At 39.6% G+C, this 72,089-nt stretch overlaps 1 protein-coding gene across 1 annotated transcript; it reads right to left on the minus strand.

Annotated features, from left to right (window-relative positions):
* Positions 1 to 17,751: 17,751 nt before the first annotated feature.
* Positions 17,752 to 57,058, minus strand: LOC112954764 (mucin-5B). The gene is made up of 47 exons (XM_026048019.1): positions 56,977 to 57,058; positions 55,322 to 55,577; positions 53,664 to 53,778; positions 52,098 to 52,185; positions 51,289 to 51,422; positions 50,681 to 50,906; positions 49,739 to 49,864; positions 49,032 to 49,149; positions 47,707 to 47,845; positions 47,008 to 47,109; positions 45,967 to 46,036; positions 45,604 to 45,741; positions 45,091 to 45,255; positions 43,699 to 43,793; positions 42,741 to 42,867; positions 40,540 to 40,792; positions 39,473 to 39,525; positions 39,005 to 39,105; positions 38,566 to 38,717; positions 37,237 to 37,375; positions 36,321 to 36,431; positions 35,425 to 35,604; positions 34,851 to 35,087; positions 33,777 to 33,933; positions 33,467 to 33,595; positions 32,997 to 33,081; positions 32,734 to 32,771; positions 31,467 to 31,622; positions 30,240 to 30,332; positions 29,269 to 29,510; positions 28,744 to 28,921; positions 28,184 to 28,434; positions 27,556 to 27,739; positions 26,824 to 27,016; positions 26,352 to 26,530; positions 25,850 to 25,919; positions 25,578 to 25,699; positions 25,405 to 25,436; positions 24,787 to 24,964; positions 23,681 to 23,785; positions 23,049 to 23,089; positions 22,355 to 22,477; positions 21,380 to 21,475; positions 19,992 to 20,120; positions 19,453 to 19,492; positions 18,628 to 18,751; positions 17,752 to 18,082 (listed from the first exon to the last, which is right to left on the minus strand). The coding sequence occupies exons 1-47, from the start codon at positions 57,056 to 57,058 to the stop codon at positions 17,908 to 17,910; spliced, it is 6,327 nt and encodes a 2,108-aa protein (XP_025903804.1). The 3' UTR covers positions 17,752 to 17,907.
* Positions 57,059 to 72,089: the final 15,031 nt, after the last annotated feature.

The raw sequence follows: 72,089 nt of genomic DNA on the forward strand, positions 1-72,089 counted from the left end.
CTCAAGGTCTGCCTCTAAGGCACTTGACTCATGTAAACACAGAAGCAGATGTAGCAGAGGGTCTACAAGTTATATTGTGCAGAATACAATGCAGATGCTCCAGGAGATTTGTGAACAGTGTTGGATTTATGCCAGGCTCGATTATGCAGGGTAGGTCAAGCAATAGGTTGTATTTTCTCATTAAATGAGTGTAAGCCAATGTTCCCATGAAATAGGACTGCTCAGTATGTTCAGGAGGAATTCAAGTGTCTAGTGATCATCTTAGCAATGATGGGGAAGAAGCAATCATCTCAGGAATGGCAAGGCACTGTGTGGGAAACAAAAGAGAGTAAAAATGACAGCTACTGGTCAATAAGTAGAGTGAACAAACTGTTATGTTCTGCTTGATACTGCAGGATCTGTGCATCACTTTTTGGAGATATTTNTTTTTTTAACCTGATTCTGTATAACAACTGGTTCTGTATTGACCTGCCCTTCCTTAACAGAGGGATTGAATTGGGTGCTAATGCAGTTGACAAACATTTTTAGTGTTTTGCTGTTAGGATTGATCTTTCTAGATATAACTGAAGGTGCTTGTGACACCCTTCTAAACTCTCTACCACCAGTCACCTCCTACTCCCCCTCTTTGTACTGCAGCAGGAAGACTCAGGCATAATTAAATCCACTTGGTCACTTCCCTTCATCTCACTACAGCTCTGATCACAAGTGTTAAACCTTCACCTTCTGCAAGGTGTATCATGCAGAAGCCTAAACAACTTGGAAAGTTTCAGTTTACTGGGACCAGTTTGGAGTAAATGGCTGAGATATTTTTTTCTAAAGGTATGACCCGATTCTGTACCAATCCCAACTGCCTATAACAGGAAAAGTTTTGACTTTCTTCTCAGTGTACGAACCATTAATTCAGAAAACAATGCCTTAGTTCTTAACATCTCTCCCACTTCTCAAGTTGCATGGTGGCATTTACTGAATCAACTGTTCCTGCTCTCCAAGTGCAGTAATCATGGGGCTATAAAATTTCTACTGTAGGCATGTAAGGCCACATGCTGTTTCTGCAGTTGCATCCAGCTCCCAGTAAGGGAAGGAGTCAGTGGAAGAATTAAAGTAAGTTGCAGGAGAAGCAATTTGAGAGGACTGCAGCTTCTGCAGTGTGTAAAGAAGAATCATGTCCTTCCATCATCTCTTTTGGGTAGCTGTGTAATAGAGAGAGGTCCCGTATGGACATTCAGAATCCAGACTGTGAGCACATAAAAGTTTGGTTGGTTTGGGGACCAGGATGTGGTCTGCAAATAACCGGAGGCTTTCTAATTTTATCTAAAGGGGACAATGGTTCCTTAAGCATTAGAAATAGTGTACATGTATGTGAGACCTCTGTTTATTTAGTAACTGAAGATGGTGTTTAGTCGAAGCAGAGATGATTTTAATGACTCTCACTTAATTGTAAACCTTTTTGCAAATTGTAGATCTTTTCATTCATTTTCCTAGAGAGAAATCCTAGCTGATGGAGAGGAAGATTGTCTTTCTCATCCCAGCCTCCTTATTCTGCTACAAGGATGGAAGCCAACCAAATGGCAACTAGGACTGGGCTCTAGAGAGCGATGATTGTATGAGGAGGGATCTGGCCTGGCATGGTATAAGGCAAGCCAAGTAAGAGATGATTTGGGGAGGGAGCTGTGCTCTAAGGAGCCTTTCACTTACAGACTGGCTGTTCATTTGTGCCAAAGATGAGATGGTCTCTACCAGGGCAGGATCCTTATTCAAGAAGCCATTTTAATATGTGATTCATTTTACGCCAGAGTTCCATTAAGTTCACATAAAGTTATGTCCGTCTCAGTTATCAGAGCAGCTCAAGATATTTGCATTGGACTGAGACGAGGAAGTGATGTTTTAAACTTTTGCTTTTCTCAATTTACACTGTATTTTAGTGACTTGACCTCTTTTTATTCAGATCCTCTGGAAAAAAAACAGACCAAAAACAACTCTGGTTACTGCCCATGCTGATGGAGTTCTTGGCAATGAATGCGGGGAGACTGGAGAATGATTTTACTGTAGGAATTTCCTCAATACCTTTGGCATTAGACACAACGCAGTGAACATGACTTTGACGTAATAAATCCACTGGGATATTTGTTTAAGGCCAACCCTCCATGACTCCTGAATGTACCTCAATCAAGAGGGGATGGGCTGGCAGCACCGTAATTTATCTTTTTAAAGAAAAAGTGTCTTTTTTCAGAAATACCCACTGTAAACACAACAAGTATCAGCAAAAATGAAATGAACTTCCTGATGTCCTGATGCTGCGGTAGGGAGTGGTACCTACGACTCTGGTTTTGAAAGGGCTTGGTCATCAAGAGCTATCAATTAATGATTGTTCCAAAACCAGACTAAACAATGACTAAAGTATAAACGTAGCCAGTTTTCACTTACTTAGTGGAAAATGGCTAAAGTGGAGAGCAGTGGAATTTTCCCAAAGCAGAAAAAAAGTTATGAAACATGTGCTAAATATTTAATAAAACCGAGTGCCTTGGAGACTAGAGAAAGGGGAATAATACGTGGCCATGCAGAAGCCTGTTTCTAATCATTAAACCATTTTCCTTTGATCTTGCTTATAGTAGATAGATTCCATGATTAAGAGGAGAAACCATCGGCTTCAGATACAATATGCTGCAGCACAGACACAGACTTTGGTGACCTATCAAGAGGGATGGCCAGATCACAGCAGGGCCACAGAGGATGCACAACCTGCCACCATACATTTATCTCCTCAGACTGGCGTGCCAACTTCCCTGCCTTTCTGCTCTCCCAGCACATCCCTCTCCTTGTCACTTGCCCCATGTCTCTGCAGGAAAGAGGCTGTGGCAATGTGTGGAGCTTTGTGAAACATGGTAGGAAAGTTACAGGGCATCATCTTAGGAAGAATTTGTGAGTGGCCTGGAGTGACATAAGATACAGGGTACAGGTTGTGGGTAGATGGCTGTAACTTCAATTGTTCCACAGTGCTTTCTTATCTGCAGGCACCTCGACTTGGTACATATAAAGTACCAAAAAGCAGTGAGAAGCTTTTGGGGAGCAGGGGAGAAGGGAGAGCCTCCAGGAAGGAGGATGTTGTGTAGCAACTAGCTTGATGAGGGGAAAAATGGCTAGGCCAGGCCAGGCCTACAGGATGACTGGAAGGTCAGGACTCCAGACGGTGACTGACATTGCTTATGTTGGGGACTGCTCTAAACTAGCCACAGCCTTGAAGTCTTTTGCTAATCTGGATCATCTTTGCAGCCTCCAATCCCCCCACCACATGTGCACAAGGGATTTTGGGATGCAAGAGTTACTTTCAGAAAACTGTCTCAGCTGGTGAGGGAAATTAACCCAGGCAAGGCACGTAGCTTGCCCATGAGTTCTCCATCTCTCTACCCACACCGTACTACTATTATGCTTTTTAAAGAGGAGCTGTGTTTACATAGCCTTAGCAAAGTCCAGCGGGCATTGCTGTAAATCCAGAGCGCCCATTGGGCTGGAGATCCCAGAGAGCAGATTGTGAAGTTGGGGATGGTGCAGAGAAAGCAGCCCTGGCACTGTTTCCCTGCATCTCACTGCTGAGAGGCTTTGCCAAAGACATGCAATTGAGAGACAAAAGAAAAAAACAGGACTACAGAAACGTCTGCCCAGGGAAGCTGTGGAGCACAATGGGCTCAGCGTGGGGTCCAAGTCCATCGGCCTGGTGCTTGTCCAGATCTACGACAGATGCATCAATCAAAACACCAAGTTGTTGTTCGCCTGCAGCAAGGTAAGAAAGTGAAGCACATGCAGCAGAGTGAAAAAATGTCATCACTTCCTTGGAAAGTCTATAGGTCCCGCGATAGAGGGGGGTTTTCCCTCCGCTCCTGCGTGCCAGAATCATTATGCAATGGCATTTTATAATAGGCACGTTGATCTCCTAGCCTTTAAAAATGAAATGTTAATTGCCAAAATGGGAGTGCTGAGAAAGTGTTATACAGGAACGGGTCTTGCCAAAGTAAGCAAAATCCCAACATCCCACACTTCCCAAATTATCTCTCTTTCCTGCTTAATGCATTGTAAATGAAATTCAGTTGGACTTTGACATTATTATGGACTGGATTCAATCCCATTAATATTTCAGGGCGATAGGAATTGATGATAAACTGATATTGTTTGAACAATTAGTTCACTTCCCTTGCAATAAGCCTTTTAATTGTTAACATATTAATAATGATATTCATGTATTGCATTTATAATGGTGCCTTTCTTCACCAAGGATTTGAAAGCACTTGTGAAACAACCTGATTGTACCATACATGTCCTGTATTAACAGAAAATACTCTCAGTACTATAGATGTGCATATAAATTATGCTTTAAAACATAAAGTTACCTCTCTTACCAGTCCATTGCATTTTCATTGCAATGAATCATTTCTTTTTTTCCTGTTAAATATGCACCTGCATGTACCTCTACAGAGCTTACAGAGTGCTTTAACAGAAATAAAGGTGCAGGAAAGCTGCAGCATTAGGCACCCTTTCTAAGGGGATGTACCACTTGCTGCTTTCATTTCTTCACTCTGCAGCCTTTTCTTATTAGCTTTGATTTCCTTGGTTTTTTTTTTTTTTTTTTTTTTTTTTTTTTTTTTTTTTTTTTTTTTTGTGTGTGTGTGTGTGTGTGAAAATAAAACAAAAATAAGCTTATGTTGGAAAGGTATCCTTACTGAACAATATTAATATTTCCATGGTGCCAGCCATTCCTTAGCATTGACACTTAGGGAGTTTAGTAGACATGAGGTAAAGTCTCATTGCCATGTGAAGTAGGAATATATCAGGTTTATTTTGAGAACACTATCTGAGGCCAACTCAGGAAAAGGGACCCTTAGCAGATCCTGTTGCTTAATTCTAGTAGACTGTTACGTCCTAGAAATCTTATCTCAATAAAACAAGCAAGCCCTACATCTTCATGTAGATGAGATCCCTCCGTCTTCTTTACAAGAAGAGAAATCCTTGTAAAGGTAATTCAAGGGGCCAAAAAGGACTGTGGGTTGGTCTAACTAGTTTACTAATTTATAAAAAAAACTTTGCCTTCTTGCTTCAGTAAAAATGTTTTTGGACAGTCTTGCAAAACTCATATAGTCATGTTTAGTTGAACAAGGCTAGTCAATCTGAAAGAAATATTCGTAGAAATATTTGAGTGTTGGATACTAACTGATTATTTGTTTAAATCCAGGCTGAAGTTTGGATGACAATCTAAATAGGAACAATTCCTCTTTCTCTTATACCATAAGCTTTAAACAAGGATGGTTTGGAGGAGCTTTCAGGGAGCTGATCAGTGAAATTCCTTCCACTGTGTTTAGCTACTGTAAATCAAGTGTCCCGTTGCCAACGTGGTCTTCAGTGCTGCAGTGTCGCTGCGCGAGAGGCAAGATGCAGTAGTCTCTGTTTGTGGCTAGGGACTGAACTGAGAGTAACTAGTTTGCTTAAGTCAAGGCAGCTGTACTGGAACAGTAAACCACACCACAATTCCCACATCTAATTTCAGCACAAAGCCAACAGCTGTGTGCTGCAGCAATATTAATGTGAGCAACAGGAATGAGCCTCAGTAATGTGCCCCATCAAATATTGCTGAGAACATTAGCTGTGCCACCCTCTGGGAACACAAAGTGATTTGTTTCTTTTCTCTTTGGATTTGTATATTATTATTATTATTATTGTTAGCCAATGTAGCTAGTAAATGTCAATGCTGGCACTGCTTATAGGCCCAGCGTCAAGATTTAATCGGTCTCTATTCTTTTAGTGTAGATTTTTAGTTGTTATCATAGAGTGACTACGCTAATTATATCTACTGGCCTTAATCATATCTAAGATCAGAAAAATAGGGAAAGGGAAAAGAATGGCAGTCAGGATGAAAAAAAATGGTAGAGGAAGAAACATGAAATCACATTTTGAAAATAAAGCGGAGAAACTATATTTCTAGGATAAACAAAACAAACTCCAGATCTTCTCTTGAGCACACATGAAAAATGTCTGTTCCTTAGGTAAAGGTCTGAATAGTTAAAAGAATGAGAGAGAAAAAAAAGTTAATACATGGTTGATATAACTTTCTTTAGCTGGCAGTTGTAATAACAGGATAATCCGCAGGGATGCCCTGCCCTCTGAGCCCAGTGAGTGCCAGCACGTTACTTGCAGTGTAGAACAAGAAGCAGCAAACACAGTGGTCAGAGCAGCTGCAAGTACAGCACTAACTTGGAGGAGCAACATGGAGTTACACATGCTGTCAAGTCATTAACAGGTCTGTCTCTATGAAAAATACTGTAGGAATTGCAGTGTCCACAAGTGAGGATGACTTATAAATACTGAGATGCCAAATCAGGCTGCATACGGAGACTTAACAGCGGCAAGTAGGTGTCTTTTGTCTCAACTGATACCGGATTGTGTGACTCTCGTAAAGCCTATTTGGAAGCTTTCAGCCTCCTGTCTGTGGAGATGATTACAGCTTTGTTTTGATACTGTATCACAATGAAAATTTGCAGTATAAATCAGGCAGAGGAGAGCTGGTCCTTGACTGGCCACAATAGTCAACAGAAACAGCCTTCATCCACCATCTCCACCTGCCTCTTTTGGGCCCCACATGCTATAAAATACACTTACATGAATGAAAATATATTTATGTATCATTGAAAACTCCTTGTGACACACTTATCCCAAATAGCATAGTATAGCCAATATGCTTCAATGAATATGGTTTGGAAAAAAAGAATTCTGAAACTGGAAAGAGCATCTGAGTCTGAATTAGCTTCCTTCACAGGCCACTCTTTATTCTCAGATAAAAGCAATCTCCTTGGAAGCCAGTGAATGGCAAGCGACACAGTTTAAATTCATACACACCCTTAGTCCAAACTCACTTCCGTAAGGAGATAAGCGCTAAGTTCACTAAACAACCACTATAAGTGGAGGAATCAAAACGGGAGGTGTGGGTTCCCTGCTCAGTTTATTTTCCAGGATTTATATTTAATTTAAGTCAGAGGTAAAATGAAACAAATACTCCCATTCTAGTTTACAACAGGTGTGTGTCTTTTCTAGCAAGCCAGTATCTGCTGATAAACTCAGTGGAAAAAATAACTGGGAACCCAAGGCATGAAACAGTTGCAAAACTATAAACTGCCATTGAAAGAGACAGGCTGGATGTAAGGGACAGCAAGAAAAAAACAAAAAAAGGGCTCTAGTACATGTAACAGCTCTCCAAAGCCAGTGGTGTACTTCAGCCATTCTGGATACCTGTTGATTTGCAAACTATATGACAAGCTTAGAGGCAAACCTCCCATGGCTGTCCTCATGCTTAGCTGAACAGAGACCCATCCTGGTGGATTTTCAAAAGATACAGAGTAAGGATTACGCAGGAAGCTCATAGGGACAAAACTGGGAAGCTGCTCCTTCTAGTCCATCTCTTTGCAAGGTTGCTATACTGGACCATTTCCAGATTGTGCATCTGAGGTTCAGCCCAAAGATGAGAGCTTTGTGTCTGTAGTAAAATTGGTTCCTTCACTCTAGGTCATTCTCACAGGAGATCAGAGGTCCAGAGGTCTATGTCTAGTAGACCTGGTTTTGTCTCGTCACTGCTTTATTAGCAACCTTTGATGGACTAATGAGAAGCAGTTTGTCTCAGTACCTTTTTGCATTGTTGGCCCATGCCCTCTCCCACTGAACATGTTTTGTTTGCTTGAGCAACAGGCAGCAGGACTTCTCCAGCCACCACATAGATCATCTGCTGCTCCGTAGGTGGCTCCTATCACTTACACTGTCAGTCAGAATTTACTAAATTACTGTACTTGTTCACCTTTGACATTGGCACATGGTAAAAAAAAATGTACTCAGGACAGCAAATGGATAGGGAAACTGTAGTGCCTAATATCTTAAAGCAGTTCGGAAGAGCTTGTTCAGTTAGAGAATGTAGCAATTTGGCCTGGCAGTGCTTTCATCCTGATTTTTTTTTGAAATGTATTGGTATCAACTTGTAGATGCCTTCTTGTAACTAACCAAGCACAGAACCTGAGCCCGTGGAGCCATTCACAGTAGACACGATGCTTACTAGCAGACTGGCCAGAACAGTGTGGGCACAGGCTCTTTCCTGTGCCAAAAACCTAAGAAAAACACAATATACTGTATTTCACAGTGATTCAGTTGTACTGACCTTTAGGGAGCAATAGATGTTGTGTTAGTAGAAACAAATTCACTACTGGAGTTTTTACTTGGGGCCTTTTCCAGCTCTGCCATGTGCAGTGTTTAAGCAGGTGAGCTGTGTTGCAGCGGACATGTGGAGAGCAATTTAATGATTTATTCACTCTATTGTATGTGGGTTTGGAAAAGCAAACATTGTCCAATGCAAGAACACCCTTAGTGACACATAGCTGTTTGCTTCACTAATGCTTTCCTGCTTTTAGGAACCTTGCAAAGTATGTCAGAATAATGCTGGAGCACCACTTGTTTTCTCAGGACGTGCTATCCTAAAAAATAATAAAGTTGAGCAAGGTTAAAGAGATACGGTCCTTTTTTTTTTGTTTGTTTGCTTATTTGTTTGTTTTTGCAGTATGAATATGCAGAGAGGCTTAGAATTCACCCCAATGAATTTCAAAGAACATGTGAATCATGGAAAAGAGACAGGCGTCGAGGGCTCCACATCTCCTTCTCAGCACTGTAAAGGAGGTCAGGTAAGACAATCAACCTCACGTCTTGAAATCTGTGTGTTTGTGGTGAAAAAAGAGTCACAAGTGAGATTGCTGCAATTATAATGGGAATCTTAACCCGGCTACTAAAAAAACATGCGGTAACGGTGTAAGGAATGGCAGCTCAGGATGTATGCTATGTTAAATGCTCAGTTTGGCAAAGGTCCTGAGCTGTCATGTCCTTGCAGCTTCCATTTATCTCAAATCATGTCTTGAAGGCAAGAGGATGAAGTTTAACTTGGCTCTTCTATACAAAAATATGCCAATGCCTGGGACATATTGTTCAAACAAGCAAGATGGACTTTCATGTGTACTATAAACATCAACATGGTATTCCTGACTTGTGCCACTAAATCCCAGACCTATAGGCTAAATTTATTAGGAATAAGGAAGTGAATGCATAGGTTGTCAGATGCCCTTCCTGCATCCAGAGAGAATCATATCAGGTAATCTCTTATAAAGTTTCCCTCTTAAGCCCGAAGGATTTCTTGCCTTTACCATGCATTCACGAAAGTGTTTCAGAGCCTTTCACTCCTGATGATTTATGAGCTATTGTCCAACTTACAGATTAAGGGAAAAAAATTCAAGTACTTTGGTAAAACTTGTTTATTTTTCCACCCTCCTTGTGTTGACTTTCTGGGTGTTGATGGTATATGCACTAACATATGCAAATTGGCTCTGTATCGTTCACCTAAATACATTTCAATCAGCACTGAATATTTTTAGTTCTCAACAAACATTTGCCTTTATAGTCAGAAGGATTTACAGTTATAAGTGGGAATTAAGAGATCTACAATTTTAAAATGGGATATGTGAAACAAATTAACAGGATTGCTATGGAGTCAAATGGATGTATTACTTAAAAAAAATCTAATGTTTTCCTGTAAACAGAAGAAAAAACTTCACACCAATTTTTTTCCTCAGTAAAATTCTGTTGACATCAATGATTTTTTTTTTTGTCCTGCCTTAGGGTGACCTAAGGAAAGGCAGAAGTCTACCTAACAACTCCGTCACTGGAGTCATAGCACTCTATCAGTTTGCCATTGCTTTTCCCCGTGTCATTATTTGCATTGTTTCAAGTGGACTTAAAAGGTAAACCAGTCACTATTACTTAATATTTCCGTCCCATGTGCATACACTATGCTAAAGCAGGTAGAAAGGAATTAATAATCAGCTATTCCTAAACTAATTATATGAATGCACTGAGAGAGCTCCACTGGAAATATGCTTGCACTAGACCTTGATGCAAACAGAGGAAAAAAAAAGGGGTTAAAACATTCATCAGGAAATATGAACTTCTATCTAAAACAAAAACCAAACAAGCAATTAGAGATAGTTCAATATAGCTATAATGATTTTAAATAAAATTATCCCCATTTTCTAGTGGTTTGACATTTAATGAAACTGAAGTCTTATATAGTAATTCAGGTGATTTATTTTCAGAACAGCTATAGAAAGATATTTTTTTCTCCATGTTTCCCTTAAAACCAAAAGAAATTCCAGTTAATCAAGAAAATATTTACTCAAGAATGAGATGTGGTCACATTATAGCTTTTTTTTTTTTTTTCTTAACTTTTGACTATTATAGATGCAATCTATTCCAATCCTTTCACAAATCATGGGAAAGCATCTTGGTACTTTGAAGTATAACATATGCTTTAGGCTCTTGATTTGTTCTGTTAATAGCTTGTGCTAATTGTGCTCTCTTGATACTATAAAGAAAGGTCAAGGAGTGAATAAACTGGCTGTTTATAATGCTTCATTTCTGGGCTCCTACAACATCCCTGGTAATAACTTAAAAGTCAGAGCACAAATAATATAATGAATATAGCAGTATGTAATCTAATCTAAGTCAAATAGTTTTAAAAATTCACTTCTGAATTTTTTCACCTTGACAGTCTGCCACCTTGCAAAATACTGCAAAAGTTTCTGATCAAGGTTATTTTCTGACACAGGATTCCACATCTTTTCACAAAAGATAAAACCATGACTTTTGTAAAACCAATCAGATGCTTTGTTGAGTGCTAGCAACGAGCACAGGTGGAACAAGATAGGAGAAAGCCAGATTGGCAGGAGGTTTCTCTTTCAGGGCTGCAATTACGCATGAAATTTCTTAAAGCCAGAAATTGTTACAGCCAGGGCTACTTTGCTGGGAGCTTGTGGGATGAAAGCCCGGGGGGTACGACTTTGCATGAAGGTCGAAGCCAGCTGCAAGCTCCCTAGTCCCTGCAGTGGGACTAGGGCAGAGGTCCCGAGAACAGACAGTCCTGGGTGCATCAGGGAGCAGGCCAAAAACCAAAAAACGTTTGGGGATGAGGGGGAACAGGGCATGTCCTAAGGGCCCTGGAGAGACTTGGCCACTCAAACAGCACTGGCAAGAGCCAGGCTTGAGGGAGAATACTGGAGGAAAAAGGATCTACATGGTAAGAAAATAGATGACAGACATTTATTTCAGACCTTTAAAAAATCACGCTGGCCAGTCAGCTCTGCGTTTCCTCTTCTTAGAGTTACCTGGTTGCAGATTACTATTTAGTATTACAGTACAATCCAGCTCTAGATACTGGAAGTATCCAGTATTTTTTGGCATGGGAGGGTCCTCTTTGCTTTAAAGACATTCCACTTCAGTGAGCTGTCTGGCTTACCACACATTTATGCAGTGTCCTAACACTGATTTGAATGTCAGTTCAGGTTGAATGACAGATTGTTTTTTCACAAAAAGAAGGTGCTTTTTCCCACTTTCAGATTGGACTGGTATAATATATATTTCACACTCATTTTCAGTCATGCCACTCACGAGGCATCTCATTTTTCTATAGGTGTAATATAAATGTATTATGTTACTGATTTATATTTCCTTCAGGGAAAGCCATGCAGATGAAGTAGGGTCTCCGAGTTCCTGCCAGAACCCAGAACCCATTTGCATCAAAAATTATATAGTTTAATGCTTACTCCATAATTTTGATTGTACAAACAGTTCTTAATTATTAACTGCATGTACCCAGGCAGCTGGAGCCTACACTGTTTTCTATGCTTTACATACAAAGTATTTAATCTTTGTTGCTGATAATGAAGAACTTCAATTATTATTTATCATCTTGCTTAAATTATTATTTATTGTATTGCTAGCAGAAGCTTTCTTGGGCAAGGCAGCTACCTTATTAGGGAAATAAAAGCTAAAAAGTGTAGTTCAGTTTCAAAGCTGTATAATAAAAAAGATGGCTCCTGAGTTATATTTATACTCTAGGCACTAGGATGCAAATCAGGCCCATAGCTATTAGAAACTGGCAAATTCAAAGTGATTCAGTATCAGTGAAATGTAACTGTGTTGCAGAATCTCTCAATAGCTACTGGGACAAGTGATATTACACAGGGACACAGTACTGTTCATCAAATAAAATAATGGCTCTTTGAAAAAAAAATTATAGAACAGACCTTTTCTTGTCTGAAGTGCTGAGGACTACACCATCAGTTCAGTACTGTTCCCTCTGAGGCCATTGCTCTGTCACATGAAGCCTGGGTAAGAGGACATACTAGACCTGCCTATTTACTGTCTCAGTCTCAGAGCTGCTGCTGATGCTCCCAGCAGCACTGCCTTGTTGCATTTTTGTTTTTTGGCAGTGTGAAGCAAGCGAAAAGATTCATGTCACCAGTACTGTTGGACCTGCACATCTGTGGGATGGCTGAATCAAAAAGTATGGCTACATTTCTGCCAGAAATCTGAGTGCCTAAGTATCCAATTCTGAAACTATGGCTGTGGGGTGAGACTATATTTGAACTGTTTTTTTCCTTTAGGAAGGCTAAAAGTGCTACTTGTTGTAGTCTAGTCTGAGCAGCACAACACTGACTACAAAATTTGTCCAATGAACATAAGAGCACAACACAAGCTCCAAAAAAGTTGCCCAAAGGACCTTCTGCTACTAGAAAGGCAAAAAATGTCTTGCATGCTTGATGTGCTCAGAAAATCTTTTCCCTGCTTATCCTGAAAGGGCTATCGCTGAAAAGGCTGGAGAACATCATCATGAATATATAGAAAGAGTTACTTGGAAGTTTAGAAGTAAGTTGAGATGCTTTGGGATGTACAGGTGTGTGAGGTGGTCCTTGAGAGAGGTGGCTGCAGGGGAAAGCTAATTCCAAGTGACAAAGGAGCAATTTTAGCAATGATTTGATGGTGTGGCCACTGGCATTTTGGGGAGAGGTTGCCTTTTGTTTTATAGAACAATGTTCACTTAGGGGCAGATTAAACTCTGGCCTCTAGCCAGCTTTTTATGGTATTACAGGCATGGAATCAGTCAATACAGAAAAATGCCTGGATGTTCAGAGAAGTGTTTGTCACAGAGAAGTGAAGGCAAGTTGATGTGAAGGAGTCACAATGGACTTGCCTCATGACTATTTTTAAAGACTAGTGGAGGGAAAAGTGGTGACAGGCTTAAAAAAAAAAAGCATCAACTTAAATCTAACTTAAAAATAAATAGATGAATAGCAGCAAATTTCTTGCCAGATAAGTTAGCTCATTTTTAAGGTCACTCTGAGCTGCTGGCATAGTGCTAAGGGAGACTGGCATGTGTCAAAATATGGCTCATTCTCTATCATGGCTAAAAATGAGATCAGTTGCTATGGAATACATTAAAGAAAAAGTAGTTAAGGCAAAATTCACATACCTGCTGCAATTGTTAAAGTTGAGGGAGATAAAGCCCACCTAAATAATCTGTTAAAAATAATTAAACTATTTTAAGCATCATTCTTCCTATAAATTAGGCTGAAAGAGTCTTTCACTCAAAACCTTGAGGCTAGTTGAGGTGTCCAAGGTGAGATACAGGCCTGGCAGATTTTGATACCTGAGAGTTTTCTTTACAAATATATAAAACTGGTATTTGGAATATTGTTCTTATGTTGCATTAAAGGATTTTGATAAGGTAGGTACTAGCCTTAATCTGCCTATGAAGTCAAAGAATATAGAGGTAGGGGTTATTTCCAAAGGACACGTGAGGTCTCATGTAAAGTGAATAGCAATTTTTGGCACCTCTACAGGCAGTTTACAATGTCTAAAGTCCTCATTTATTCATATATTTTTAAAATTTAAAGCTAGGCAGGATGAGCTGAGGTCTACCTACTCAGTCCTCCTTAATTTCTTCCATCAATCAGTGGAAGTCTTCACTTGACTGCCTCAACTAGAGGACCTGTTTTCAAGTAATTTCCTTTTTCTAACAAGAACATTTTAAAAACACACTGCTGCAGAAAGCAAACTTAAGTGAACGGGGCTTTCACACCTACAGAATCATAATGTGCATAAGGGATTACAGTTTTTCTTCACACTCATGATCAAACCCGGGCCTGCCTTTGACTTGGAGCCAATTGCCTGGGCAGGGAGCCGGCTGGGCTGCTTTCCTAAGAGAGGAATTGCTGTTAAATGGCTGTGAGAATAGCTTTGTACAAGGTAAACTGAGACTAAAAACCCATTGTTGCCCTAAAGATACTGACTAACCAGATCCTTTGGAGTATAAAAAACAGAAAGATTTTCACAACTGATACCTTCATGTTGGTATTTTTGTAAAATTGGCCACACTTCTTTCTGCTAAAGGATGTTTGGGAAACCAACCCAAAAGGAGTGTGGCCCTCTCCACAAAGACTTGTGCAACACAGGCTTTATGAATTTTCATATTACAATGGCGTAAAGAAACTAGAGCCCACTTCTACCCTTAGCTTAGATCAGCAAGGAAGTATGAACAAGGTGCATCAGAACATGCCAAACTGGTGGGAGAGAGAGATGTCAGCTCATGCAGTGTTTGATTTCCAATTTACCTGCAAGATGATCCATAGAATTTTCCATATTGTTTTCTGGCGCATTACTATCCAGGTAACTCTCCTGAGTGATATGCGGACAAAATTTTTGATGTTTACCTTGTAGCATTCTCATTTTAATTATTAAGCCAATATGCTGAAATGGAATAAGCACAGCGTTCTTTTACACAATCCCTTCTGCATTCGAGGGCATTTCAGTTCACAGGCTTTGTTTTTGGGTCAAGATTATAGATACCAGAATAGATGGATATCGATAGATAACATGGGACAGCTGATTCCCCAGCCAGGAAAGGGAAAGGTTTGCAATACACTAGAGCTTGTTCCTCGCCCGCAAAAAAAATTATTTATATTTAATTTTCATCTTCTCATTGCAACAACAATAACTAGTAACAAAAGTTAAGCAAAAATTTAGGTATACTATGTCAAAGTGGTTTTGGAAACAGAATTTCAAAGCCATAAGCCAATGGGCAAGTCAGAGTTCATGTTCAAATGGTAACCCTGGTTCAGTGTACACCAGGTTAATGATAACATGCCTTGGGACTTGTTCACCTGACAAGAGGCAATATCGCTGGCAAATATTTATCTTAGCAGTGTGGGACAGTACTTCCTGGTGTGTGTTGCCTCAGAACTGTCCAGCAAGTGGGAGCACCATCTCTTTACGATATGAGAAGAATGGTTACAGGCTGAAACCAGCTGAGCTCTGGCCCGACTGGTTGCCTGCAGGGTGGTGCTCCCAAGGCTACACTGTTAAAAGTCGATGTTGGCGTAAAGAATTCACACAAAAGGGAAGCGAGTTCTTGCAGTAACTCCACTGATTTTGGTCATGTTGTGCAAAGGAAACATTTGACTTGCAGAGACTATTCCCTGACTGGAAGAGATGATCTGTGATTGCAGAGGAGGGCCTAAGGGCACACAGGAGAGAAGCGGTCATGCAACAGCAGCAGGACCAGAGTGGGTTTAGCGCTCAGAACTCGCAAGAAAAACTTTTCTTGAAAAGTTGTTCATGTCTGAAGGATCTCAGAGAGAGGTTTTACATCACTTGCTGTGTCTTGGCTAAATAGAAATCTGACCCAGCAGCAGAGAAGCAATGAATTCAGGGTAACACCTGCCCCCCCCAAATTGTAAATAGGTTAGCACAGGTCAATTAGAAACTGGCATAAGTGAGCAAATGAGAGGGTGAGACCCTGTGGAGAATGGATGAGGGAAAGGTGGGAAGCTTCATCTACTCTGTTCTGCTCTCCCTTCAAAAGTGCTCTGCTTTTGCTTTTGCTTCAAGTTTAAGCTAAAGTAATTTTGCTTACCAAAAAAGCAAAACACACAGCAGACTTGAACAGCAAAGTGTCTCTTTAAGTCAAGGCCATTCTCAGTTTTTGCATAAAATCTCATTATTAGCAAAAGACATGGGAAAACATATTTCCAAGTGTCCCAGAGGAGATGAGATTGTCTTTCATGCCCTTCTTCCACCCAAAGTTAGTGAAGAGATGCTGAAGGGTTTCAACCAGCCTTCTTGCTAAGCTGTCCTGCTGAGGATTGAGGGCTGAGGTTTACTTGAGTGTGTATCTAACAACTAACACAGCATGTTTACTCTTCTGATGACAAAAGCACTCAAGAATGATTTCTTCACCCGCAGGCAAAGAGGAAAGAAAGAATGCCTTTTTGCATTGCTGTGCTTTTTGTGTTCCAAATGCTTGCACTTGATTTTATCAGCAGGAACATTTTTCTGGGTAATGTGAAAATTTATAGATGAGTCTCAATACTGAACAACTGCAACACCTGCTTCCAGAGGATTTGCATTGCATTTCCAAAGTATCTGCATTGCACTGACAGTGTTCAGTATTATCTGAGGATCCTTCACATTTATAATCAAGCAAAATGGCCCAGGAACTAGACCAGATTCAAGGAATGGGAGAGTTAGGTTCAATTCATTACTTGAGCACAAACAAGTTATTGGATTTGTTGGCCCTGTTTCCCAAAGTTACCTGCACTCTGCCTATTCCCACTGTGGTCATTAGGTGTATGCAGCCTTTCTTACTATTTTTAAGTAAAAACAAAAGACAAGATTCAGTTCATCTGACTGTACCCATTCTCAACTGACTGGCTTGGATCTCAATATGGCCAGTACAGAGTGGCACCTTTCCAACAGCTGTCTTAGAAACCAGCCTTACATGGAGACACATCATTCCAGAAAGACCCAGGGAACTAGAGGACTAAAGTATCCTGAGCTGAATCCCACAGAGGGGAAAGATGGGTTTTCTGGTTGTATCCCAGTGACATACCAAACAAGCACGGATGAGAGCAGAGGAGAAGGTATGTCATTCAATTCTTCTGCTATTCAGTATTAAGTTAGGTGAAGAACAATGAGTGCAATGAAGTGGCACTCATGAAAGTAAACTGATGGCAGCTAAAATGATTTATTACAAAAAAAAAAAAAAAAAAAAAAAAAGAAAGAAAAAGCTGCTGGGCACTGCACTTGAAATAGGGAAATCACAGGCCTCAGTTCTCTTCCAGCTCATAGAAAACCCAAACTACAAACTACTACTAGCAAATACATCTGTCTTCCTTGCATATTTTGAAAGCATTCTGATCCCTGTCTATGTAAGATACTCCCACAAACACCATGTACCATGGGACTTGCTAGCTGGCAGTAAATCTTTTATAATACAGGACATAGTCACATAGTGAGTAGTCGGACTGAATTTAAGTCTTTCAGTGGACAAAGATTAATATGGTCTTTGTAATCAAGAGAGTACTGCAGGGTGGTAAGAATTTTAAAAAGGCTGTGAATATAATAATCGTTGCATATATGTAAAATATGTTTTTAACAGTCCTGATGTAGTGCTCACTCTCTAAAAGGCAAATAGTATCTTGCTTTCCTCCAGTGATGCAGTTTCTCAGTCAAAGGGGGGTATAAAATCAGTGGGGAGAAGATTGAAAAAGTGCAGCCTTGCCCCTGAGCTCAGCCATGTCTGATACTACAGACTAAACTACAGCTGTAAAAGCTTTTGGTGTTGCCCTTATAAATGAAGTGTTATGTATGGGCATTGTTTAACTTGTATTTACTTCAGGCAGGACTTCTTTAGAGACAGTTGATGCCTTCTAAGAGTGCCTTGTAATAACCTAAGTCTATTCATCACTACAGGAGGAAAGGCATTAGTCACATTGTCCCATTAGCAGCACCACTGAAATAGAACAAGTCCTCTTTAAAATGCAATTTATTCTACAAATACATAGAGCAGAATCCTTTGGTAAATTTCCATAACTGCATATATTATCAGAAGGAAAACACAAAGGAGAAAAATAACATTGCTTGAAGGTTGCTCAGAGCTATGTTCTAAACTACTCACATGCTAAGGAAACATTAAATGGGAGCCAAAACACCTCCATGAGTTTACATTCATGTTCTCTTCCTTGGGCATTTTGTTTCCATGCATCCACACTCGTCTACATGTACATATGTGAACGTGACTGTCTTATGCTGAGAGCAAACGAGTTCCACTTGCACTTCATGACTCTTTTTTTCATGGCAGCAAATGCATTTGTGCTCCATTTCATTGGCTTCAAAGGAATACCTGTGGAAACAGTATTCACACATCAGCCTGCAGCCAAGTGCTTTCACAAGCCAATTGATACCTACTGCTTGGAATATAGGTACTTCTAAAGAATATAGGAGTAAATATTTCCTATTCCCTTTTCTAATGGTTCAAAACAATCTATCCTTATGATGCTATGAGCTATGCAGGGCCTAATCGTTCGATGCCAGTGGGAAAAATCCTAGTCACTATTGGTTAGGCCCATTCCAGCAAATCAGAAAAGAGCAATTTATGCAGAGTAGCAATCAGAGATGTTTAAAAATTGCCTAAGGGGGTGTATAAGAACAGGTAAATTTTATAAGATCTGTTTTTGTAGTGCCCTATTTTCTGAGTAAAGATAAGGCACACCTATCACACTAAAGCCTTAGTATGACATTGAGCCACATAACTAAAGATTGCTCTTCTGCACACTCTGCGGCCTAGCCAGCTCCTTCTACAGTTGGAAAGGGACAAACTGCATCTGGAGCTGGGGAAAGGAGCCCAGGAAGACCACATACCAGTGAGGACACCGGTTTCCTACTTACACAGAATAGGTACTGCACGTCCCTTCACAGAAAGGCACTGGGACTGGAGCAGCAGACTTACAGTTGTTGTGAATGATATATTGTTCTTTCATGTTACGTTTGCATTTATGTGGTAGGTCAACACCTGTGTGGGAGACACACAGACACGGTTAATTAGACTTATTAAGATTGGAGAGGAAACATTTTGAAAGATACTTACTAGGAAAGCAAAGGCAGATCATCATACTAAAACCACATATAGTTCAAAAGGATAACTAAATATCCAAGAGGCACTAATTCATAAAAGTAATTCCATGCTTGTCAAGGCAATTTCCTATTTGGGGAATAACTCAAATGAAGATGTTATAAATATATAAGTTCAGATAAAGCTACTCCTGAACCAAGACCTAAAGGAGATATAAAGAGGTTTTTTGTTTGTTTGTTTGTTTGCTAACATGTGTGACTGTAATGGCCAATAGTTTCTGGACAAATGTGTGGATCCTAAAGAAAAGGAAATTTTTTTTTTACACGTAATTTCCAGATGGAAGAACAGAGAATGTACTTTCTACAGATTCTCTCCTCAAGAACACAGTTTAAACTATTTCAGTTATTTTAAAATATAGAAAAGGAGATCACAAAGGTTTTTAGTATCCCCACTGCAGTAATGAGGCAGACTTTAAGCAGACTGTGAGGTGCAGAGCAGTTCTAGAAAAGTTTGACTGATCCCTTCAGTCCCACAGGTATCGGCAGAAACTGCAGGTGCTCACTTCATGCAGGATCAAGGCTACAAGGAGCAGAGAAGCAAACAGTGCTTGATTAGAGATATCACTGTCTTAAAACACTCACATGTCTTACAACAGCCATCCGAAGTCACATCAATTGTCCCCTGTGTTGAGAGTAAACACAAGAACAGTTCAGATACTCTTAGATGGGCATATTGCTAAACGACTAGTAGCAATGATGGGAGTTCTAACACCTTCCTGCTGATTCCACATGACAATACTGCAAGAGTACCAGTTATATATATAAATATAAAGAATTTTCAAGAAAACCAAGAAGGAAAGGAATGAGCTTTCTTAAAACTATGAATCATATCACAAGCCAGGTAAAACATTTTGCAAAATATGCCTCCCTTATTTAGATCCTGTGGAAGCCACTAATCACTGAAAACCAGGTCACATAAGTCCCCTTGTCACATATCTTGCTTATGCATCTACTCCTTCTTTCCTTAGCAATGCACCTTTTCACAGAAGACGACACAGTGTCTATCAGCTCTCTCAGGGGCTCACAGTAAGTTAGCTTACTCACTTTCAAATCGAAACCTTCCAGAACAGCAGAAGCAGAACTCCTACCAGAAGGCATTTATCTAGTTCTAAAATACTTACTGGAACACAGTTTGATGCCTCAAATGGTAGGCAGACCTTTACTGTACTAGTCAAAGAGAAGTGGCCTGCTAATTCAGTGCATGTGTACTTAGTACAGTTATCGTATGGATCTTTATAACTCTTTCCAACCTGGAAAAAAGACAGAAAAATAAAAATAACAAAAACCAACAATAAACACAAATTACAATATACATTAACATTAAAAATAGAATAATATAGTAGTAATGTGGTCAATGACCTACCAGGGGAACTTGGTTGCTCATATCACAAAATAGTTAAGGTTGGAAGGGACCTCTAGAGAACATCTAGTGCAACCCCCATATCATATCACTTTGAAGGTGTTGAAAATGTCTGGAACTTAAATCTACAAATTATGTACAATGCTCACCCAGTAGCAGCCTATGCAAAAAAATATCTTCTGTGGCCACTTAGGTGGAAAGAATCAAAAGCTGATGGAGAATGAGTATGGAGTTTTGGATGGCAATAGCGAGCAGCACTGTTAAGTACATCATGTGGGTGTGTTAATATATGTTGAATGAAGCAAGGGATTTCAACAGCTTGCTTTTTCAACAGATGGAAGCAGACCCCAAAATGCAGAAGATGGAAACAGTCTTTAGAACAGAGGCTAAAGGACAAATGCAAAGCCTATTCACAATAGCCCCCTTTGAAGGAAAATGTAAAAAGAATACAAATATGAAAAAGCAGTTCAAAAGAAAAACTCTCAAGGAACAAAGGGATAAATAGAAAAGATGCAGAACAGAGCTATCAGGGAAGAATCAGGATCTAAGACAGTAGTAACTGGGTGAGACAGTGTTATTAACTGTTCACAGTAGTAGTAGACTGTAATGAAATCGAACAGCCAGCCTGAGGCTCAAGTTGTGCCTACGTAACACTAAACTGAGAAGACAAGGTATATTACATGGTATGTTACCAAGACATGCTACACCAAAGCAGCTTTGCCACTTCCCATTTCAGCTAGAGCAAATTCTGAAAGAGCAGCAATTTAGCTATATCAGCTTACTCAGACAGTTTAGTGCTATGTCCCTGTAATGAAACTGTTTTCAGTTCTGGAGCACTGTGATGTGAAACCAGCTCACAGATCTCTGCAAAAGCTATATTATACAATGTCAGCCCCTCCTCTCTCCAAATTTTTCTCTCCATTCCTGCCACAGAGGCATAATTCTCAACACAACTGCAGAGAGAACTGCAGTGTTGAAATGTGCACAGTAAAGGGAGCAGCCATATAAACATCTACATTTAATTCGTAAATATATAAATTTTTAAATCTACTATTGCACTTCCCAGCATCAAAAAGTATGGCAACGCTTCAAAAATGTGGAGGCCTTTTTGGTAATTGAGCCTTGTGTGCAGAGCAGGAGAGTGCTCACCTCAATGGTCACATTGCCAAATGGGAAGGTCGCCACACAAGCCACTTGGCGGCACTGGCTGCAGCACTGGCCCTCTTCTTCCACATAGCGGAACCCCTGTAGGTATAAAAGTTACCTCTTAGCCATGTCACTTGAGGTCTTCACCTGAGGTTCACACTCACATCATTTTTTCTGTTGTCTTGGGTCTTTAGAAACCTCTTGAAATTGCTCTAAAGCTAACAATGAAACTTGACAATTTAACTGTTTCCCTCATTTGAACAAGCTGTGAGGCACTTCACTCATCAAGATGACCTTGTCACTGGCTACTCTGCAACATGATAACACACAAGTTAATTAATTGAGACAAAGAAATTAGCTTGGCATCCCCAAGTGCTTGGTCTACATGATTGTTCACAAGTACTGTCACTGTGTCAGACGTAAAGATATCTATGCACACATTAATCATTTCCTCCCTCTTGTTTTGAGTATATTTCACTTTCAGTCTTTCAGCTGGAGAATGTGTAGGTGGCCTCTAGATAAAGGATGATGGTTTTATTCATTTTTTGGATCAATAGTGGCTCTGGCTGTATCTGGGTGAGAATGGAAAAGTAACCGTTCTTTGCTTGTTCTTTGCTTGCCTTCAGTATGCTACTCAGCACTTTGTATGCAGACTCTCAGCTCCTGAGTACCAAGTCATGTCCAGACACAGGTAATCACTCAGAATGCGCAGTATCTCTGCAATCTTATTTTTTAAGTTGACAACAGACAACACAAACACGGATTTTCAGCAGTCAGTTTTCACTTTAACTAGTTTGCAATCATTTTCCCTCAGGGCATCTTTCCAAAGGTGACTTCTTAAATTTGATAAAGAAAAAAATCTAATAGAAGATCATATCCTGCTCCCTTTTAGGGAGGAACCCCATTGTCCCAGTTTTACAATATATCCCCTCAACAACCATTGTTCTTGATCTGAGAGGCTGAGCACACTGAGCTGACCTGCTGGCAGGCAGTCTGGCATTTCACTGGAACGCACTGGATGCGGTTGGTTTGCGTAACGACATCCTGCTCGTCTGTGCACACACAGTCCTCACACGACTTCCTAGGCACCACTGCCCCAGGCTGAAAACATGAAGAAAGAGAGAGCGGAGAAAAAATGCAGCAAGACTGTGGCTTCAAGGATATACTTATGTTCTCTTGACTACATGAAAATAAATGGTTGTGCTTGGGATTTATTTCTGGCAGAGCTGCCCATAAAGATCAAATTTAAGGTCTCTAACTTCAAAGCTTATACTGTCAATATCACAGAACTAATGCAAGGCTGATGTACTTACATGCATCAGTGCATCAATCATGTTAAATGAATTACTGTTTCATCTCATGAATTCCATATTCCATTCTTTTCTCAGTTTGACCTAGTAATTAATTTTACAATTTCTAATGAGATTTAAATTTATATTCAATTTGGTTTTCTTGACTGTAAAACACAGGTAATATCTCATTTAGTAAGCAAACTACTGTGCTCTAGGGGCACCTATTCAGTGCCATTTCCGATACCATAAGACTACCATCAGGGAAAACTTACGGGCTATTTTAATTTTTTTTTTTTTTATGCAAATGTTAACAAAATATCAGAGCATTCCAATTCAGGCTGCGACAGCCCATGGGAAGAAATGTCCAGAAGATAACCTACCTTATATTCAACTCCTTCAGAAACACATACACCTTTTGGTACTGCAAGAAAAAATAAAAAGGCAGTGCTAAGCAGTCAATTACTGTACTAGTGCCTGAATTCTCAGTGATTTATAAGAGAAGCAGAGAAAAACTGACCTTAACAGCCTACGCAAAAGGGGAAAGAAAAGGAGGTAGCTGGGACATGTTGCTAGTTGTTACCTTGAAGCCCACATGTAACACCTGCTCTGCAGGTGATTTCATGCACATAGTGGGCAAAACTCTATATCCGGGCATTTCCTATGTAGCAGACCTCATATATTTTTACCCAAACTTGAGAAATCAGTTGAGCTCCTTTTTATTGTTTACCATCTCAATGATCACAGAGCAACTGGAAGGTTGGGTCAGCCATGAGATTCTGAAAATACAGTTTTGAAGTAAAGCTTCTGAATGGTTCCTGTGTAACAAATTCAGTGTGTGAATACTGTCTACAGATAACTTGCACCAGTTGCTCTCTCTCAATAGGATTTAAGGCTGGGAGAGGAGAGGGAGAGGAGTGACGTTTTGTGATTTTCATCCTGGGCAAAGTTCTATTTAGAAAAAAATGCAATAGTTCAAGGAATACATAAAATCTTAACGAAACATGGTACTTACTACAGGAGAAAATAGGACAACAACCATCCTCAGATATAGATACCACTGGTTGGAAACCTAAGCTGCATGCTGTTTTGTTGATAATGCAGGTTTTTATATCACATTCTGCAACAGACAATATAGATGAAGTAAGTCAAGGCATCCTTTCTGGCAGTTTTACCTGTATATCTAAGTCTGAACATCCAAGTCATCTCCTAGTAGCCTCTCCTTTATCAAGATTTAGTTTCTGACCTGCAAAAATTCCGTTTTTAAGGACTTGTGTTCCCAAAGACAAAACTTGGTCTAAGTTCCTATGCTTAAGTGTTTCGTACTGACAAAATCTCTTAGTGATCTTTCAAAGCTTTAGCCAATAGGAATTACTAGACAAGGGAATTTATCCAGTTCCCCTGAAATATATGATTTTTCAACCATGCATTTTTGGAAACAGGGAGCATATTCAGGTGAAGTATCTAAACTTCTCCTATTCAAACTCTTCCCTAAGCATACATTTTGACTCTTGCTCCTGCTTCTTTTCTCCCTCTGGGTTTCACTCCTTGGAATACCAAACACTTCATCTTAAAGACAAAGAAGGTGACGGAGAACAAATTAGGTAAAGACAGATGAAAAGGGGAAAAAATGACGAGGCAGTGAATGAAGGCCAAAAAAGTAAAGAAATGAAGACACAAGACAGGCAGGCAAATGAAGACACCCTGATAGTCCCCATTACTCTCTCCAAGAGCCTAAGGAGCCCAGGAGGCCTCTGCCTGGAAGCAGAACAGTGTGAGGAGCAGAAACAGACCCTGCTGTCATCAAGATCCCTCATCACCCTCCCTCTTGCAGGTGAAGAGGCAGATTGTGTGCCTTGATGGATGTGTGAACCCAGGACAATGCAAATGAAAGGTTGAGGGAAAACCATGCATCACTGACGGCAAGAACTCCTGGCACTTCGGTGGAAGAAATTAAGTCCTGCATGAGGTGGTCAGAGGCTTGGAAAATACCAATTTGATGCAGAGGGACCACTCCCATGGTTTTGGTTGTCTCTACTACCTGTGGAGTCTTTGTAATCTCACTTGAGCATCACTGCTAAAAGTATATCATGCCACATGATGAACTCTATCCTTACTCACCACAGACTGTCTCTGTACAGCATGGGTCATCTGGACGTGCTCTTGTTTTTTGCACAAAGCCTTCTTTCGTGCAATTGACAGGCAGAGACTTAGCACAAGGGCGGGAAAAGCAGGAGATGTTCAAGGTTGTTTCATCACAAGTACAGTACTGACAGTCATGCTCCCAAGCCTCGCTGGGCTGTCAAAACCAGAGAAGCAACAGTTCAGAGAGCAAAACCTAGAAGCATTAGAGTAATAAATGCCTGCTGCAAGGCAAGGCAGGTATGAGTTCCCTAGGTTATTATATAGGAAGATCAGACCCAAATCCCTGCAGGTAAAGAATGGAACTGTAAGGAAAAAATGCTATTATTTGCTGCCTTCCGTTACAGGTTTATGTGTTTCATAAGGGCAACCTGATAGTTCTACCAGAAAGCTGTGGTTCCCACAAACTGCTAATTGTGTTTCCACATCTCAGGTGAGGAATGAAAGTGAGGAGTTGAGAGTCTGTTCTTTTCTTTCCCACTGTCACTACATTCACTGGTATGTCAGATAGAATTAAAAAAAACAAGATACTCATGCAACCATTTTTAAACTAGTTAACAGCACTCAGTTGCAGCATGACAACAGCATTTTTCTTACCTTTTTCACTGATCCATCTTGTGCAGTGCAACCTGTAAAACATAATAAATTACAGATTCCTTTAATAATTGCATTGGGCAAGTCAACAGAGGCAGTAGGGAGCTCTTAAGTGCAACTCTAGTTGGGGGTCTTGATCCCCCTCCTCCCCCTCGGACTTTTATGTTATTTCTTACCACAGACAGAAACACAAATGCCATCGTGATCATTCAAGAGAGTTTTTCCATTAGGACAGTAGCATCCTTCAACAAACACTGGTTGATTATTTTGGGTGGGAAGGGTATCCGCCACAAGTTCTCTGCACAATTAGAATATAAACAGGAAAAGAATGAGAGGCAGAAATGTGCCCACAGGCAATCCGACACTGAAACCCCAGGAGAGCACTATCATCCTGCCTTCCTTGGCACTTTTGAAATTATGGCCCTTTGCCTTAAGGAGAATGACCCACCTGTTGAAGCAAGTCTTTCTTTTTGCTTTCCCGCAAGGCATGTAGACCTGATCCTGAGCACAGTTGGCTTCTGTGGAATATCACAAGAAGGGGGGTTAGATCTCCAGGTCCACCAGCACCCGTTGGCACACACAGACCAACCAGAAACAACCCCATTCTAGGGGAAGGGAGAAGCTATGTATTGCCATCTAGTGATGAAGCTGTAGATAAAGTGCAAGGGAGAATAATGAGACAGGTCCCAACCAGCATCTCTGCTGAGCTGCTCAGAAGGGACTCTGGGGCAATCTCCCACTTGGTTTGCCCTAGTTCTGTGCAGGAAGAACTTCTCCGATTTGTTACTGCTTTTTTTCAGGGCAAGGAAAGGGTGAAGTCTGATTGTACTGAGGAACAGAAACTGGCACACAGAGGTGAGGGAAGAATCAACTGGTGATGCTCTGTTAGCAGTAGATAATTTTGAGACTTAATAGATACTTTTGAGACTTTGAGACTTTCTGAGACTTACCACACCACCCGTTGGTCTGACTCCGCCAGTCGACGCAGACCCCGTGGAGCCCGCACAAGGCTGCGTACGTCTGCATGCTCTGGCACTTAGCCTGGGGGCCCAGCTCGGAGCACTCACTCGCCACGCAGGCTGCATAGTAGGGTTGTGGGGGAACCACACTGTGGCAGGCAGTCAGATTCCTTTGCAAAGCAAGAAAACAGGCAGGGGCTTTCAATTCCTTGGACTAATTCCAAGGGCAAGTTCAACTCAGAACCAAACATCCTCATCTGGAGAAAGCCTCAAGGTAAAGATCCAACTGCAGATTGCTCTGATAGGGAATATGCCTACAGTACTACATATTACGCAGACCTACGTAGCCTAATTATTCATTTCACTGCTCAGATTTAAAAGATAGCCTAGACTTCACATCTTCATCATGTCCTCTAGGCATCTTGTGGACATTTACATCTGACATGTTCAGGAGTTGTCTTACCAGATGATTTTGCACAGATCAGTAGGTTCACAGCGCTGCTGATTTCGAACTTCAACTAGTTCGGAGGGACCTGGATTACAGTATCTGTTGGTAGCATCTGGCACTTTCCAGTCTAATGCCATCTCTTTGAAGGACTCAGTGATCTCACCATTCCTTTTCATAGCATCATCAGACTTGCGGTTAGTGCAGGTACCTGGTAGCAATAAAAAGGCAAAATGACAGTTCAAGGGCAAGTGATAAAGCTGCTTCTTGAGGAAAAAGGGAAACTCTGGACCCTTGTGGCAGGTAACAAACACAAGAGGTTCTGGACAAGCTCACAAGAACTGTTTGTAGAATGAGAAAGCTAGAAGAGCTAGCTACTGGTTACCCATGAAAAGCAGAGTTGAGGTATTAGCTCATGCATAACCTCTGGGGGGCTAAATGGTTTCTGTCCAGCACAGGACCTTTCATATTTGCTGTATTCCGATCCTGAGTATGGAAGTAGGATTTAGAAAAAAACTGTCCCCAACCACCATCAAATGTGGGCAGAATGTAAGGGAGTGACTTAAGCCTCCATATTCTAACAGCGTCTTTCCACCAAGTAGGGAGAGATTCATTAAAATTGTGCATCATGTAAAACTCAATGGAGTAGCATGGATTCAGAGACATTTATAAGGATATGAGGGGAAAAAGAACAACAAAAAAAAATAACCTTTATTATATTCATTGCTGTCAGCTGAACAGGATACTCACCGCACAGCCCCATGGTATTGTTATAAAACACTCCAAAAGGCAGTTTTATGTAAAATGCCAGTCTACTGTAGGAGACATAAACTTCTAATTCAGGTATTTCAACTATGACATGAAGGCCAGAGCTGGTTATCCTGATACCATTCTTGGAAATGTTCGGAACAACTTTCTTATCATTGAACAGGATCTGAAGAGAGACATGCAAACGTGCTCTAAAAACATCCTTCTCTTGCGCAAAGAGTACGGCTTGCGTAGCTGGAAGGCATCGCACCGATTCAGAGCTCAGGTGCACCAAATAAAATCTGACAAAAGCAGTCATCTTAGCAATGGCCTGCTGGTACTTTATGAAATCTATTTAATACATTGTAATTTGTATTTGAATACTGTTGCTATTTTGCTAGCACTAACAAAACCTCCCAGCTTTTAATTATGAGATCATTTCCCATCTAAAACAAATTCTTAGAATTTCCAAATTCTGGTTGACATTAGAGAAACAGAAACCTAACTGCATTTGCCACTCATCCCATTTTTTTTTTAACAAGCTTTCTCCTTTATCATGGCAGGGCACTTGGCAGGATAATAATAACTACCATGTAATAATACCAAAACGTATTCTAATAAAATACTTTACCAAGTTGGTTTCTTTTCCATGTTCTATTGCTTGTGTCAGAATAACAACAGCATCAGAGTGGAAAATGAGAAGAGACATTGAACAAATGGCTCCATCAGTGGTACCACAGTAGTAGTTGTCTATGTGAATCCAGAAGTTGGAAGAGTAAGGTTGAACTGGCTTCACAAGCACATAGGTGCAGTTTTCTTTGAAATGATAGTATGTTCCATCAAAAGTCACATAATGCTCATTTCCCCATCCACTGCAAATACCTGGAAGACACAGTGACAGGCTTCAAGTTGGGCTTCCTCTCAATTCCCTGCAAGTACAAACTGTATTTTTACTCTTTTTATCTCTTCCTAAGAGAGCTAAAATGACCAGTGAGATGCAGAAAACCTACCTTATTATCAGCACCTTTTTCTGTGCTTAACACGTGGCATTTTAGGTTGGAATTCTGCTTCGTTACCTTCCATTGAATTCATCAAAACTTAAGATAGAAAGTGATCACATAGATTTATCTAGATTGAGGCCCAGATGTACATAAAATAAATTTTAGGCATTCCTCTGCCACTTGTACTTACACTGGCACTCAAAGACTTCACAGCAGCCGGTTTCATCGTGGTGTTTTGTGAAAGGGAAACCATTGACACACAATTTCAGTTGCTGAGGAGGGCAAGTCATACTGGACAATTTAATATTGTCATCTTCTCCCAAGCAAGTGGCAATCTGGCAGTTTCCAAAGTTCCATGATTCATTAAACTATTGACAGATTTAAAGAGAGCAAGAGAGGAACATACTAAAGTAATATAACAAAGCTTTTAAAAATCACACACGCCGGCCACACTCTTTACAGATAACAGTGTGGCATTTGCAAGGCAAGTCCATTGGATGTTACGGCTGAACAGAACAATTTTCAACTCTTCCCTAAATTATTTTGGGATTTGTGGCATACTGCCAAAACACCCAGCTCTACTAGGACAGCTGGATTGCAGGTATGGCTCTTACCAGCATCAGAGAGATTTTTTTTTAATTCAGAGGAACCCAAATCTTGATGGCTGGAAATGCTGTAGCTAAAGAGCTACGATCTCTTCTTTCAATTCTCTCACCTTTCTAGGAGGAATGAGTCCAAGACAGTCGCTCACAGGAGCTGCTGTAGAAGCAGGAACTGGGCTTGTTGCATTCAGAGCAGGTGTCAGTGGACAGATTTCAGAGTCTGGATCACAGATCTTGAGAGGTTCAGTATGACCTAGTTTACACTCTGTCCAGATCAATTCAATCTGGCATGATGCATTGCAAACAGAGTAAGCACAGTGACCCGATACATTCACTGGCAGAGAAACATTTTCTCCTGCAAGGCCAAAAAAACCCAATGTTTAGTACTGAGTTGGCCATGAAATTGATAAACATTTGCTATGAACTCTACAAGCCCACGCAGCACAGAAACGCTTTTCTCTTGCGTCAGCCACCTACTCATCTCTGTACACGGCTCTGCTTTTAACTAATTGGTCTCATCTGCATCTAATGGCCAAGTTGAGAAGCAGCTCTCAGACTATAAATCCTTTAATCTATGACAGAACTCAGGAGTTCAATTTATCCAAAGAGCAAAGGCTAAGGGAGGGCCACAGGTGCCTTATCTGCAGTTCTTCTGTATTAAGTATATCAGTAAGAACTGAGTGCAATAGAGGAGCATACTAGTACCTCCCTGACTGCAGTTGTCTTCATACAGCCCAGGAGATGGGTGCTTCAGGAGCTACCAACAGATGAAGAGACTTGAGTTCTCTATCTTTGAAATATAAATGTGGCTTACAGTTGGGACTTAAGGGTTCTGCTGGAGCCCAGTGAAGTTAATATCTGCTTCATGCTCCCTCACAGCAGGGAAATTCAAAACAGGACAAAAGTAGAGGATATGGAAGAGCTGTAAGCCTGACAGTGTTAGGTACAGTTTGGAGATGTAACTAGCCCTGGGAACACGCAGCTGTAGCAGGCTGAACGAGCACTTGTTCAAGCGCATTTACCTAATGTGCAGTTCATCTTCCTACATAATGGTGCAAAGAGAAGAAATCAAATGGTTTCTCACCCATTTGTATCAATTGTCCATTGTCACTGCAGAAGCAGGGGGTGGCTACCGTTGGTGATGGTGGTGCAGAGATTATAGGTTGCATATGTATCTCTGCAGGAAATGAATTTAATTAATAATTTATTAAATAATAATTATTTAATATACTTTAAATTCAATTCCTGTATCATCTATTACATGCTAGATGATCACAAGAAAGGGAAAGAAACATTTTACATCCCCATCACATTCTGTAGAGTTACCTCTGTGTTTATACATGTCTGCTATTAGAATCATGCATGCATGCTCCACACTGTAGTCACATTTACTCTGTACAGAATAAAATTCATAGGCCTTCCCTGCCTCTTAATTCATTCTAAATTAAGGTTTCTTCAAACTTTCTAATCCTCTAGGACTTCACCTGGCTTTGGAGAGGTGATTTCCAGTGGGACACCATTGTCTCTTTTAATGCCTGGTTGCAAAGTATCTGTTGATTTAAATACAGACAGATCATTTAAATGCTGCTCAGCTACTCTGCAATCTGCCTTGAATAATCTTTCCTTCTTTAGTCATCACCCCACTATAATCTTAATCCAGATGTTAACACATGTAGCAAATACCAAATATATGGGCAGATCCTTGAGTCTTCAGCTATTCTACTCAATAGGGAAGTTAACCTTTAATTTTCCCTGTCCTACTTTGGAAGTTTGCCCTCAGATTAAGACTTTTTTAAAGCTAAATCATGTTTCATATTTACATGTTTTCTTCATCTCTTTTTTCTTCCTATTTTCTGTTTATTCTCTTCCTCTTCATTCCACAACTTTCCATTTGTAAAGAAGTTAAGCCACTAGTACCTTGATTTTCTTGCTCCAGCGACCTATGTACTGGCCAATGACCCGGATTTACTGACTCCAAGATGGAAACCCAAACAGTAAGAACAATAGTGGGACACAGCGGGTGACAGAGAAGAAACAGCACTTAGAACTAAGAAAGCCCATAGCTGCTATAAAAATTATACAGAATCTCTCTGTTCTCTCTTTTCTCCTCCAAATGCAATAATTTATATAAATAAAAGAAAAAAGACGCTTTTGTCACTACCATGAAACCCATAGGTCTGCCCACTCCTGCCTTCAATTACCTAAAATTCTGTGTTTTACTCATACTTATAGTGCTTGGAAAAGACAGAGGAATCTTGCTGCCATTACAAACTTCTTTGAAGTCACACCAAATCCCTTATATATCTAGTACCTTGTGCTGGCATGTATGATGTTCTGCAAGGGATAACTGTTTTTATGATTTCCCCATTAGGGCCACAGACAGCATTAATGCACTCAGTCCCATCTGTTTGACTGTATATAGCTTCATTTAAGGTGTAAGTCTTCCCATTGTAGCAGCAAAGGCAATCTGAAATAACAAGAGAGAAAATGCCATGGTACACGGGGAAACAGTCTTATAACAGAAATACAAGGGACACTGTCCCACAACACACATGAATTAAAAAAAAAAAAAAAAACCCACATCTGGATTTGCCATTCCATGGCTCATATGACTAAATATGAGTTGCCTGGGTATAAATTTTTCTCAGCTTCTACTTGAGGAGTCACATTGATGCTTTATCTCTTTTATTAAAATTGGGTTGGATTCTTGGTGGTGTTTTACAGAGTCAGTTTGCATAAAGGAGTTACTGGGTACTGAAAGAGTCAGAACTGGCAGAGTGATCCCCAGCCTGGAGCACAGGGGCTATTTCCTCTTGACAGATGATGCGACTAGGATTACTTATCCCTGAACAAGGGTGATAACACACTGCTAATGAGGAAGTTGCAATGACATTGGTTTCATTTAAATACATGAGAAACTCCAGTTTCTGGAGAGCATGTGCTCAGGAACCCCAGTAGAAGATGCCTATTACTGTAACAAATCAGCAAAACTGAAGAACTAGGTCTACTGGACCTAGAATTCTCCCTTGGGTTCTTCCTTACAGTTTCTTCCAGTTCTGGCAACGAACCAGATCCTTTGCATGGCTTGCTTAACATTTCATTGCTGATCTGGGAAGAGAACCCCCATCTCCAAAATACCCTGAGGCATATCAGTATCAGTTGTTGCACACAGCATAGCTGTCTAGGTTTCTTTTATCATTAGGACTCAGAAAATAGCATCGTTACAGGAGAAAGTGCTCACTAAAACACCATACTATGTCCTTCTGCAAAGGAAAGGCTATAAAGCAAGTATAGACCTGATAAAGGAGTATTTACCTAGGTGAGATGAATCCCACATTTCAGGTCTCTCTCCTTGCTCCTCCTGATTATTCTTTAGACTTACTCCTCAGGATAAGGTTTAGATTTATCCTTTTTCCAGGTCAAAGTTTTCTTTTTGATTATCAACACACTGCTATGCCTCCATCTATTGAACTAACTAGCTGAATGCAACTGCAGCAGCACATGATGTTGGGCTAGGCCTACTCATCCTAACATGACGAAGAGGAGGGGGTGAGCAAGTGGGGGTCGTGAGAACTTACCATTTGAATCTGAGGCGCACAGTTTTGCTTCAGGATCACTGAGAAAAAGAGGAAAGAATAAGGTTATTTTACTGCTTTGAATCAACATATGGAATAACAACAAGGCGAGTGCAATTCTTTCTATTTTTACAAAGCAAAGCCTTCTCTCCTTCAGGATTTAGTCATGATTGTCACTGCCAAAAGTTCCTATAAACATAAACCAGATATTATCTAGGTAGTTGTGTCCAATCCTATCCTGCCCATCTCATCATCACCTGACCTACCAGGAGGTGCAGCTAAGCAGGGGAACACACTCCCTCTGGTCCTCATCAAAATATGGCTTCTCAGCACCACACTCCGGGTAACAGCCTGAAAAGTTAAGATACAGACCAAGTTCCACATAGACACAAGGCAAACACAAATACCTCTATCAGCAGCATATTTGATTACACAAAGAATGTGGGGTCAATTATTTGTCTTCATCTTTTTCTCCTCCCCCCAAAAGGAGAATGAATTAATCCTAACTAACTCTATTTATCAATAAATAATTATTCTGTGCAAATTTAGAGCTAACATCCTTGTATTTCTGCCCAGTCTTAAAGGCAACAGGCAAATTCTGCCATGCCATTGCACACTGGGGAATTAGCCCAAGACTTCATCAATGAGATTCCAGGAATGGAATGAAATAGTCTGTCAAGGGAAGGCATTGATGCTTAAGACATTTAAAAGCCCATCAAAGTCAAGCAAGAATTACCTTCTAAACTATACAGCAAGTTACCACATTTTCCTTGTGGGTTCCTGCAGGTCTTTAGACAAGGAGCTCCACAAGGTTTATAAAACCACTCGTGCTTGCCAGGTGGATTGTAATAATCACAGAACACAGCTGGAACAGAAGAAAAAAGCTCCAAATCTCAGATATCTGCAAAGGTTTACATTCAGTTCTTACAAACAGGAGTTTAGGTCATACGTGTGCACAGATTCAGAACTCTCCTCTTTTCCATCCCACGTGTGACTGGGCACATGCAACATTGTTTTTTTTGTGTGCTTTTCATGGGGACACTTACGACAAATGGCAGGAGTCCTCCAGTCGATACAGACACCGGCTCTGCTACAGCTTCTTGAATAAGCAGCAACTGAGGTACAAAAGCACTCACAGTCTCCCACACTGTCACAGCCACAGAAGTCAGAAACACAAGATTCATAATATGGTATTGGGTTCACCTATCAAAATATCAACATCTCTGTTATCACAGTTATTCCTCCCACACTGTCTTTTAATGAGAGAATGAGCTCTGAAATTCTGCCATCCTGTGTGAGTAACTTGGGGATGACCAGGCTGAGTCAGTGACAGACAGACTAGGATTGTCAAGAAGAGCTCTGATATTTAACAACAAATGAAGTGTTCTAGTTTTCACCTGTTAGGTGGACTTTAAATCTTCTCATTCTCATGTTTGTAATACTAGCATCTATGCTCAAAGTATGTTTTCAATATAATTTCTACAAAAAGGATCTATCTTGGTTTCAGTTAGCTCAAATGCATAGTGTATGCCCTTTCTGAGAAATAACGATAAAGTGAGTATCAAATGAAATCTCTTTCCTCTGAATTTCACATCACTTTTAATTTAGCCTTTGTCAACATGAGTTGACCAAGGAAAATAGGCCAAATTATCTTTTAAAATAGATTATTAAGCTTCATTGAAGCCTTGTATAGACATTCTCATCAAGTATTAATGACCCTTCTGTTTAGATTAATTCAATTTATTTTCAAAATATACCAAATAATTCATTCCTTTAGGTAATTTGAACTGGCTTTCCTAAGGATCCCCATAAGAATACTCGCATGCGAAGTTATTTATGAATTTCACAATCTGATTGCTAGCTTTTTACGTCCAGTGGACAATACTTTCTTTTTTTTTTTTTTTTTTTTTTGTCTTTGGTTACAGGTAGCACTCTGGTTCATTAGTAGCGCTCAGCAGGATTTAGCTGATATAAAGACAAAGCGAGATTTCAAGAAATGTAGTCACTGTAGTCTAGGATGCTATGTAACAGTCCTTAATAAGAATGATTTGTGCACAAACGTGTGCTGCAACTGCAAAATACACCTAATGTGAAAGTATTGCAGATAAGAACAAGATTACCTTACTGTGACAGGCCTCAAAGATGCTACTCTTAATAATGCTGCAGTGCTTCTGTCCCAGAACAGTCTTGAAAGGCTGATCAGCACACAGGTCAGTCATGTTTATATTTGAGCAGGTGCTGGTTATTTTCCAGCTATTTCCAAACTCCTGGATGCTCATCTCCATTGACTGCCCTCTGGTTGTAAAGTCATTCTTCGAGCGGCCATCAAAATCCCCACAAAGGCCACAGACTTTTCCCTGTTCAATTTGCATAGGTACAGTTAGCAAAAAAGAAAAGAGTTGCAAATTTCTAAACAGTCCTCAAAATATGTCTTAGGAAAAGCTAGAGTCTAAGTGACAACATCAGTCTGAAGCCTCTAAGACTGCAAAGCATCTGGCTTTATGTCTAGCTCCAAATATTCTGGAGCACTTTGCATGGACTACATGTTGAAATAAAACAAAACGTGGTCCACTTGCTGCTTCTTGTCCACTGGATTGCACATTTTTCCAAGTCCTGCTTTTCAAACTGAGTGACCAATTCTACACATGCAACTCTGAGTTTAACACTGTAGCTCTCAGTTAGCCTAGTACCTACGTGGAAATACGGTGACACATGAACAACAACTGTAGTCTTCTGGTCCCACATGAAGATCATCCCTTGAGTTGTTTCAATCACAATATAACCTCCTCTGAGATCCACCTTGTAATTCTTCTCAGCGGCTGGATCAGTAGCTATCTCCTGGATTCTTCCTTCCAAGAGCCTGATTTCACTGCTCTACAAGGAGCAAATAAATGGAAGGAAATAGAACACTATAATAACACATTCTGTCTCTTGTCACTCATCTCATTTTTTCTGTAATACTTGCATTATATCCTGGCCTATTTCTATCTTCAGAATTGTGACAATTGGTCTCCAAGACACATAAAAGATTCAGTGAATTCTCTAGGAAACTTCTGCCCATGCATCATATGGTTTATCTCACAGACAGAGAAACTGGTCCCATTCTAGCAGGAATCCCAAGAGCAAAGGCAGCTGGGAATGCTCAAATGCCAGTTGTCATGGCTCTCTGCTTCAGTCTTCTTCCACCACCCCGAAGAAATCACTTTGTGTGCTCTGGGGAAATGTTAAGACTGAGGGGAAGGATGAAATTCTTTCCTTTCTACTTAAGTCTGCCCTGTGCTCAAGCCATGACACAAAAATATGCTCTAAAAATTTCCTTCCAGCACCATCACCACCCCATCAACACCAATGTCACGGACGCATATGCACACCCACACAGAGTGCTTTTGTCTCTCTGCATATGTTCTCCCCTGCAGAAGTGCCCAGCCCTGGCAAATTCTGAATATCAATACACTGAATACATAGACCTCTGCTTTCTGGCTGTTTGCCATTCTCCATCAGAGCTGAATTGGAATAAAAGGGCATAATACACTTATTGCTCACATAATTAAACCTCACACCTTCTCAGTTATAATTTATTCTAGACAAACCTCAAAAATAAGAGTGATTTTCAGAGAACAGATGGAGAGTGACTTCCCACAGGCATTATTCTGAATTACAATTCGGAAAGTGCCAGCATCCATGTTGTTGGGGCAAAAATCCTAAGAAAAATAGGTAACAGTGTATTAGATTAGTCCAGTATTAAACATTTTCAGGGGCTCTAAACAAATAATACTTTCATCTGACTTCAGCTCTTCTGTCACATTTTTGTTCACCAAAATTCTGGACATTTTAGAAGAATCTGGTCATAGCTGAACTGCTTATACTTGACCAGAAATTTAAAGGTGAAAAAGTCTTAGAGGAAAAATTAACTTTGTGTAGCACCAGTCATGCATGGCCAAAAAACCCCAAATGTTCTTAATATTAGCACCAGCACGAGTAATGTGGAGATGACAAAACATCTCATTGAATTCTCGTTACATGCAACTACTGTACATGCATTACAAGGTTTAAACATAAACGGTTACTTGCTTCACTCACAAAAAAAGTACTCTCATACTAGGATGGTCTACAGAAATATTCAGCTTTTCCACACCACAGGAATGCCTTCCCACTGCAAATGCTGGAATGACACCAGGAGAATCACAGAACAGTTGAAGCTGGAAGAGATCTTTAGAGATCATCGAGTCTAGATAGAGATCAGCATTCTGGAGAAAGGCTGCCCATGCCAGCAATAAAACATTGCCCTTGCACACAGTGCCCTCTTGCGTCATTTTTGAGGAGCAATTGCTTTACTTTTACATGGAAAAGTCTTACTGCATCTCCTCTGGGTACACGAGGCAAGGTGGTTGGTTCTGCTCATCATGGTTTACTATCTTGCATGAGATAGCCTTGTAATGATTTAGACTGAATCTTTCAGTGTAAGCTGTGAAAAGCACACGGCAATGAAAGTGAAAGCTTAGATACCTGAGCCAAAATATAATCACAGTCTCCAAGGAAATCAAAGTTCTCTCCATCAAAGGTCATGTAATGCCCATTTCCATAGACAGTGCAGGTTCCTTTGCAAGGGTTGTCTGTACATTTCCACTGCCTTTTGTCACAAGTGCTGAGAGAAGAAATACAAATACCCACAATTTGTGCATCGTGCAAAGATTTCCTACAAAGAATGCAATCACCTTTCATTCTTGCAGGCTTTCCCTACCAACTATTCTGAAACCATACCATAAAGTGGTTTACTAGTAAGAATTCTTTTTTTTAAATCAAAATGCATCTTTGAAATTTGTATATTTTTATTCTATTTTCCTTTAAATATCTTTTAAAACATTAAAGCCCGACAGCAGGAAGTGAGGATTTAGAAGACAAGTACATGGTGAAAAAATGCTTGAACTGTATTTAAGTATCAAACCGTGGTGCACCAGACAGTCAGTTGTGTTCCTGATTTTAGTAGTGTGAACTATTTTTTCTTCCTGCATTCTTCTGACAACACACTCACACAGAGCATTTTAGTAGTTATTCCCTTGGCTCAAGGGCTCTGCAATTTTATCTCCATGTGTATCCTGTTCTCTGAAGAAAACAAATGCCTTCACTGCAATAAAACCTCTTAATGGCCTTTGCAATAGCAGCAACTGCTCATTAGGGTTAGGCCTCACATGTTAAACCTGAATGCTCACAGCACTGGTGATCAGGCCAAAGTGTTTATGGCTCTCAGTCCTAAGAAGAGGAGGCACAGAAAGTGTCTCATCTTCACTACATAATGTCTGGTTCACCCACCATAATCAATAATAAGCAGTAAAAACTGTCTCAGCATTATTAGCATTATACCAGCATTGGGAGCATTCAATTATCTCATTTTAGAACAGCAAACCCACAAGCAGTGCAAATAGCTGAGACATCCTGCAATTTCTCCCACCGCTAGCTTCATCCCTGAGGTTCAGCTGTGTCCTACACACAGAATCAAATCCCCTCTCCAGTTTGTCTGCTTGTACAGTGTCCAGCCACAGACCAACCTGCATGGGACTGGCATTTCCCTAACTGCTGTGCAAGCAGTCTCGAGAGCAGGATGGAAATCATCAGATAAAAAATCTTGGCACCGCTTACCACAAGCGCAGGTTGGTGCAACGTGATGCAGAGAGGAAATGTTTCTTTTTTATTTCCACTAAAAGCCTGATTGCTCTAGTGATTATTTGGAAGGTTTCAAAAGGCTTCCTGCCCCATGTTCTCACAGTGCATTATGCTCTATTAGCTATTTTTCTTGAGGCTACAAACTGTAAAACAAGACTCTCTAGGATAACATACCATGTGTTGCAGTCAACTTTGATGGTTTCGCCAGGCTTATAAAACTGTCCTCCATGGACGCATGGGCATTGATCTTTGGAAATACAGCCCCCACTGCCATCCAATACCAGCCCATCAGGACACATGCAGCCGGAGACACATTCTGTGACATACTGTATATATGAAGATACAATAAAAAGCAGTGAGTTAAGGCACATCAAGTATAGAGAGCTAGCAGAGATGCTAGATCTGGAGGCCAAACTTAAAATTTTTTCCTTTTAAATTCCATGACTGTAAATCATCAAAAATCAAACTATAAGCGTAACAGCAAGAATTGCTACACTATCATGCAAATGGTTGCTCTGTAAAGAGGGTAACATATTCCTGTCATCATTTGCTAAGGGCAATCAAATATGCCCAGTCACGATGCCCCATGCGTCTGCTGGGGTGAGGTCCTTACACAGTGCATGTCCTGCGTCTTGCAACTTTTTTGGCACTCCGATCCGACTGCACCAGGGCCCGCAGAACTGCAGTTGAAGTAATACATAGGAGCAGGGCAATCTATACAAGGAAGAAGATATTAAAGGAAGGGTGTTTATTGAAAGTGATAAGGACAACATCAGAAATTCTGTGATAGAGCAAATTCAGAGACAGAGGATAGCATGTGCCTTGCAATTCCAGTTTCTGTTGGCTTTTTCTTCTATCCAACAGCAGCAGTGGAAAAGGGGCAGAAAATTGCTAAGCTTAGTCAAATATCTTCAGTTTTAAGAATTCAACAACTCTGGTGACATCTTTACAAAGACAACTGTTATCGATAACTGACAGATGTCAGGAAGAAGGCAAAAATGGGCCTAATAATAAATGTTGTAGAAGTGAGAGATACATTGAAAACATTATAAATATTGACACCATAATGTCAAAATCTCACCTTTTACTAGGACAGTTTCTCCAATGCAGTCTAATCTTCCTTGAATGCATTTACTAAAGAGATTCCATAAAATGAAACACATCAGCTCTTCACACATTTACTCTAGAGAAAAAAATCACTGCAAAGCTTGCTAGTCACATAAATAACAAAATCTCACTGAAATGAGTATTTTGTACAGCTATCAGGTTCACAGAAATGAGTTACTGTCCCCTGAAGGAAGATAAAGACACACAACTCTTAAATTCTCTTCCTTCTCCTGATACCCATTTGCTGTGTATTTTCCCTTAATCAAGTCTTTCATAAACATATATTTCCCACTCTATGGGATGTGATCATTACTTCCCTAAATGAGACTTCTTCAATTAATAAATGAAATAATATTTACAAAATAGTCTAAAATTCAGAAAAAAAATCTATAACTATACAGAGAGAGAGGAAAAGCATGTAGGCATCTGAAGATACAAAAGAAATTATTTGAATAATTTCATCCTTCCTTATTATTTGTTCACATTATTAGCCTGAGTGGGTTGAGGATGGAAATGATTTTTTTACTGGAAATGCAAGATATTTACCTTATTTAGTATTTGTATTCAAAATTCTCTTTTGATGCTTCAAAGCTGAGATTTTATTTTTCTTCTTGGACTTTTTTTTTTTTTTTAAATAGCAAGTAGGGTGTTTTCACTTAGTTTTTTCATCTCAAAAACCTCCCCATGCTCCCTATATCTTCCAGAAAAACTTGTTCCCCCTCTCTATATATGTTTTTTTTCCCCATATTAAACATCTATACTTCATGCTTTCAGAGCTTTGTAGTACAGACAGATCCCAAAAACCGCTCTGTTGCACATGCTTTCAGGTTCCCATTTGCTGCTAGCAGGAATACGAGATCCTAGATTTCGTTGTGGCTGCCCTTCCTGAGCCTAAAATTTGCTTTGGTAGTGTCAAGCAGAAACATGTCGTTATTATTCCTACTCTAAGACACAACCTTTCAGAGATTACAGCACGGACAGCCCCATCTGAGCGCTGAGCTTTCTCACACACGCACGCTTTGAACGGGCAGACCCGCTTACCACATCAGCTTGTCCTCTTGGAAGGAGTTCCCGGGCTGAATAATCTTGCCTTTGTAGTAGCACGGACAGTCTGCTGGAGTTACACATTCCTCCTCATCATTGAGGTAGGTCCCTTCGGGGCAACCACAGCCCTCCATTGGCGTGATCTGGACTTTGCACAGCGGATCAGGTTCATCCAGGGAACGGCAAGACTGGTTGCAGAACTTCACGCTATAGTTATAAACCATAGTCTCAGGACACTCCTCAGAGGGATCTTGGCAAGAAAAATAAAATGGATGTATGGCCTTCTCTGGCAACCATCATTCATGCTCTTTGTGCAGCTCTCTGCCCAGTGGTAGCCATTAAATGTGCTTTATTTCAAACGTTGTCTGCCAGTGGTCTGGGGAAAGTCTGTTCACAGAGCTTTCAGAAATGGGGTGATATTGAGTGCTTAACTACTCAGCAGGGAAAAACCTTGACTAATCAGAGGAACTACTAGGATTTTTGTTGTTTCTAAAATTTACAGTTCTATCTTGTGTCAGGAATTAAAACCAGTAACTTCCAACTTGTCCTTGTAGTTAAAAATGATTTTGCTGTCCTTTAGTACTTCTTTCTCCATCTGGGAGTAATTTGAGGAACAAACACATTTTCTAAGGGTAAATTGTGAAGTTACATCTGTAGTGCCAGAGAGCTCTGTACATCAGCTGATGTTACCAAGGAAACTGTCTGAATTCTAACAGATTTTGGCAATGTCTTGAGTCAAACACTGAGCATGCTATAATGAAATGAGGAAGAAACTTCTAGTCTTCTGGGCAGACCAAGCAGTTTAATACAGAAACCTAAAGGGTTCAGCTGTCCCTCTCAGGTGGTGAAGAGCTTACCAACCTCGATGGGCTACCAAGAAACATCACCTTCAAAAATATGCTACAAAATCTGCGGTAGGTAGGAAGGTCTCCTTAGGGTAACCATCAAATTGCATCAGGAAATACCATCCACATATAAGCTGGGATTTTCAAGAAAGCCTGGCATCTAAACTCCCCTGAAATTCAGTGAGAACTGGAGGCCTAGCCTTCTTAGACCCCTTTGTAACTCACTCCTTGAATATTTACCTTGAGATTTTCGTTTTTCAGATACAATCAGATCTATTAGAAGGGCTTTTTATGGGAAACAGGGTTGACTAGTTGTGCAGCAACAGTATCACCAGATCAGCAATTAGATTCCATGCTTAAATAAATCTATGTACGTTTTTGCAATTCATGGCTGTAGTATGCATTCTTAGATTAGTGTGCTAGGTTTGCGTACCCATAAAGAAAAAACAGCTACAACAAAAACAACTGCTGAGTAATTTGCTGGTCTTGGTTAGAGAAGACCAATATCCTGTGTAATAAAAGGACAACCCACATTTTCCTACTTCATAGCTTACTACAAAAATGAGGCAACTAGTATTTGTAAATAACATTGGACCGAACAGATAGATAGATATCCTTATTCAGTAAAGGACTCAAGCATGAGTTTTCATCCCAGTCCACTTCATACATCAAGAAATTTACCTGAAATAGTGTCTAAATTGTTAGTTCTGAATGCAGTAAAATGGTATGTCTACTTTTTCCTCTTAAATTGTTCACAGAAAGAAAAGATGAATTTTGGTAAAGCAAGGTATTGTGAAAAAAAATATATTATTTGATGACAGTAATTAATGGATAGGAACCATATCTAGGACAGAAATGTACATGATTTTAAATTAATCAACTTCTGTTCACTTGTTATCTAGTCCTGAGCTGAATTAATGTATGCCTTTAAACACTTTCACTTTCTCAGCTTCCAGTAATACATATTCATTAAAAATCATTAGTATTTTAACGTAGCATGGGAAAAATAAGGCTAATGAGAATGATATCAGATGCATAGGCAATGCTTATGACAGCAGGACTGACCTGACCTGTAAAAGGCCTCAGAATTAAAGTACATGGGGAGCCCCAGGTAACCAAAGATTGTCATTCTTTATTTTGATTAATACGCTTAATTATTTTGCTCACGCCAATCCAAGTTCTGAATTTACCAAAGATTTCACACAAGAAACATGTATCATAAGAGCCTCTTCATGAAGCGGACATGAATGGATTTTGGCAGGCAAGTTTTTTTCCTAGAGTATGTGCCTGTTTGAAAACGCTCTTCTGAAGATGTTCCATTATGTCTCTACTGAAATAATATAGGATGCATACCACAGATCCCCTGTCTCCAGCCCTTCAGGGTCACACCTGCTGTAACACAGTCTCTGGAGTAAGCAGAGAGCACACTGCACAGTGCCACTTCACTCTTCTCAGCATTACATGTGTCGTACATACATTTCTGGGTGACAGACAAGACACAGGTATTATTATGCCCTGCTCACAGCAGGACGTGGAGACATTTAGCAATTCAAAAGGCTTGCAAGCAATGCTTTTTCAGAAAAGTATGACCAGCAATGAGACTTTGTAACATCTCTAATCCAAAACATGCTAATGAAATACTCTGCAAATCTGAGATACAGGAAATCAATTACAGCCATATGACTTCAATGGTGATAACAGTCAAGCAGATGAATAATATAGCCATAAAAGACATTTATCGCTCATTAAAGCACTAATAAATGTCTGCACCAGACTCCTATGGAGATATACAATCTAGGATCTATCCAAATACAACATTCAAATGTACAGAGGCGAAAATAGCAATGACACGAGCTTATGTGCCTAGCCAGTGTGCAGATAAGATATTAAATGACAAATTATTTAATAGGGAATTGTATACAATGGCATATAAAGAAAAATCTAAGTCTCAAGTTATTTTAATTGTGCAACTGGACAGAAGGATTCAGGAAAAAAAGGTCCCTTGATATTCCTTCTAAATACAGGCAGTTAATAGGGAGCATTAGGCTCATACTACATAGATGGTGTCTTATCCTACCTGCAGTGATGTCAGAGAAAACACTTCCACTGGTCAGGTGTGAAAAATTCTTTAAGATCAGCAGAAACAGCAAACAGATCCATAACAAAGTAGTTATTACTTCTACTCAATTAACATGAATTTTCAAAGAAACACTTCTTGAGGAAAACTCAGCAGCAGGGAGAAAGCATGAGTCATATCTCTCAGGGATCCAGAGACTCTGGACTAAAACATCCACTCAGAATAGAGATTTACCTTGATGTACACAGAAGGGTCTACAACAGAATGGCACTCAGCAAACACACTGCTTGTATCAGACAGAAGAGCACACCAATGCTGGGCAAATTTTTCTGAAGTGGGAAAAAAAATGTTCTTAGTCACATGAATGGAACGTGTGGCACGGGGTCAAAGCGAGGCGGGTTTTAAAGATCTCCAGAGAAGGAGACTCCACAACTTCTCTGGGCAGCCCTTTCCAGGGCTCTGTCACCCTGACAGGAAAGAAGTTCTTCCTCACATGGAGATGGAACTTCCTGTGTTTCAGTTTGTACACATTACTCCTTGTCCTGTCACTGGCCACTACCGAGAAGAGTTTGGCTCCATACTCCCTGCATTCTCCCCTCAGACACAGATACTGATCAGATCCTCTTTCTATCTTCTCTTCTCCAGGCTAAACCGGCCCGTCTCACTCAGTTTTTCCTTGCAAGACAAATGCTCCAGTCTCTTAATCATCTTTGTCACTCTACCCTGGACCCTCTCTAGAAGCTCCACAACCCTCTTGTGCTGGGGAGCCCAGACCTGTACCCAACACTCTAGGTGCAGCCTCACCAGAGCTGAGTAGAGGGGCAGGATCCCCTCCCTCCCTCTGCTGGCAACATCCTCCTGATACAGCCAGAATCCCATTGGCCTTCTTGGCCACGAGGGCACTGCTGCTCCATGGTTAACTTATTGTCAGCCAGGACTCCCAAATCCCTCTCTGTGGAGCTGCTCTCCAGCAGGTCAACCCCTAGTCTGTACTGGTGGCTGGAGTTATTCCACTCCAGGTGCAGGGCCCTGCCTTTGCTCTTGCTGAACTGCATGAGGTTTCTCTCTGCCCTGCTCTGCAACATGTGTAGGTCCCTCTCAATGGCAGCACAACCCACTGGGGTGTCAGCCACTCCACCAGTTTTATATCATCCCCAAACCTGCTCAGGGTGCACTCTGTGCCCTTGTCGAAATCAGCGATGAACAAGCTGACCAGCCCTGGGCCCAGTACTGACCCCTGGGGGACACCACTGGCCAGACACCTCCAACTGGACTTGCACCATTTATCACAATGCTCTGAGCACTGCCAGCCAGGCAGTTCTCAATCTGCCTCACTGTCCATTCATGTAACCCACACTTCCTCATGAGGATGTTCTGGGAGATGGTTGTCTCTTTAAAGTCTTTAAAGTCTTTAAAGTTCTCTCTTTTTCTGGCAATGTTTTTTTCTTTTGTTTTAAAGTCAGAGCTATCACTTTAGAAGAAGCTTGCAAGAATGTGAATATTCTCTCTATTAATAGCCTCAGAGGCAGTGGCTTTTGATGACTATAGGATTTCTAAACCTTTTTAGGTTGTCCAACATACGAGAACTATTTAACACTCATAATCCAGGAATGAAAAGCTTACTACCTTTATCCACACTGTTTGCACAAGGATCTTCAAAGCTGTCTTCAACATCAAAACAGCTGGCTCTAGTTTTCCATGAATTACCAAAGGCAGATGCTGAATCTTCCACAGCTCCAGTGACTGTTCTAAAATCATCAGTCTGGATGTTATTGAAATTGCCACAAAGACCTTGGATGGGTGTTAGAAAAAGAAAGGAAAAAAAAAAAAAAAAAAAGAAAGAAATCTCAAGATGAACATTAGAAGGAAGAACCAAGAATATAGCCTCCATTTCACAAACCTCTAATGAGGCCTATTTTTGTACCTGAAGTCTAAAAATCTGCCAAATCCCACTAATCGTCAGAGAGCTTGTGTTATTTCTGCAAATTGAAGGGTTTGGCCAATTGTTTGTTTCTAGGAAGACTACAGATTTAATCAAAGGTTCTAATAACCAAAGTCAAAATAAAATCAAATAATTTGTTAATTTAGAGTCATGGACAAGTAGCCCTAACTGAGGTGCAAGAGCATGACGTGTCCTACCAGCTGTGCGATTCTGATAAGAATGATCCACTGTTATGGAGAGCTGCATTATAGGCTTCAATTGCACTCGAATCCGTACTCCAACAGAGGACAAGATTTTGATGAAAAATGTAGAGGGTCGGAAGATGGTGATGCCATCTAAAGAGAAAAAAAGAAAGCATATTTGCACTTGCAAATCACTATAAAGGGGAACTTCTATTTACCAATACATCCAAAGGTAACATAGCCATTGCCAGACCTATTTTCCACCTTGTCAAATATCCTAACAAAGGACAAGAGCAAGGTTCTTCAGAACAAGGCACAGGTATTGCTCTGTAAGTAGATATTGGAGAGCCTGGGGGAAGATGTGATGAAGACACTTACCTTTACTTACTGGCAGCTTCACAATAAAATTATTCATGTAGATATTTCCACAGGAACATATTTTTATAGTCTGCAGGGAAAATATTAAAAAAAGCACACAATAATAAGCATGGCACAAAACAGATAACAGTTACTTCACAAACTTCATTAAGAAGGTAACTTCTTTAAAATACAATCATCTCTGCGATCAATATAACTTATTGTTAGATGCTACATAGTGGAGTAGAGCAAATTTCTAAGTAATAATGAAAAATGAAAAACTCTCTCCATATGCCACAGCATTGACTGAATGCTCTCCCATACCTAATAGGTTATCTTTATGAGAACTGCAGTCAAGACACTATATATAGTCCTCAATCTATCTGATCAGAAATATAGCATTCCCCAAATTAGAGCTACCTGGCTCAAACTCCCTCAATAGTCAATGGAGGGAGACAGACACCTCCAGAAACTGCCTCCTATATTAAGTGGGCTGACTGGTAATTTGGATATCCCTATCTTCCTTTATTGACTATAGAGGAAGGTTAAAATGATGAATTTCCTAATGTCTTTATATCAGTTAAGTACCAGATAGACAAGGTGAATCCAGGTCTCAGAATAAACCTGTATATCTTTGGAAGTGCATAAAAACAGTCCTAACTCTGTCTCCACTAAAGTCAGTTTGAATCATATCAGTGGGAGAAACCTCAGGCTTTCATCTGGGAAATTCTGCTACTTCTGCTAGTAGTAGAGAAAACCTCAGGTCTCTAAATTCTAAAGTAAAAAGGAAGAGGTCTTGTAGAAGTTTCCAGTTTGCAAAAAGAAAAGTGAGAAAGTTTTAAGTCATGAAAAAGGAAAACCAATAAGAATAATTTTGAACCTACTGCCTCTGAAGCAAATGCAAAAGCCAGAATCCAAAAGAACTGGAAATCCAGTAACTCTTGCAGAACAAAACTAATAAACACATGTGCTGGTATTAAACTGGAAATCTCAGAACTATAACAGAGCTGAATCTAAATAGAAGTGTCATATTATGTGGCAATAACTAAAAACATTACTTACAGTTCTTCCTAGTGTGACTAATACATTCTTTAAGCAAGTCATTGTCTTTGATGTACCACACTGGACAATCTCTCCAATCACCACAAATGTGTCATCAGTGTTCTGAAAAGAGGTAAGAAGAAAAAATGTGCAGACAATTTCAGCATGTTACAGGAAGGGAGCTAGAAGGAAAAAAAGAGTATGTCTCAAAGTCTAAAATGGATCCTTGAAAGAACTGGGGCATTTCATCTGCAGCTGCTCACTGTTACCTTTCATAGCCAAAAATCAATCATATTCACTGCTTTTCCTCTACAGCCTGTTTCCTTGCTATCGACTTGTGTAGGCAGTGTACTTAAAGACACTCGTATGGATGTTAGGCTTTTGGAAGGAATCAGAAACTTCCTTTTCACAGTTATACATGAAGAAAGCTTCAGGAGAAATGATTAATCTACACCAATAAAACCAGTAAGAAAAAAAAATCCATTTAAAAAAAGACATAAAACTATGCTGAAGCTGCAAAATGTTGATGCTAAGCGCAAAGCAACTGACTTGCAGTCTACTGCAAATGGGAGATTTTATGGCATTTAAGATGGAATATGTGTTGAAGTGCTTTTCTGAAGTGGGACCATTTGATCAAATGAAGTCATAGAAAGCCCAAGAAAAGTTTAATGTCTCTTGCTATGCTATAGATTCAGGAGTGAAATGAAAGACTGTACATACCTTAGCTAAGACGTAATGGCAATTGCCATGAAAATTGAACCTTTTATTATCAAATGTTGTTATATGAAATCCTCCATCTATATGGCAACTTCCGGAACAGGGCAGAGTGACACAGTTCCAGTGACCTCCAGTGCAAGTACTGTACAAAGTATACAAGAAAGGAGTAGTTAGAGTAAACACAGCTTTAAAGGAGCAAAGGAAAAGATAATATCTGTATTTGAATTTGCACAGATCAGTCAGTCTTTCATAGTCTTATGAGCTTGTTATTCAGCTGCTTTTCAAATCACCATGGGAGAAAGACTTTACATTGTGCCTTTAAGTAAAAAAAGCTGAATGCTTGTCAGTGGAAGAGATCGAGTTGGTCAAGAAATGTCTTCCTGGGTCTACATTGTTATTTAAAAAAAAAAAAACAAAAAAACCTCCTCAACCAGGATCTCACAATATTTTACACCACCAATGCAACTGTTTAGCAAATATCTGCAGAGGACTTCAGTTAACTAACAGTTGCACTTCTCAGAGCCATATGCACAAGCAGAAAACAGCAGGCTGCATATGTTCAGACCAAGTGAGCGAGAAATGAGGATCTGGCTAAAAAGGAACTGCCTAAAAGCCTTTGGGTTCAGTTTCTCAAAACTGCAGAGGAAAACGCATGGAATATTTGATCCAAGGGGAGTCAGGGAAAAGCAGAACATCTGCTATACCCCATCATATTTCCTTCGTCTTTATAGTCAACATTACAACTAAAGTCAAGGAAAACATACTATGTCACAAGAGCATAAATAACACATATGATGTGCATTCTGTAAGTGGATATCACAGTAAGAAATAATACTGTTTTGAAAATAATATACCTGAGGTCTTATCACCTTTCACTAGTGCAATGTAGAGATGGATTCAAGCTACAGATTTTGCTCCAAATCAATTTTTCCTCAAGGATCAGGACTTTGAAACACCCTTTTATAGATCTAGAGGTGGTTGGAAAATGTAACTCATTAACACAGCATGAGTCTTTGCAACTCTTCAGTGGCTAATGTCTCTGCACTAACCAGCAAAGAGTCTAATTTTTATGCATTCTGAAATCTTGGGCTCAGTCTTTGCTGTCGATTCCAAGTGAGGATCAAAACTATGTGAGGTTGACATCTGTCTCTCAGTTTTCCTGGACATGCTGGAAGTAAGATCTCAAGTTTAACATTAGTGCCATTATTATAAAAGATAAATCTTAGAAATATGGAGGTGAGGGGGAAAGAGGTGAAAACAACAGAACACAGCTCATCCAGTCCTGTAATGCTTTTCCCTTCTTAATAAAGTCAGACTCATAACAGTACCAGTTTTGGCAAGGAGTGGAGTAAGTCCCTCCTGATGAGTAGACTTTGCCTTGAAACATACATGGGCAGCTGTCTCTGGGGATGCATTTTTTGCCACTGAGATCATCCAGGATAGTTCCTGTTTAGATACATTGTCTAGTTAATATTAGGTGAGTCTGGGACCACCATGAAAGAAGAACAGAGTATAGGAAAGAACAAACAAACAACAGCAAAAAAAAACACAGACACAAAAAACAGGAGTACTTAAATATTTCTATCAATGGAGTAGGCCCTTAAGGAAAATGATGCTTCAGACCCTTCCCTGCTACAAGAAGATCAAATATCCAGTAGGTTGGATATTCATTCAGACCCATAACACACAGGCACCTCAAAAGACATCTTCATCTATAACCTAGAGACCACTTCTCCTTTTTTTCCACTATACATATAATATTTCTTCTGTCTAGTCCTTAGACAGAAAGGCATCTGTCCTTTCCCTTCCCTACCCCAACGGCAGGATCTTAAATCTGGTTCTACCAAGATTTGAGTTGATCTACCAAGAACCAGAGATCTGGTTCTACCAAGAAGGGAGTTGTTAATTATACCAGAAGAAACAGTTTATTCACAGTACTAAATGCTAAGAAAGTAATTGCTCATAACTGAAAGGGCTACAGCCTCCCTATTTGTCCCACGATGTGTAGGCCCGTTAGAAAAAAAAAATGCCTTACCAGGAGGACAGAAGCAGCCATCTGTACACGGAGCTTTGCAAATCTTGCTCCTCTCTGGGTCAGCACATGTGTCTGCACAGGAGTTTCCACATTCCATATACTCCATATTGTTTGGGCATTCCTGATCTGCAAGATCATGAGAGATGATATATCCAAGTTGGAATTTGTTAATCACTTATTTGTAAATGCTCTAGAATTATTATATCACTACCCATTTCCTTCTATCTTTTCCTCACATTCTGGTTGCCAAACTTTCTTCTCAAATTTGCCAAGTTTTTTAAACATTAAAAGGATTTATGATCACTGCTACTGCATCATGGAGTAAACAGTACTGGAAATACGATTTCACATTATTTTACTAGCTCAAGTTTGGCTGAAGACTTGATAGCAGCAAACTACACTGGAATCTTTTATGGAGTCACAGCAGCTTGTTTCTGCCTTAAATATCAGATCTTCCAGCATGACTCCTCTATCTAAATCCTCAATTGTTATTTGGAAGAACTTCATCTAGCCCTCCCCTGAGATTTACTGTGATAAAGAAATCACTGGAACTGCAATACAGGAATATGAATGCATATTATAAGCTGAGGACAAACATGTGAGACTTTTCTGACCTCTTCTGATGCAATAGATGTCACAAGTTAAAAAAAATAATAATAAAAATGTAAAAAAAAAAAAAGATAATTCATGAATTAATTGCATGAGCTAAAAAGAAGAAAAATGAAAGAAAAAAGTTATAAGGAAGAAGACAAAGGAAGATATGTAAAATAATTCAAATTTAAGGAGCAAAAATGAAACTGAATTTATAGAAACTTTTATACTAACAATATCTCTGCCAAATAGTCCTATAACATCAGGGCTCCCAGCCTGACTCTGCTGGCATCAGAATTTGACCCTCTATAGCCAACCTGAACAAAAATTTCTAGAGCCCTAGCTACTTACGGCAAAGCTCTTTGGTTCTCCATTTTCCAGGATCTCCCTTCCTGAGGACACAGTCTCGAGAGTATTGGTTTAAAGTGCTGCATATGCAGCTAGAAACCAAATCAGAGTGAGAAGAATTAACCACACAATGGCACATATCTTCAGTACAGGTGGCTACGTAGTCATCAAAAGCAACCAATTTAGGGCAGTTTCCAAAGCGGGACAGAAGTTTCTTACATTTTTTTTTCTGGAGGGGGGCGGAAAAAAAAAAATAATAAACAGTTTACTGATGTTCAGGCTTATATGATAATTCAGCTTGGAAAGGATATCAGGATGTTATGCAGTCTAATTTGCTATCATGCAGTTCTTCTTGGAGTGAAAGCTGTCACTCACTCATATATTTTCCCACTTCACATTTCTTTAACACTGTAGTAGCACATTTTTTCAGCTATAAGATCAACTTTTTCCTCAGAGGTATGCCTGGACTCCTAACAAATTCAGCTGAGTACATGCTCAACTATTCAGTTCAGTGTGTAAAACTGCTTCCAAAACAACCTCTCTGTTAAGAGCGATAGTGGAGGGAGAGCAGAGGTGAGGAGGGTTTATACTTCTTGACCACACATACTTACATATTTACTGCATCTGTCATCTTCCTTCCTAGGATCTCTTCCAGTGTGATCATCTGGACTGACATCAGCACACTTTTCTGATGGATCCTCTACTTTGTGAAAGTTCCCAAACTGCCTCGGGTGCATTTTATACCCTGCAAAATCCACAGATGCATCCAAGTCAACTGTCAGATCCACAGCAATTCTTTAGATCAGTTAATGGTCTATGATTATTCATTTAATCTTTATGTTATAAGACAGAATATATTCTTCACCAAAATGCCCATGTCTAACCCCAGCTTCCATAACATAGAGAATGACTGCCTGATATAAGTTCTGTCCAGTTAGAATCAGGAAGCTGGCACTCTTGTACCAAAGACTGTTGGCCATCCTACACACACACATCACATGGGACTCAACCTTTATATTGCAACTCATCAGTTTCAGAAATTTTGGTTCTTTACAGGTATATCTGATCTATAGAGTTAGGTATTTGCATATGTAACAGTCACACAGTTATGTTTCTTTCTATTCCAGGAGCACAGCCTTAAGTGATGATGTTTCTAATTATCTGGTAATTTATTACTTCTCACTGGCTAGAGATGGGAAGTGACAGCAGGAGAAACACACACACACACAATATATGCATGCAACACTAAGTAGAAGGGTACATCTTCCATGCATGCCCGCATATTTTCCAAATGTCCATATGTTTTAGAATATCTGTCAGGAAACTTGCAACCCCACTTAGAGAAAATGGATGTCAGGTTTCGTGTCACATTATTAATACAGTCCGGTGTTACAGGGAACATGCTGTAATCACGGCCTACCATCCAAAATCAAATCATTCTTCTTATTGCCATCATAGTTCCCACACAGACCACATATTTTCCCTTTATATGTTTCTTCCAGGTCCAACTAAGAAAAAAAAAAGCAAAGAGGAAACACAGAGTTTAAAGACTTTCTCCTTATTGACAGTACATGTTACTACACAGTGCACTGTAGAAGAATACGGTTGTAGAAAAGTGTTTTATCTCTTTCTAGCAGTTTCCTTTTCAGCTATAAATCTGCTATAAAACTTATCAGCAGAAAGGCTGAATTTACACAGGAAGATAATTCTCTAACAATTCTTATTCCTACCTACTAAACAGCTAAGTGCAGCATGCTGAATATTGGACTAATCCTTGGGCCAGCATCTTCCAGTACACATCTGCTTCCTTTCTCATGCAGGGTACCACAGCTCTGCTCTGGGCAGAAGGACAAATACTCAACTGTGCTGTGATGCTGGATGCTGCAAAGGAACAGCTTCTGGTCAACTCTTAGCAACATCTAATGTTTTTTCTATTCCATTGACTAAATGGAAAATTTTATTGTATTTCTAGAATTGGGCCTGCCCAGCACATCTTCTTCTGCCCATATTCTGTGATGTAAAGAGCCAAGTTAGCACATTATTGTCTCTCTAGATTGAACTAATGCACTTTATCATCCATGCATTGTTGGGGCAGTACCCATCTGTCAAAGGTGGTCGTTGTCCTATAGGTGTGCCTTCCTAAAATTGTGTTCTCTCTATAGGTGGTGCCTGTAATACTTCAGGTATTAATTAGTACACAAGGAGAGGGTAACAAATACTTATATCAGAATTGCTACTTGATCATAAAAGCTGGCTGTAGGCCTTATACAGGCCTTATACAGGCTTATACAGGCCTTATATAGGCTATAGGCCTTATATTCTGTCCAGACTTCTACCTACACAAAGTTACCCATTTTTTTTACTCTCTGTTCCATTTCCACCCTTTCTCTGTCTCTCTGTACTCCAAAACATGACATACTAACTCTCTTTTATTTAGGTATTGGAAATCTTATCATCTCTGATTGTGGAAAATTACTATTTACATCCAGATTGTACACAACGCATCACAGGAAAAAATATATTGGGGGTAGATGTTTAGAGGGGAACACGCCCATGGCAATGTGCTGACGTGGAATGAGAGATGCCAGGGATGGAACTGCCTGTGCAGATTAGTTTCCCACATATGATATGCATTGGGACAGAGGGTAAGTAACAAGCCAGAGCTAGGGGATAAGTAGCTTTACTTCTGCCACTGCTCAATGCAGGAAGCAGATAATTACAGGAATGCTATTTCCAGGGTGGACAGGGGCATCTTTTCTCAGGTATAAATGCTTGCAGACACCTAGGGATTGCAATTCCAGTCACCTGCCTCATGATGTAAATTGTGTGGTATTGCTTCTGAAACAAGCTAGGATGGTATGTCCCCATCACCTTATGGATAACCCCTGTCTCAAGCCCCAAATCAGCATGGTGCCTTGCATGCAGCTCTGCTTTCCACTATTGATGAGGTTCTCCAAACAAAAAACAACTAACTGGCTGTTCATACTAGGAGAGTGTCAGCCCAGTTCCACTTGAGTGTCAGGCCCAGCTTGGAAGTGACTTGCAAGTAAGCACAGGTGTCTTCAATCAGGATGCTCTTCAAGCTGAAGGGCAGGGGGATCCTGGAAATTGGGGGAAACAAAACAAACAACATTGAAGGAAGAAGAGAAAAAAAAAAAAAAAAAAAAAAGAGAGAGAAAGACCAATCAAATTTCAGGGGCATGGGAAAAAGAGACTGAAGTCAAAAGGAGCCAAATAAGCCAGAAGGACCTTCTTTCCACAATCAGGCTTGATCCACACCATGCATTAAGCTTAGGTATGATAACCTTTGACACTGTGACCTTTCATTAACCTTAATCCATAACTTTTTTTTTTTTTTTATCAACAGTGTGTCACTACTACATTAGCTAGTCTACAGATACCAATACAGCTTGATTTACATGAACTGAGGACCTAATCCCTAAGGACATGAGGAGTGAGATCAAACTACTGGGAAATTGCTTCCCATATGAGGATACAGCATGGAATTCATCATTTCTCCAGGCTTTTCTTTGATGTGTTGGAGTTGCAGAATTTTCATCTGTTTTACTACTCATGTACTGACATCACTCAAACAGAGAACACTTTTATTTTAACCTCACCAAAGGCTTAAACAGCCAATCTCATCCTAATTAAAGTAACTAATCAAAGTTCTCAACTTTCCTCACCTTTCTGCACATTCTTTTTGTTCTGTATCAGAAAAGGGGTAGCCACTCTAGAAAGCATTGGAGAAGACAGCAGATATATTGCTTTTTTTGATTTAGGATAAATCTGGATTTTGCTACTATAATTACAGCCAAGTGATACTGTTCTGTATTTGGATTTTTCTGGAAGACCGTCAAGAAAAGACAGGCTACAATGCTTGCAATTTTCTCATCAAAGTTGTAAGGATTCTTCTTATAGCCAAAGCTTGTCTGAGCTCTTGATACCTACATGCTGAGAGCAGACCACTGCACCTCCCATGAACATTACTCATAAATTTATATCAATCTCAGCTACTGTTATACTTGACTACCCTTTTCCTCATGGAGTATTTTTGCCCTTCTGCCTGCCACTTGCTTTCTGGTTTATTTCAGGTTGGAATTAAAGGTGTGGTTTTTGACTTCCGAGACATCTATCCTTTATAGATATGTATAACTCCATAACCCATGGCAAAGTGTGATCTGTGAAAAAATGCAATTGCAAGATTCATCTATCTAGAAAGAAAACTTTTTCTAAAAGGACCGTCTTATTCCTGAATGGAAATCAACAACTGTAAGCTTAGTACCACAAAAGCAGCATTTTGAGGAAAAAACAAAGCAAACATGTTTCTTCAAAATTAAAATCTTTCATGACTAAAGTGTAGATTTTATCTCCTCCCCTCAATAAAAGAGACCTCTCTCAACCAAAAACCCCAACCAAATAAATCTACACCTTACATTTTGTTAGAGTTCCATTAAATATTATATGGCCTTTTGCTGAGGCATTTCCTAAGCATTACATGTGTCTTGCCTTCTCCACTACTATTGAAAGGACTCTGTTTAAAGTGAGCATATACCAATTTGCAGGAGAGGACACCTCACCAGACAGACAATATGTAACAATAAAACAACAACACAAGAAAGCAGAAGTAGAGTCTTTACTCACGGGTTCCCATTCACTGTGATGCCCGTTTCTTTCACCTCCAGGATGACTCCATCAATGGTGACAGTGAAATATATCAAGAGGGTACTCTTGTCACTGCGTCTTACTTGGATGTTAAAGTCTTGGTAGCTATCATTGCAGTGTGAAGCAAAGACATAAGTGCAGGTTCCAGGGAACGTGTACTTCACATGGTCAAAAGTATGAAAGTGAAAATTGCCCCAGGTGGCACATTCACTCCTGCTTACAGTGGAGACCTGAACTGAAGAAAGAAGCAGGAAAGTTAGTGATCCACTCTACACGTGCTGGTTTGCAGTTGAGATCACTGTTGAAAAATGTTCAGGGAGACATCCTATCTTACATGTCTACCTAGGAAAATTAACTCTGCTCCAAGACCATTTCTCTACGGACTAACAAAGGGGGCTGAGATATGCCAACTTAGAGACATATATCTACAGTCTAATGCAGGGAGAAGTTCTTTCTGAGAAATCCCATCTTGACTGGCTAAAACTTGTTTTTGCATTTGAAATCCTTCTCCTTAGGCTAACATTTGGCCTGAAGTCTTCTATTGACTCTCCTCCAGAAGAAATGACAAACTACCTGACTTTCCAGCAAAATGTCAGCCACTGATCTCAGTAGCTGAGCCTGCCATCAGCTTCAGCAATCTGCTCAGAGCTATTTATTTTTCATCTCAACCAAAACACATGCCTTGGAGTACTGCACTGCACTTACTGCCTAAGGCATTGATAGATGCTTTAATTACATAGAAAGTAGCTTTCATACCACTGATTGCACAAAGCTGATATGAATCACAGATACACTTTGAATTAAATATGTGTTTGCTCTACTATGCTTTCAGTATCTCTCTGGGCCTATGCAAAAGAAGGTCAAAAGAAAGGGGCAAGGGGCAAGTTTCTTGTTGTTGTTGACGTGGCATATTTAGGGACACCGACCTAGCAAGTTTCATCACAGATCAAATCAAAATCATTCAAATAGTCAGTGAGCACTAAAATATTATGAGATATTCATATCTAAGCAGCAGCAGATGGGCATTGAAACAGTTTTTTGAAGGGACTGTAATTTCCCATAGCTGTTGGCAGCACTAAAGTGGAGTATGGTAAAGTGGAGTATAGTCTCATCACTACTTCTGCCCAGGAGTGATGAGAAATAAGAAAGTTTGGCTTATTCTAGAAAGAAGAGTTGCTGAAATTACCAAGGCAGCAAAAAACATCACAGCAATTATTTGTGTATTGAGTGACTGGAAAAGGGGTAAGACATTAAAAACCAATCAGTATAGCTGCACACAAAAAAGTGAGTACTCTTAATTTCATGCTGGCCAATCAAGCCTATCAGGAATTATGCTGACATATTTCTCCTATAAAGAAGATAAGCAAAATATGTGTTAAAAGGACCTAGAAAATCTACTGTTTAAGATTACCCACTTAGGAAATAAAATAGTTGTTAAATTAATATTAGTATTGCAAAGAAAAACTATAAAATATTAAATGGCTTAAGTCAAGGATGCATATGCTTACTGTTAAACAATATCTGGTGCATCTATAAATAATACCTGGTGCGTTCTTACATGAATGTTACATATTTTCAATTGATTATTCTACTCGTCATAGGAATATATAATTAGAGAATAAGATTTTTCTTACCGATCTGAACGGGTTCTTTGCCCTTGCAAAAACACCAAATTAGGCAGAAAATCCAAAACGACTTCCCTGCTTTTATTTCCATCTTGCCATCAAGTAGTAACTTGAAAAATCCTTCCAGGGAACTGTTTTTTTCTTGGCTTATAGGCAGATTTATATAGTCCAGGAATTTGGCATGAGAACAAAACATTGATGGCATGGTACCTGAAAGGTGGAGCTTCTTTCATTTTTCTTTCAGTGATTCATGATTAGCACCGAGCAATCCTTCTTCTCTCTTGGAAATAAAGTTTTCCCCTGCTTTACACAAGGACAGCGAACCATCTTTTGCTTTTCTCTTTCCTTACAGAGATTTTTTTCCTCCTACCTTTTCTTTGGCAACAACTGTTTTTATTTTTCATAGCATTTTCTTTTCATTTTCTTTTTTTCAGTCAATGCTTCCATTCAAAGCTTTCCTCTGGTATTCACATCAGGACAGTTCCCCAGCTCAATTAAAAGTGTTTGTTGCCTCTGCCGGCTTGATGGCTGTTTTTAAGCATTAGAGCAAAAATATTGTGAGGTATAATGTATGGTTAATTTAGTGCAAAAACTTCTGGCAGGAGGTAAATGGACTTTAACAAGTGAATTCAAACTATTTCACAAAAAGATTTGGAGATTTATTGCTTCAACAGACCAGAAAGATCATTAGTCTACACACTGCACACTTCTCACCTTTGCCACACAAATGCAATTTGATTGAAGCAATTAGGCATGGGGGAGTAATTTTCTCTATGCACACAGAAGATTTTTTTTCCAAAAAGCATTAGACTGTGATACCCAAGACCCACCAAAACAAAAAGAAACAGTTCCTTCCTTCACTGCTTCAATGCGGTCGTTGGCAGTTATCAGTGTCTTAATATCCTAGAACACAAAATCCAAAGCGTTCAGTCATCAGCCTACAGTATGTCCTACTAAGGGACACAGCCTACATTTCCTAGCACAGATGTGTGATGTCAGTAATTTTAGGTCTTTGGAGATTTACCTGCTTTAAAGGCACGGGCTGACCTAATGTTGCTCTACCTTATCCAAGTCAAGAGAACCATCACTGTCCCCAGAGGAAGGACTCTAAGACAGTTCCAGCAACATTTTCATACTTTCAATTACTACACAACTCTTTGGAATACACTAACGGCAGCAATTCCCTGTGCTAAGTGAGCATAAATACAGCTTCAATGAATGTAGCTTTCACCCCTGCTACAACTCCTCAGCCACAGTCAGTCCACTGACTCACAGGGAAAGGTGCATGCTCTTTTATCTGGTTGGCAGACAATAAGCCAGTCCTCAAGGACTTGTGCATTTTTTTTTTTTAATCAAAATATCTGGCATGGGCAGAGCTAGGTATTCTAAAGCTTGTGCACTGATTCTTTTCAGCTGTTGCCGCTAACAGGTTAATGAGCTGTTTAGTAAATGGCTTTCAGAGGTGCAGGTGCAAATATCTGCCAGAAGAAGATTTGCTGCTGCCGTTGCTCTTAAGAAAAACCCATACTAGTGGGTTAGAGCATTGTACAATACATGAAACATGAGTTCATGTTACCCCTTTCCCACTGTCCGTGCCCCATTAATTCCATTGTCAGTCACACTTCAGGCAGGACACTATTGGAAGGTAAAGTCTGTTCTTGAAGCCCTGCCATTTTGGCTGGCATACAGAGCAGACAGACTTTACGGCACCAGTTACAGAAGAAACAGATTTCTGCTACTTTTCCTTTCTATCATGGCTCATCTTCCCCACTCTCTTTAACCTGCACAGTTATGATGTCAAGTAGTAGAATACCTAGTAGATAACCCAGAGTATGAGATTATGATATTATTATGAGTAATGATATTATGGTTAAGATTAATGGTACTAATTATATAGTTGGCATTAGGATGATAATTAGATCACATACAGTACTATAGTTAAGACTTTTCAAAAACAAATTCCTATGGTAACATTCAGATTAAATCTTTAGTTAATGTAACCTTCTCTTTCAGGCCATAGAACAGTATTAACAGTTGATGTAGGGAAGGGCTGGGGTGTCCAGGAAAGAATGCATAGAGTTTCACTGACACCGGCACAGAAAGGAAGAGTTTAGCTAAGGCTAAAGAGGAAACTTTGAAATTAATAATTTTCTCATATCCAGGCAAAGCCAAGTACACAACTCTGCAGAAGCAGAGCTCATCTTTCAAAGAAACGTCCTGTTTTCTTCCCAATCCCACCCAAGAAATCAAGGCATTGGCATCTCTTTCATTAACGTGGTTTGAGAGGGGAAAGAACAGGAATCCAGCGGTCTGATTCCTGAACCTAAAACAAATTCCCCTTACTCCAAATGGGCAGCACAAAAGCAGCAGGAACCACATATGAGCTGTCTCCCAAAGATACCATTCAGATTGAAGCAGTTAGAGACAAAGACCTGATGAGTCGGATGATCATGACTCACTCTCCTTTGCCTTCTACACACGGGATGGTTCAGGGGAACGCAAGGGTGGGCAGGAGTGATGAACTAAAGCGTGATTTCCCCCTGCAAGTCACAGCTAGTAAGTATGAGCCTGGAAGGAAAATGAACAACATAGTTAAATAAACTAGTTAAAACCACACTAGTTAAAACATAAACTAAAGCTACTTGCTCAAGGGACAGAACAAAGAAAATAGACAGTCCATTGAACCTCCTTTTTCTGCTCCATTCAGCAGAGAAAGTAACATACATCATCTGGGATCCTCCCCTGAGTTAAGCAAGAGCACATCTCTTGCTATTCAGAGAAAAGATAAAACTCTGTTCTCTTGGTCTGCACCCTAATCATTTTCTTACCTCCACTTGTCTCCTCTGTCATTTTGACCACTCCTTCTCCATTCCTCGGGGAGCAAAGTTCCTGTCAGTCACTAACCAGAGCTGCTGCTTCCAGCTTCTAAGCAGAGAGTGCTGGCTGCACTCCTCCAATATCACTGGATGATCTAATCCCCTGAAATCATTTTAGGACTAATAACAGGGGAGGGATATTTGCATTCAAATGAAGCTTTTTTATATTCCAGCACGGCTACACTAGGGTTTGCAGAAAGAAGACACAGTAGGTACTCAGAAATAAATTCAGACTGCCAGGAAGGTTGAGAATATATTGATTCTCTATCACTGAACCATTGCTACTGCAGGTACATAAAATACAACTATTCCCCCTCTGGGACACACTAGGATTAATAACTCTTCCCTTTATCGGGCCCTCCAGCCTAAGAAGCCTTCATATTCCTGCAGCTGTACTAGCAAAAAGAACAATTCCTCTTGGCTTCTTTACAACCCATTTCATGGATCATTTCCCATTAAAGGGTATGTGAATTTAGTAAATGCAATAGGTAAATATTAACTCAACTTCTTTATCATCACTGACTCACAGGAGATAAACCTGCATGAAGCTAACATAAGATAGCAGTGACTCACATCCCATACCATTTGCTATAAATTCAGTAATGAGGTACTTAAAATGGGGGTCTTGGAGTGATTAACCACATCCACACGCAACTGCAGTACTGAAGTTTGGCAGCAGCACTTGTTTTGCACCCTTCTCTCACAGGTACTCCCATACGTACTGTAAAGTGTTAATGCTGCAAAGTTTCTTGTGATATTCCATCCACAGTCAGTCAATGCACTGAGGAGATTCTGTCTGGAAAGATTCTATAATTCCAGTACATTTCAGGCAAAACAAACAGTGCTATTCCTTTCATTTTCTTACATAAATCCTCCCCGTCCCCCCCACAAAAAGCTTTATCAGTACTATCAAAATACAAACTTTGTTTAGTTATTTAAAAAAACAAAGTTAGCCAGGAAAATGTCAAATTTGCCTGTGATCTCCAGCCCCTCAAGGCAGTCATTGAAACATTAAAAACATCTGAAATTAATCTGGCCAAGTATTTTACATAAGGAATGGTTACAATATGATTTTGCACATTCCACACTGCCAGCAGAAGTCAAGAACAATACAGACTATATTTTAAACCCTGACATAAGCCTATAGAATTTAGAAAATTGACATCAAAGATGTATTTGCTCCATCAGGTTTAGATGCAACACACTGCTTAAAAGGTCTGGTAGTATATGGTGATCTATAACAGGCAGAAGGAGGGCCTATGTCATTAACTGCCTATTAAAATACATGAAGAAAGTCTTCAGTACTTTAATTTTGATGAAATACAGTAGGTTATTTTCTTACATTTTGCCTTAGAACAAACATAAATCTCTGTTCTTGCCATAGGGTTTCTTGACCTTTCCTGAACCAATCAAGGGCATCAGCTACTCCTAGTTCACAAGGAATAAATTTAGCTGTTGTTCTCTCTCTCTCTTTTTTTTTTTTTTGTAGATCATCCATTTACGAGGAGTAATGACACGCCTGATTGGTGTTTGTGCACACGGGTCTCACTGACCTATTGGCACTTCCTCACATTAGAAAGACTAGCTGTGCAGAAAGACGTATCATGGGGAGTTTGGGCCTTGGCCTTTCGCTACCTCAAAGATTTTGCTTGCACAAGCCTTCCTGAGAAAACAAACAAACAAACATGAGGTAGCAGAGCAAAGGAAACCCAAGGCCCTATTTGGAGAAGGATGTGAAAAATCAGTTTTAAGAATTAGATTTTTTTTGGCTTTCCAGCTGGAGCAGATTCTACCACTTTCTACCTCTTTTACAGCCATTTATATCTTCATGAATGCCAAGACAAGTCAGAAAAGACTACTGTATGCTTAATACAGTAGTCAGAAAAGACTACTGTATGCTTAATACAGTATGCAAATCTTTGATGCTTCTAATTAGCTCAGACTGATATACAACCTGCCTTTGAGATAACAAACTGCCTTTGTATCAGCAGGCAATAGCTCTTGCTATGTGCAAAGATTGGCATTTATGTGAGTGACTGAATTAGGTTCTCTAGACTGGTCCTTCTACATCACTCTCAAAGCAAATGGAAAGGCCAAATATACCACATGGTATAACCAAGAACAAGTTTCCAGAATGATTCTTACAGGCTTCTCTTTGTCTACTAATGCGCATATACATATAGAAAGATAGACACACACATATACATATATACTTTCATATAAATATACATACACATCTATATAGCACACTAAGAAGCAATAGTTCATTTAAAAGCATTAGGCCTTCAAACAGCTTAAATATGGACCTGTTCTTCAGCATAAAACAATCATCCTACCAAAATAATTCACATTCAGATGGAATTGCTAATCACTGCAAGAACTACAAGTTCCTGGAACTGAAGAAGCTTGTGGAAATTGATTCCAGTAGGGGGGAAAAACTTTTTTTTTTTTTTTTTTTTGCGACATGTGGACAGGAGGTTATCCAAAAGCAGGAAAAAAGAGTACATAAAGTCTTGCCTAGATTTAAATCAATCTGCAACAGAAACTAATTTTGACATGGAAGCAGTATGAAAACTCAATGATGAATTATGAATTCTGTTGCATTTTATTTTTAATTCAAGTCTTGGAATAAAAACTATGAGTAGTGTTTTTCACTGTTCTTGAGACAGGTTTGTGCAAATAATTCAAGCTTTTTTATACTTGACTATTGACAAAATGAAAGGTTAAAGAAAGCCCAGTCTGAACCCATCAGATTTTTTAGAAAGTGAAGTTCAAAAAAATATTATTACATCCTCTGCATTAGGGACTAGTGAACAAGACATATAGAGTCTGGTCAGAAATTTGTTCAGGAGCTTGCAGTAAATAGCACAGAAGTTTTTAACATCCTAAAAAGACTGAGTTTTTAGAAAACCTGGCTTAGGCAGAAGGATGTTTACCTTGAAGAATTTGTTCTCCTTTAGTACATCCCCTAAAGCTACTGTACGGAGATGAAATATATTTAAATAACAGTAGCACTGATAAACAATTTCCCGTAATTCAGTTTTTCTGGGACCTGAAGTTATAATAATTTTCCTTCCTATGGCTTTTAGAGCTTTTATGTTTCTTTCTGCCTCCTCTCTTTCACAGTATATGAGCTTGCTTGTGCTTTACAACTTCAAACACTGCGGAACAAGCACTGTAACTATATGCTTATTTACATATGGCCTTGCCTTTGCTGATGTCCTTGGATTAGGTCTTAGGTGCAGCTGGCTGTGCGTAGTTCAGTGAAGCATAAGTGCATTCCAACAGTAACAGTGAAAATTTTATCTTCCCTTTCCCATTCTACAGCACAAAACAATCATTTAATAATATGAAGTTATATCATTAAATAATATATTATTAGATCACAAGTGCCTACCTTGTATTTTTGGAGAGATTTGTTCTTATTTTGTATGCGTTTTTTTTTTCCCTCCTTCTAAATCCCATTCGCTTCACCTCAGATTGCAGCAGTGATTTTTCCATGTTGCTAAGAAGCGTCTTCCAGTACATTTGTCCAGTAGTTCTCAATAAAACAACATCTTCATTTTATCAGAAATTTTTCTGAGTTCCTATTTAGCTTCAGATGGAAACTCCCACTGTATATCCATAAAGTCATATGAACGGCATCACGTTTTTAATGCAGTTCTAGATAATGAGGAAGATATTGCCAGAGCTTCAAAGCTTGGTGAAGACTACAATTAGGAATTAAACTCACGTGCTTTCACATATGAGGTGCATGCCACAACTGCCACCCTTCTAGCCTGCATCAGGATGAGCTCAGAGTGCATCTCAGAATCCATAGCAAGGGTGCCATGTCCCCTTTCTCCTTTCTTTTTTCTTCTCTTTTTTTTTTCCTTTTTCTTTCTTTTTTTCTTTTTTTTTCCTGCAGTGCTCTTACTTTGCGTGCCAATGACAGCCTGTTTGAGCTGCAACCAACAGATTCAGGTTTGCCTCAGCTTTTAGCAGTCACCTCCTACAGCTGGTTGAATGCTGTGAGGACCTTCCCGTAAGACTGCACTTGCTTGGGAAGCAATCCTTCCTTAAGCTTCAGGCCACCTTGGAGGAAGAGGAACTTGAGACAAGAACTCAAAATTGCAACCTCCTGCAACCAAAGCATTATGGATTTTAGCTACAGCTTGTGCTTGAGATTTATCAGACTCCTAGTGCCTGCCTTCCTCTCTTTTGAGGAAGGCAGCAGCAGGGCCGCAATATTTGTCTTTCTCTCACCATAATGGTCAAGCAAGTTCAAAGACTTAAGGTCAAATGCTTGAGTCTCATAGGATCAAAGTATCAAAGCAAGGTCAAACTGAACAGCTCTTGCAAGGCGAGAGCTAGGACCCTAAGCTTTTGGTATCTTGGCAGAGGAACACAGTTCTTTGGCATGGACCTATGACAGTTTTAGCAACTCTGCTACACAGCTAGAGCTCTGCTAGGGGTGTTGCAACTGCTCCCTTCTTGTCAGATCCTGGAGGACAGAGAAACTCCTGGAGAATGGAGGAAAATCCTGGAGGGATAGAGGGAGTGAAGTCCATTCCTTTCCAGCATCCTTGTCAGTGTCCCTTACTGTAGGCCTGGCCTTGGGTGTGCAAGTAAGAAAAAAGGCAATAGGTTCAGAAGATTTCACCATCTCCTCTACGGACCCTAAATGTCTGGCACTGCCTTGTGAGAGATGTCCTCAATTGCTCCCTTGGGTTTTCCAGGTGAGACTGAGCTTGTGGTCTGTAGAAACTCCTATTTGAATTTAGAGCTCCATGTGATCAGGCAGAGCAGGTCACCATTTTCTTCCAAGAGACAGTTACAAGGAGGAAGAAGAGTGCTGCTCACTGCCACCACGACACTCCTTGTTGCATTATAACTTCTTCAGTTACAACTTCTTTCAGTTCCTAGGACCCCTCCAGATGAGGGATCCCTTAACATCATCTCCCTGGGCTGCCAGAAAGCACCAAGTCAGCTTACCAAAAAGATAGACTTCCAGTATCTGACAGTCTCTGAGTCTGGCACAGAGGCAATGCCTAGCATGAAGTAGCATGTTTTTCTATCACAGCATTACTAGAAAGCTTCTCTGTAGGTGAATAATGCTTGTAAGAATGTCTAAGTGGAGATAATGGACTCTTCCTAAATGCAGAGATTCTTTTTTGTGTAGGGGTATAAAACTTGCAGAGAAGGAATCTCTTTGCAGAGCAACTGTGCTTTCAGATTTGGAGGAAGGCTGTCTTCCAGCAATTGTTTCCCTTCATCTTGGACATGTTTTACAGAAATTTCTCTTTGAAAGGCCCTCTGTGGAATTCTCAGCTGGGCATAAAGCTTAGTCTGTTCAATTCTGTCATCCAGTTTCAATGGAAATACAGGTGTGAACTGAACTGCAAACTTCTGAGGTGACCAAGAGCACAGAAAGGGGTGGAGGTTTGACACGTACAGTTTGACCTAGAACTGCCAAGCACCTATAACTAAGAGTTCTCTGACTGCAAGCAACATCATGCTGCACATGCAAGTAAATCCTTGTCAGAATATGCTTACTAAAAGCTTGCTGATGCGGGGAAGCATCAGCACTCATTCTTCTCACAGATAAAACACTCGGCAGTGCAGACTCTCCCCTCCGCAGGCAGCTTTCTTTTTGTCTCTAAAGTAACTTCACATTCTCAGCCACAGACCGCCCTACAGTGGCAAAGCCAAAATCTGCAGCTTTATTGACTTCTACAGTATATCACTTATCTTCCTTATTTAGAGTTAGTTCACCCTTCCCTGGGAGAGAAATAGGCAATGGAGATGATAAGAGAAGAACAAAGAACCAAAAATGGGAGATTATGTTTTTCAGTACAAGTATAGTGTACCCTGCAGAAACGATGTTCTCAAAAAACAGCCAAACACTAACAGATTTTAAGCCATGTGACACACAACACAAGGGAAAGTAGACTGCAGTGTCAGTACACATATTGTTAGATGACAAGGAATCCACACATGAGAGAGGCTTCTAAATGCCTCAAGAAAGAAAAAGCTTCAGTCATATTTCCCAGATGACCTAGAGATATCCTTAAACACACAGGCTGAAGCAGAAACCAGCCTTCAGTAGTTCTGGAGCTTGCTTTTCAAAGTGACAAAACTTCCTTCTGGGATGAGCTACTTCTCCTCCATGGACATTAGTTCTCTAATGATAGTATTCTAAAGATGGAACACCTCTTGTATTTCCTTTTCTCTGCTTCCTACTGATGTCTGCCTTCTAAGCTCCAACACTGGCATGGATGATAACATAAGGAGAGAGAAAAAAAAAAAAAAAAGACAAGTCCTGAATCTACAGAGTCTCCCATGCCACAAATTTTATCACTTTATTTAGCAAAGATGCTTGCATTTATGTTGGCTGTGGCTCAAACCAGTCTAGGTTCTCAGGAAGATAAGACACAAAGACAGTGCTAAATGCAACTTTCACACACAGAAGGTGTGGACCACTCTCACTATACTTCATATATTTTCAAGACAGATGTTCATGTCAGATCTAATCTCCTTCAGCTCCCTTTTCAGGGAGAACTTCAGAATGCAATCCAGCTAATCTTTGGATATCTTCATTAATATGAAATCACCAAATTGTTCAAATACACACAAACTTGCTAAAAAATAATCTGGTGCTCAACGAAGCAATTTGGTTATGCGAATTTCTTAAAAGTCACTTGCATCACATCATGATGCTTTATCCATCTTCTGCCTGTCTAGCAAGTATACTGCCCTTCCCTACGTGTTGGGTCCTCCAGACAAGACCTTCATGTATGTTAGGTTCTAAGAAGCCACAGGAGGATATGCAAGAGATTTAAGAAGCATGTCAGTTGACTTCCTACAGCTTGAAGAACTTTCCTCCTCTTAAAACTGAAGGTCAACAAGACAGCACATGAATAAGCACAAAACCCCAATTTTTGAAATGTGCTTTTAATCATTCAGAGCAAATAAATTGATTACAAATGGACTCAACAGACTACATGCTTGAAGAAAATTCCCCGTTTCACACAAATAAATTAGAACATTATTAAAAATATCAGAGAACACAGATGCAGTAACTGGGAAAAGAAAAGGCCTGAACTAGACAAGGAAGATGAGAATGGTGCATAATCCCTTCACTTGAGTGCTGTTAGTTTATTCCTCTTCATTTCGATGTTAAGCTGATAGCCCTCCTGATACGGTTCAGAGCACTTTTCCTGTCATTTTCTTCTGCACTTCTGGATTCTCTGGATTTTGAGATTTCACATTCAGTGGCTTGACAACTGCAGCTTTCCACATAAACATATTTATGTGTCATTGAATGCCCATTGGGGCATTTCAGTTTCACTTCCCTCACACTAGTCTTTTCTTCCCTGCAGCAAGAACAGCTGTGCTCCAGAGAATTGGCCTCTGCAGAGTATCTGTTAGCAAGAAAAAAAAAAGTAATATTATTCTGTTGTAGAACTCTGTATACACTGGAGAGGAAGAAATTGGGTACAGAGGCTTTAAAGAGCGCAGAATAGGATGTAGAAGAGCCGCTGCTGGGGCTAATGAGTAGTGATGAGCTCATCTGCATTGGTTTAACACAATATGTTTTTCAAATTCATTGCACTGGCAGGGATATTCAGATAATACAGTTATTACTTCAGTTCAGCTCAAAATAAAACAGACTAGAACAACCAGCGAGTTCTATGAATCAGCTTTCTTAGATTCCTTGCATAACCTGAGCACAGAAGGATGTTAAATATACCAAACACTTAAGGGCAGACAGCCATAACTGAAATAGGAAGGTGCACATACATGTGGCTACAGTTGCTCCAAATGAATCACAGGGGGCATTCCAAACCAGGCAGTATTAGAGAAAGGGAAGCAACAGCTCCTACTGTTTATACTTCACAGCAAAGAACCTTTTGCAGCTGTGTGATCAGGTACCATTCCTAACCTGTAGAGCCTGTTGACACTAGGCTGTAAACTGCATCAAGAGCCATTGATCTTGGTACAATCATTTCTCTTATATTTGTAGTACATTGTAATGCACAGGCAAGTACAATAGCCTTTGTCTGAGACCATAAAGTATTTCAAAATACTTATAAAATCTCTAGTTAATCAGGGTTCAATCTGAGACTAATGTTTAGCTTTCTCAAATATTTTCTGTGATAGGGTGAAAATGATTCTTTCTTTTGGGAGTCAATAACAACTGTGATCTGTCAGTGTGTTTTAATAGTTCTATGCCAGGTACTTTACCAGTACTTTTCTGATAGCCACTTCCTTGAAGAGTTTCTTATTTCAGAGAAACACATACAATGGAACTTCTCCACTAACATCATGCCAGAGGAAACTGTATCCTCATTTCTATGCATGTTTGAGTCTTCACTCAAAAGATTTTTGTTTCATTTTGTACAGTAATTCCTGGAAAGCAGCTTTTCAACTACTGAACATTAGATTTGGCTGCAATTTGGGCTCTCTACCATTATGTGAAATACTCCATGTTCTGCTGAAATTATTTGTATCCGAGATAGTATGACGTAAATGACAAACTAGCTGTCGGTGGTAAAAACACATCATCATAGCTGCTTGAATTCCAAGAAAATCAAATACTTTTTTGTTTGTGCTAAGATGAATTCAGAGTTTTTATTATTTTAGGCCCATGATTTTGGGAACTGACAGCTCTAGGTCTTATTCCATTATATACATATATATATATTCCATTATATGTATATGATATATAATATATATCACACACATATATATTATATATATTTATTTATTGTCCCTTTTACATAAACAATTCCAGTGCCCACAGAACTCAAGTATCATTGCTTGATCAGTTTACTTACAGAGAGAAGGTTCCACATGTGCCTTCACATTCAGTCAAATCAATTCTTGTCTGAGAATAGCAGCCCTGATAGACAATAAAGTCTTTTCTTTCACGGACAGAGCATGGCGTGGGACTATGCAGAGGTGTACCTGTGGGAAAAGATAATCAGAAAATACCCTCACTGAAAGAATTCCAGAAGCTCCTTGCAATTTGGCACACTCAAGGTTTCACTAGTTCCCTGAACGAACCATCTTAGGTGTTCTTTCTGCTTCAGTTTAAACTTTTCCAGAAAGGTCAAACGCTAAGTGCTTAGAACAACAAATAGAAATACACAAGTATCTAGTTAAATGCAAGCCTATCAGCCTCTGTAAAGGAAAATGGGTTGATTTAAGATTAAACTTCCTTCTCTGTATTGTTGTTGATTCATGTTCACTGACATACTTACATGTTTTACAACAACCGTTAGGGAGCAATGTAATAGTTCCCTGAAAAAAAAAAAGAAACAAAGAAACAGGAAAAAGAACATTATTATTATTTCTCTATAATAATGAATTTTCTACATCAGTAACTGAGGAGAGCAATTCCTCAATAGCTAGCAATGATGACAGAACTGAAGTGTTGATCTGAATAAACTCACACAGTTATTTTACAAATATCATAGGTCTATTCATAGATGCAAAACCAAACCAAACCAAACCAACTGCTCTTGGGACAGAGAAACTTTCTAAGAAAATGACCAAAGTTTAATGTTACTTTGTTGCTAGTTAGGTAGTTGAACTAAACTTCAGTAATTTATGCACTGGGGGTGAGTTTTTAGTATTTACTTACAGGTTTGCAGCTCTCCTCGTTGAATGCTGGGCAGGTAATCTCAGATGTGGAGGAGATAAGCTGATTGCGAATACTTACGCAGCTATAAAGGGTACAGTTGTTGTAAGGATCATTTTTAAACTCTCCAGGCTGCAAGGAAAATGCAAAACATTATATAAAGAAAGCTGAATGGTCCTCAAGCCAAAATTTTCCTGCACTCTGACAGTGACTATCATCTTTTTTCCAAGCTGATTATTTTTGGGTTAACAGACACTTTGGCTACAGCTTATTATATGTATCAAAGGATGCCGTATCTGGAGAGGATTTTTGGAGTTTTGCATGGTTTCCCTTAGAAAAGAAAAAGCTCTTTGACGTATGTAAAATATCCACTAGAGGTACGAACAATCTCACTTGTGTCACTGGATTTTGACTAGAGAAAGGTAAAACTCCCAGTGGTGATCAAGAACAATTCTAAATTTCACTCCACAAGGCAGTAAAGCTGCTCCCATAGACAGGCTTTTTTAGAATTTTTTTTAGCATGAAGAAATCAAGTAATATAAAAGAGCAAAAACCTCTAGACACTGCAAGAAAAACCCTTACTATAGCACTTCCAACTTGTCATTTCAAGAAGATTTCCAGAAAATCTTACTACCTTAGTTCATCTTTCATACCAGAAATCTCTAGGTAGGCTTTGCTTAAGGTGGGCCTCTGATCTTTCACATGCAAACTTACAGAGTCTGATCTCTGCCATTAGTAATTCTTTACCCCAATTCTCTCCACGCTTTCATAAGAGAAAAGGAATGCTCTGTTTTACATATCTATCAAATTGGTAAAATATACTTACACTCAAGAGCAGGACAGAACCTTCTGGGGTATGTATAACACACTTAGTCTGCACGCATTTTCCACAACATTCACCATTCACTGGTTGACGTTCATATCCCTAGATAGTAAAATTAAATTAAAATTAAAGTTCAATTTTTGAGAAATAAATGAAAACATAATAATCCATGAACTAATTATGCTTTGAAATACTCTAGATGTGTGCCTTTCTGTGCAGCAAGATTATCAACCTCACAGAAAACAAGTAATAGAAGCAGGCTATAAATAGAACCAAGTAAAACAAAACAACAAATATGCCTAGTAGTTAAGTATCACTTTTTCACGTGTTCTACAGAAATTGTGCAGGTAACCCCTCCCTGTGTGAACTGAGTACTTCTAGCTACATTATCAAGCTGCACAGAATAGATTGCTCCAAGACAGTCAGTGTCCATGCAGGTGCTGGACTTTGAACTTGTAGCTCTGCTTTCCATGTACATACAATTTTTTTCTCTGTTTGTCACTTACTGGTTCACAGTATGTGTCGCAAGGAACATGTTCACAGGAGATGACATTCAGCTGAGTGGTGACATTAACTTCATTTGTGCAGAAGCAATTCTGACACTTATCAACAAAGATTGAGGAATTGGGCTGTAAATGTTAAAGACACAAAGATTCATATTTAATGAGATATTATACGTGTGACAGATTTCTTAATTCCCCCAACACCTCTAAACCAAGCAAATGAAAAGGGATCCAACATGAACAGTTTGGGATAGCTATTTGGCTAGCTGTTTTTACGCACACTTAATATTGAATTTAATTTAAGGCACGTTTTTACTCAAGTCCTATGCAGCAACAATGAATTCAGATTACAAGACAGACAGGTGTCATAAATATTTGCAAAAAAAATCACTGAAATGAAAATAGTTTATCAGGAATTTCAGGCTCTTTGGAATAGTCCTATACAAATTTTTTCACACTTGAAAGCACAGTCTTAAAATTGTAATGAAATGCATGCTGATGCCAATTGCAGATTAATTTTTGGAACCAAATCTATCTCTTGTATGGACATTCAGAAACAACAGGTCAGTCTCTTTCATACACACAAACCTTTTTTGAACAAAAATACCAACAAACAATAGATTTTTTGAAACTGATAAATCCCAGCATGATTTTGAAATTTTCTTCAATTTCATATATATATATATATATATATATATAAAATACATATATATATATATAAAATAGATGATATATATATATATATATATATATATATAAAATAGATGATATATATATATAAAATAGATGGAAACTTCTTCATAGCACTTGTGTTAAAAGGATCCTTCATAGCACTTGTGTTAAAAGGATGCTAATTAAACTCAAACGCATCTTTTACCTAAGACGGTTGAAACAGGAACTTACCAAGAACTCGGCATTCTGATGTACACAAACCCTCTTGGAAACTGTTAACAGAGAAAAATAAGTCGTTACATAAACAAACAAGCAAACAAGAAAAAAGAAAAGAGAAAAAAATTACTGTTTTCACTCCACTACAGTCACACGAAAATGCGTATGTTCAAAAGATTGGTTATTTCCTATTTCTAGTAATACATAGGATATATATATAAGAAACAAGCATGCACATGCAAAAAGAAGGAAGATTTGGCCTAATATATACAAGTTCAGCAAAGTTCAGCAAAGAGCATCCAGGTAATGGGTGCAAGCAGTTCCCTGTGTCCATTATACAAAAAATGCATCTTCTCTTCAGTATACTTAAAGGAATACTCTAAAGTAAACTGAGAGCACAATCCCAG

This window comes from Nothoprocta perdicaria, unplaced genomic scaffold (assembly GCF_003342845.1).
Source record: "Nothoprocta perdicaria isolate Ctin4 unplaced genomic scaffold, notPer1 scaffold_505, whole genome shotgun sequence".
In the NCBI taxonomy this organism is placed as follows: Eukaryota; Metazoa; Chordata; class Aves; order Tinamiformes; family Tinamidae; genus Nothoprocta; species Nothoprocta perdicaria.

Excerpts from the sequence above, each read along its gene's own strand:
- LOC112954764 (XM_026048019.1), bottom strand. The coding sequence starts at position 57,058 with ATGGAAATAAAAGCAGGGAAGTCGTTTTGGATTTTCTGCCTAATTTGG. Across the intron at positions 47,846-49,031 it reads TCCACTCCTTGCCAAAACTG|TACTTGCACTGGAGGTCACT; the intron begins GTACTGTTATGA and ends TACTTTGTACAG. Across the intron at positions 46,037-47,007 it reads TAGTCACACTAGGAAGAACT|ACTATAAAAATATGTTCCTG; the intron begins GTAAGTAATGTT and ends TTTTCCCTGCAG.